The 72,089-nt window shown below is 32.8% G+C and overlaps 1 protein-coding gene and 1 long non-coding RNA gene across 2 annotated transcripts; one reads left to right on the top strand and one right to left on the bottom strand.

Moving 5' to 3' along the window:
• Positions 1-54,317: 54,317 nt before the first annotated feature.
• LOC133203568 (L-rhamnose-binding lectin ELEL-1-like) lies at positions 54,318-56,844 on the bottom strand. The gene is made up of 4 exons (XM_061339338.1): positions 56,779-56,844; positions 56,605-56,631; positions 55,191-55,484; positions 54,318-54,468 (listed from the first exon to the last, which is right to left on the bottom strand). The coding sequence occupies exons 1-4, from the start codon at positions 56,822-56,824 to the stop codon at positions 54,383-54,385; spliced, it is 453 nt and encodes a 150-aa protein (XP_061195322.1). The 5' UTR covers positions 56,825-56,844; the 3' UTR covers positions 54,318-54,382.
• A 4,408-nt stretch (positions 56,845-61,252) lies between these two features.
• Positions 61,253-63,364, top strand: LOC133203725 (uncharacterized). The gene is made up of 2 exons (XR_009723458.1): positions 61,253-61,328; positions 63,183-63,364. It is a non-coding gene; the product is annotated as an uncharacterized LOC133203725 (long non-coding RNA).
• Positions 63,365-72,089: the final 8,725 nt, after the last annotated feature.

Below are 72,089 nucleotides of genomic sequence, written 5' to 3'. Positions count from 1 at the left end.
ATGATGATTCCACAGTAATTAACCTTAGGTAATTAGGCAATTAGTTATTGATAATATTTTTCTAAAAATATAACTTTCATGGTTGCCTTGGTAACACAGTGTGGTGTGGCCATACAAATTTGCTGCTAAGTTTTGGTTGATCCTATTTCTTGAGGAAAAACATAGAAACATTCTAGACTGACGAATATCTATTGCTAGGACCTTGTAACACAAGTAGCGTAAGAAAAATTTGGATTAATTGCTACTTTGCAGCTTAACCATGGAAATAACATACCAGTGGTTTATAGTGAAATTTTTTTTGTTGCTTTAGGAATTTGTAACAATTCAATCAAGAAACATATTTTTTTTGACTTTTCAAAAATAGTATTTAACTGATAGAGCTAAAAGTGAATATATATTGGTAAAGTTTGATGAAGAAAAAAAAACCCACTGTTGCTATGGTTACCAAGAAGAGAAAATGTTCGACTTTGTTCACTTCATGGCAATATTAAACCCCATGTGGTAGTTTCTTGCATCCAGTTAGAGATTGTGTGGAAGTCAAAATTGAAAGTCAGGTTGATTGTTCATAAATATCAATCACAAAAGTTTTGGGAATATACAAACAAGGGTACGTTTCCAAGTAAACAAAATATTTTTCAACTTTTTATGCATATTTTTTCAGCTTACTTCTATTAGAATTAGAAAGAATATTTAAATTGAATTTTGTGAAAAATAAAAATTAAGACAACATCAACACCTTTGAAAATTGACCAACAGTTAAATAGAAATCTGCTTTTTTAAAAAAGAAAGGATCAGCTTAAAACACCCAGAGAGTAACTTTTAAATCCCTTTGCAGTATTAAAACCATGGCAACCATTGCCAACCAATAACATTGTCATTGATAACATTGTTATCACATTTCGTCCTTGGTATGTATTACCAGGATCTTTGTCTTTTACTTGTTTTTATTTTTGAGTGTATGACGGTATGAAAATGAATGAATAAAATTTTTACTTTTGAATACTTTGTTTCCATAGTAACATGTAAAATTGATTTCTCAAATATGTTTATCATGCATTTAAGACATCAAGCCTTCAACTTTTGGAAGCAGTCATTACCACTTGTTTGCACTGCTGTAAGCGTTAACTATGGAACACTGAACATGTTGATTGATTGATTGTTGTTTTACGTCCCGTTCGAAATTTTTTCATCCATATACAGACGTCCTGAACATGTTCATGATGTTGAAAATGACATCTTTCAAACTTTATGGCAATTTACCATGGTAACCATGAGGCATAGGAACAAATTTTTGCCTGATTTGAGATTACTGTATCAAAGAACTTTCAGCGCAGACAGTTTGGAGAAAAATTCTAAGACTATGCGTGCCACAACTCCAGTATTAAATTTCGAGTTATTACAGAGAATGGTTTTTAACATGCTAAGCTGATTCTTATGCATTGTTAGGAGAATCTTTCACTTCATACGTCTATTTACAGTATCTTTTTCCTTGATTAGACTTTTTATGCATAATTTATACTCCTTTAATTTAGCCTAACAGTCAACATAAAGGGGAATACTCTATAATTTTACAATTATAATTGAGGCTTATTTTTTTTTTAATTTTTTTTTTGTACTTTTGACAAGCCTATCTTCTATCGAGAACAAGGTGTAGGTATGTTGTTTTGTCAATTTTTTTTCTACAATTATCTTTATTTATTTAACAAATGTTGCTGTTATCGATATTGATACATAGACATGTCATGGGATAAATAAAAATGCAAAATAATTCGAGAAACATATGTTTTATTCTTTGTATAAATTGAAACTTCAAACATCATATTTCGATCAATAAGGGAATAATAACATATCTGTCATGTGCATCTTACAACAGGTTTTATATGAAGCAAATTACTATTGATAAACTTTAACAAACATATCGCATGTCAAGCATCAGGTGTTAAGAAATAAATGGTATGTAAAGATACTAATTAATCAATTTAGGTTTAACAAAGGAGGATCAAACATCGGCATAAAGACAGGTTTTACAGAAATACTAACCAAACACGACCAAATGTTACCTCCCTACTCGTTTAATGGAATTGATTGATAAAAAAAAATGTATGACTCATGAAGTATCACAAGTCTACATATTATCATAAGCCTGAAGACAAGGAAGCAATAGTAGGACTGATGATTTGATGAAAAGGCAAAGACAATGCCTTTCTAACTGGGACACAACATTATATGTAAGCTCATATATTTTCTTCTCAGGAATATTTCTTTGTTTTACCAAATTTCGGTTTTGATATCAAGTTTCAAAGTGATTTGATATTTCGTACCGAATTTCTTGTTTTCTGGGTTCAGCTGAAAGTAAACAAGGTATTAAATTTGTTCCAATTTACATGTAATGTAAAAAAAAATGTGTTTCTTTTTCACATCAGTTAAATCTAATAGTTATACAGTTATATCCATATTTATTTCAAACATAAATAAAAACCCCAAAACTGAAAAAAAATATAACCTACTAGCGAATTTTGTCTTATTAGATACAAGCAGTCATATGGTGTATTGAGAATAAAAACAAAGAATGATGTATATTTTCAAGGCCGATTTTACACCAAATTTCATCTAAGCAGACAAATATTGTAGGAGTATAATTACATCTTTTACATCTCTTCTTTCATCAGAAACACTCTACCCATCGCAATGAATAAATTATGTCAACAATTAGATACATTCAGGTTGTTTCAATGTTCATTTTGTCAATACATAGAATTTCGTTTAATGAAATACAAGCAGTTACATTGTGTATTGGATTTACTCAGTAGTATTTATTTCTTGTGGTTTTGGTATCGGTGAGAAATTTCCGTGAAAATATACTCATCTTGCTGTATAGTAGTACTTGATAATTACTTATAAATTCCATTTGAAGAGTCGGAGTTAACAAAATTCTTAGAATAATTGCAATCAAGAAAGAGCGTTAGGTAAATATAATCATCTACACACCAATGATTAAATACCTTCTTGAGAAAAGAAATTTAGATGGAACGTATTTTATGTATCAATCTTGACCCTGATAAATGTGCAGGAAATGTTATTTTGTAGTACATCGTTGTTTTAAACAAAGTTGATTGTATCATTTGGAAACGACAACGAAATATATGAAAACTTGATGCAATTTCTGCTGTTAGATTAATAATAGAGAAATTAACTATTCTAGGTCAAGTAGATCTTGTCAATCAAATTCTGTCCTCTTTGTTCATATGATTATATCAAACATTTGAGAGACTATGGAGTATATGAGACGTATCTTGAAAGATATATAAAGCAGGTACTATCATGTAAGGTTCATAAAGCAGTCCTGTAAGGAAGCAAAAAAAAGAAGAAATAGGAATATTGGGTTTCATTTAAGGTGTCTCATTTATTCCTTAAGCCTTAGAGAATAAAGATAGCTTTTATTGACAAGTCTAAACAGGTGTATCAAACTTTATGTTTCAGACTATGTCCTGGGGACTTGGTTCAGACATAAAAAGTCTGCAAGCAGCGACTCGAATACAGGGGTTTCAGACTACGGTCTTGGACAATTAAGAGAATAAAAAAGGATAAAAGTGAAAACTAGCTTAATTATATACCAATCAGTTGAAGTCGAAGTGTAGCGACTTTGTTAATTTGCACAAAAACATATTAACGCAGACAACATTAAGAAGAATTATTGTTCGTGGTTAGAACCCACCCTACAGATTACAATATGATAAATATTTACTGAAATTCATCGCTAAAGAAAGTCTCAGATAATGCTGTTTAAATGACTGTTGTTGTTAAAAACTTAGCCAATTAAATATCCCTCCCTTCCAAGGTAAAAATGAACAAAAAGTTTTGTTTATAAAAAGTGAAACTATGCATTATACAAATTAAATATATAAACACTTCCATATTATGTAATAAGTGACTCGGTCTCGTAGAAGAGGAAGCTATATTTATGTTTATTTTCCTTGATATACCGTAACTCAGATATTCTATGATGTAAATGTTCATAAAAAACCTGTTTATTGCAATTTATTGACTTTAGTTTCATTTTATAAGAATTCCTTAACAGTATTTTCACATTGCAGCAGGATCATTGCATTGAAAATGCATCGTCTCTCCAATGATTGCTGGATAGAAATGGTGTCGAAAGGTGTCTACATTTTCTGCAGTCCATTGAAATTCGATCTCATTGCAACTTTTTAACTCTTCTAATGTTGTGTTCAAGAGCTGGTTGTATGATCTGTTTCAAATAAAATATGGAATAATTTTTTTTACTGAACAGATAATAAAAATACTATTTCAAAGACACAACTGTCAGTAGCCTGCCTCGGTTTGAAAATTGGTCGTAATCAAAGCATGCACTCTAGTATCAAATAAGTTGGGAAACGTGAACCACATATGTAGGCAATAACGAAATATTACTACATAAATAAGGAAAGTTGACGATGGAAAAGCTGAATTCATCTCCTTTGTCATACAATTTAGATGTTATTGGCTCTTTCATCTATAATCAGTAAAACATCCAAATATTAAATAGATGTGGCAGACTCAGAGGTGTCTTCTTTTATTTCGGGTTCATTTGATATATCGACTCGACATTTGAATGGAAGTAATAAAATATGGAGACAACGAATAGCATTTTCAAGCTAAAAGTCCATTAAAACAATACAAATCGGGAGCAGAGCAAACACGGACCTCCAAAAACAGAGGGGGGACCAGGTGAAACGGAGGAGCGAGCATCCCTGCCGACCGGCCACACCTGCCATCCACAGTCGGTAAAAATCCGTCGACAATTCAGTGTGTAAATAATGGCCTAACAATTAGTAAGAAATAACATCAGTCAGCATAGGACTAAATGATAGACTGTATTTGCTGACATGGTCATTGTATCGATCTTAGAACTTACGAATGAAGACTTTAAACAAGTCTGTTGATATCCTTGTTTCATCAACTTGTTTGTCAATAACTTACCTCGTTTTAGAAATTGTTCATACGTAGAGCATGCTCTTGCGTATCGAATCAACTGAAAAAATATCATCCCAAATGCAGGTGATAAGGTATATTGTTGCATAAGAAAGGGAAGTTGACGATTGAAATGTTAAAGTCATCCTGTTTATCATTAAGCTTGGTTGTTAGATTACCATTAACATCTTTTTCTAATAAAATATCCAAATGTGAAACAGATATGTCAGACTCTGTATATCTTTTATTTCAAGCTCACTGGGATATATCGTGTCGACATATGAATGGAAATGACTATTGTTAATTGATAATACGTCGTCAATATTTCTAAATATCGAGTTGAAGGCCATAGCAAGAGATATCTTTTTCTCATGTATATCATTTTGAATAAATTCTGCTTCATATGAATACCAAAATAGGTCTGCTAATAACGGGGCGCAATTGGTACCCATGGGAATTCCAACAGATTTCTGGAAGATCTGGTCTCCAAAAACCACATATATATTGTCAATCAGAAACTCAAGCATCTTTTTAGTATCAACTTAAGATTACCTATGTGTACAATAAGAATGTTTTTTAACAAAATAATTTTTTAAATGATTAATGACAAGGTAATTAAATTTAGGAGTTCCATTTTTATTGATAAAGCAGCTGTCAATGATGTCAAAAAGTCTAACTATTGTTAATTGATAAAACACACAGCAAATTCTTTCTTCTCATGTACACATTTTTGAATAAACTCTTAATAGGAGTAAAAACATGTCGGCTAATAAAGGATCATTACCAACAGTATTCGAGAGGTGAAGTTAATAAGATGTAAATACTTAAAAACTTCTTGGAATATTAGTAAATTTGAAATAATTTCCCCCCAAAATCAATAGCATCAAAACGTACGACTTTTCAACACTTTATACAACCATTCCCTTCGATAAATTAAGACCAGACTTCTTGACATCATTGACAATTGCTTCTACAATAAAAATGGAACTTGTAAATACGCATGCCTTTTTCAATGGCCACCTGCAACTTATTTTATTAAACATCCTGTTTCCAAACACAAGTACTCCGAGGTTGGTATTAAGATGATGCATGACTTGGGTTTCTTATTGACAATGTCTATGAGTGTTTGGAGATCCGGTCTTCCAAACCTGTTAGAATTACCATGGATCCTAATTGTGCCCCTTTATTAGCAGACATTTTTTGTATTCATATGAAGCAGAAATTTAAAATAATTTTAAAAAACATCTACATGAAAAAAGGAAGCCTCTTGTTGTGGCCTTTACTTCGAAATTTAAATATATCAACGACGTTATATCATTTAACAATATTAATTTCCATTTCTACGTTGATTCGAAACATCCATATGAACTCGAAATAAAAGACTCAACAATCTGATACTTCTGTTTCATATCTGGATGTTTTACTAGAGGAAGACATTGATGGCAAACTGAAAACCAAACTTTATGATAAACGTGATGACTTTAACTTTTTTATCTTCAACTTTCCTATTTTATGTAGCAATATTCCTATATCAGCTGCATATGGAGTTTACATCTCCCAGCTGGATGTAGGATATTGGCAAAAAAGGTGATGATGCAAGGATATCAGCAATCTCGTCTAAAGCCAACAATTAGCAAATTATATAGTCGATACAATGACCTTGTTAGTAAATGCAATCCATCGTTGAGTCGAATGTTGACTAATGTTTTTTTCCTCATTTATGCTTTTAGTTCATCTTATATAATTTCATAAAACTGTCTTTCATACAAATTGTTAGGTCATTATTCTCACACTGAATTACCTACTGTGTTTTTCGTGTACCCATTCATGACAAGGAGCACAGGGTGGGTGTTACCGGTCGACAGGGGATGCTTACTCCTCCATGGCATCCGATCCCACCTCTGTTTTCAGATGTCCATGTTGGCTCTGCTCATTATTCGTATTGTTTAAATTGACTTTTGAGAATGACATTGTTCGTTATCTTTACATTTCAGTTTTAGGGAAATTAAAAAAAAAACAACAACAAAATAATACTTAAAATTCCAATCACATTTTCAAAAAAAAAAAAAAAAAATACTGTGCTTTAATGAAAGTTTTTCGATAAAATTAATGTGCATCAGGAAATAATTACCACCTAAACTTTGAAAATTCTATATAACCGAGTAGATTATTTTAAATTATCTATCGAGAATTGGCAAAGCATATTAAATTGTTCCTTTAAAGTGAGAATTTTTAGGACCGAATTCCTATTCAAACATATTTACTGTATTTTAAATAATCAACTCAATCACGATTTATACTACTAACTACATTAACTTACCGACAGAAAAGGCTCCTGGACATTTCATTACTTGCAGTATTTTGACCTGTTGATTCCATTAAAGCTACCACTGCTTTTCTGTATTTATCAAGCTGCGGGTACCTGCTGTTCATACACTGTCGCATTCCTTGTAAAACTAAAGATACATGTAAGCATGTGTTGATTATTCAAAGAGATTACGATGAAGTAAAATTATACCAGCCATATGAAAACATAATACGTACGAGGAAATATAGGAGTTTTACACATGGTCGTTTCTCTTGCTGCAATTACCAGAAGAAAATTTCTTTCGTCACGACATTCTGGGAGATCATTGATATTTAGGTCTTTCCCACATTGAAGTAGTTCACTCATATACCTGTAATATGATAGTTTACAAAAAATATGAAACTTTTTTTTTCATATTTCAATTAAAGCTACCCTAACAAATAGATTATTTGTTCCTAGTGTCCGAAAATATTTACTGATATTTCATTACATCGCTGATAATGCTTCCTCATCAAGCCTGTTTTCATAAAAAAATCTTTTTTGGCCAGTCTCATCGTCAGTTTCGTTTTATATTTTATCGGCATTGATTTTTTTTATGGCCCTGTACATATGATTCCAATAATTCATATTTCTCTATGTAGAGGGTAATAAGGAGCTACCAATCTTCTAATAAGGTAAGCTCGTATTATGTTATGAAAGATAACTCTAACACAGCACAGCACATTACCACAGTGAAAAGAACTATGCAGATGGATATATCCTCTTCCAACATTAAAAAAGGACACGGAGAAATAACATTCATTTCATTAGTGTGTCTGTGATCCCAAAACAAATTTATACAAGTAGCTTTGTGTTTTAATGTGTTCATTAGCATACCAATAGCTTTGAGTTTTAAGGTGTTCATTAGCATACATGTACCAGTAGCTTTGTCTTCTGAGGTTTTCAATAAGATACCAATAGTTTATTGACCCTAGGTGCTCAATATCAAGCGAGTAGCTTAGTGTTAAAATGTGATAAATTACAAACTAGTGGGTTAGTGTTTGAAGGCGTTTACTAACTTAAAAAATAACTTAGTGTTTTAATGTGTTCATTAATAAACTTATAGCTTATTGTTTTCATGAGATTACTAATTAATAAGTTGCTTTGTGATTTAAGGTGTTCAGTGACAATTAGCCGTTTTATGATCCGAAGTATTCACCAACAAACACTAATTTAGCTTTCTGTGGTGTTCACTAGTTACAAACTAGTAGACCAGTGTTTTAAGGTGTTCGCTACCAAACCGGTAGCTTAGTGTTCAAAGATGTTCACTTGCAAACTAGCAGCTTTATGTTGTTCACCAAAAATCCTGTAACTTAGCGTTATGTTTCCATGCGTGCTAGTTAGTCCCCTACCGGTGAAACCGGAAGGGACTTTAGGTTTCCTCTGAGTCTGTCTGTCCCTCTGTCTGTCCAACTTGGTTTTCCACACTTTTTTTCTAAACGCTTGATCTGATTTTTGGTATGTGGGTGTATCTTGATGAGTTACAGATTAAGTTTGCATTTCGCTCCGCTTCAATGATTTTTGCCGGCATTCCTACCTTTTCAATTTTTTCAGGGTTTTCCGCAATTTTTTTCAAAACGCTTGCATATATTGAGCTGAATTTTGGCATGTGACTTTACCTTGATGAGTTATAGATCAAGTTTGCATTTTGTTACACTTCATTGATTTTTGACGGAATTGTGGTATTTTCAATTTTTAACGGGAACCAGATTACATTTGCCGGTACGGGACAAGTATTGCTAATGCAATACTCTCAGAATGCTTGTTGCTAAGTGTTTTAAGGTTTCATTAACATACTCGTGCATATCTGTTTTAGATTGTTACTAACATGCTAGTTGCTTATTACAAATCAGATACTGATAGCTTAGGTGTTTTAAGGTGCTCATTAATAAGCTCGTAGCTCTGTGTTTAATAAGAAATGAAAGAAAGGTGAAAATAAGGAACAATGATCGATCGAAAAAAAAGTCTATAAACAAAACAAATCCTTGAACAGGGCATAAAACACGGACCTCTGAAAATTCAAGAGGTGGGATCAGGTGCCTAAGAGGAGTATGCAGGCCTTGTTTACCGGTCACATGTTAGTTGGTAGGTATTTTAACGATTTCGCATAATTTCTGATGTAATTTTAATTCATCTTAATTAAACTAATTAATTGTTTTTTATCTTATACTTTGAAAAACGTCTCACCTGCAACAATCAGTGAAATAATTCTCTTTTAAGACAATTTCCCCTTCTTCTGTGTCTCCCAAGAAAAGAACATCTGGTGGTGTCTTAGGACACGAATACAGTTTCATACACGGCGAGACATTGAGGTCAAAACTTGTATAAGTGTATTCTTGTGCCTCTCGCTTGGTCCAAAATTGACCCTCTAAAATAAAAGGGGTTTTATATAGCTAGTGCATGCTGAAACATATTGGGCTATATCTTTAACAGATGGACTGTGAAAACAAAATAAAAAGAGAAGTGTTTCATTAGTTTAGACATGACAGATGGGCTGATGTATAAGAGGACTCAGTCTATAATTAATTCAATACGTGCTTTTTTGAGAATGTTTTTATTTGCTTTTAATCAAAGGGGATGCCTCCTCCCCCGCGGCACCTGGGAGTTGTAAACACCATATGCAGGTGAAAGTAGAATGGTACTTTTGGCCCTTATCGTTTATAATCAGCAAAACATCCAAATATGAAACAGATGTTGAAGACTCTGTGGTGTCTTTAATTTCAAATTCACTGGGATATATCGAGTCGACATATGAATGAAAGTAACTAATGTTGATTGATAAAACGTCGTCAATATGATATATCTGAATGTCGAGTTGAAGACCACAACTAGTGTTTTCTTCTTCTTATGCAGAAGTTTTGAATAAATTCTCTTCATAGGAGTATAAATAAAAGCAGGTCGGCAAAAAAGAGCGCAATTAGTGGCCGTCGAAATTCCAACAATTTGTTCGAAGACCAGGTGAAGTAATTGACTTTAGAAAATGTTGGTGATTTTTCACATATTTAAAAGTTCTTTGGAATCTTTAAGAATCCTCATCTGATATACTATACTTCTAGAATATGCTGTAGCACAGTACGTCAGAAGTTTCTCCTTGATAGAAGTTAATATTTTTTCTAAAGAGTAAAGATAGAGGCTTAGTAGAGCATTTGCTCGAATTTTGAAGAATTTCATCCTTAGAAAGTGAAGTGTCAGTATATGTTGGATTTCTAGACGCAGAATTAAAACCCAAGTTCTTCTAAAAAACAGTAATAATAATGAGCCTTACAAAAGATGATATTGTTAAAAGCCTTTTTCAGCTGGAAGAATAACATATTGTTCATCTAGTCTAATTCACATTTTACACGAAGATAGAAAATTACAAAAACCTTTGATCACGAGCAAAACTCGTTTATTCATAGCAGAGAAGGAATTCTAAATGGTTCATGTAAATAAATGTCATATAAGGAGCAATATCAAATGTCTAAGGGTATAATACATCAAGTCTAAAACGCTTATTGTAGATCTTTTCTCGGTGACATCATCAGTAGTAGATCTTTTAACACTGGATTGAAAATATATAAAGATCATTGTTAGAAAATAATAAATTTAATGTAGATGAAAAAGGTGAAGAAAAAGAATAGTTATCGATCTTAAAAATCTACAAACAATACAAATCTGTAAATAGGGCGTAAAACACGATCTTATTACAATGATAATTCATTAGTAGCACCGCAATGAGTAATTTATTGCATGTTTGAAAAAGTTTGATGTGAACTACATTTAAATTACAGAGTGTTGAATTATACATACACTGTATGCATATGATTGCAAATGTAGATGAGATATTGGTAAAGTAATTAGAAAATATACGAATTTTATAATACCTTAATGAAGTTTTCTATTGTTTTTGAAAGGAAACGATTTATACAGAATATACATGTTTTAGAAGTTGTACAGAGAAAATATGCCTGTGATTTTTTATAGCTTATTTATAGCTTTTCAATTGCAACGGATATAAGTTCAATATTCTAGCTAAAGAGAGCAAAATTTGGTCAACCTCTTAAGTACGAAAAAGTTCAAGAAATGTCTAATTTTTATTAATTTTGTAATCTTCATTTACTTCCTTCAAATCTTATTTTTATCATTTAATAAATGTAAGTGACATTAAATATGATTATCTAACATAAAATCTGATGAATAAATATAATTATCTAACGTAATATCGGATGAATAAAAATAAACTTGAAAATATTGTATGGAGTACAATTCTTGTTGAAATCGTGATATGATAGAAGTGGTATCAATCCTAGCCTCAGGGCCAGTCAAGACGTGTATTTTTCGTACTTTTTAATTACCTAAATCTGTTATGCTAATAATTCCAAGGAAGGAAACACAATATTAACCAGAAAATGTCAAGTAGGGACCTACCGTGAGGATATATAACACAAACAAAAGTTTGATGCATGGATTGATATATTTGAGGTTTCTCCCAGAAAACGCGAACTTTTTAAATATTTCATAAACTACAAAACCAAAAATATTCATCTTTTCAAACATTGTTGGAAAGTGATATTTTCGTCATTTTTACTGAATATTTTGAAGTTTTACCAGCATTGGCCTATAGACACGGCATTTAAAGGGTGTCAAATACCTGTGGTCTGTGCATCGCAATTTTTCGCTTTTATAAACAATACTGCCATCGATGGTTTGTTTAATACCAGACTGTAAGAAACTATAATGTGACAAAATTTACATCGATAACAAACCTATGATCTGAAGAACCAATATATGAAAATCCACTAATATAACATTATACATGTAGCTGTCAATTTTACGACTTTATATCTACAAATACTTTTTCTTAGATATGGCAACAATGGCGATGTCGGGCGATAATACAGAGCAGCAAATTATCATTAAGTACTTCATAAGAGAAAAGAGATGGAAACGATGGAACGACATCAACAGATGTTTCGGACTTTGTTTTATACCTGAAATAAGAAGTATAAGGATGACTCGACTAGTTATCCGATAGTACATAGCGGCGCTTCGTATTCCCAAAAATGACGTAACAAACTGATATGTCAAAAGCTTGCCGTTATACATTGAGACCGCTGTTTAACTTCCCAAAAAGTTTATGATCAGGGTAGGGAAGTCATCTATTAAAAGAATTAATTTTGCGATCTTTTGAATCCTATAGTATGTTCGTGGTGGGTAATTTGTTTTCTAACTGAAAATCAAATGTACTGTCAAATTTGCATTAAAAAAATCTTTAAATGAGGCACAATTCCTGAACAAAGTCATAAACGCATCAAACTACGTTTTGAAGTCTGTGTTGCGTCAGTTGCTCGGACATTGAAAGATCGCGAAATTAATTCTTTTGATGGATACCTTTCCTATCCCGATCATGACAAGGAGCACATGGTGGTCGGTAGAGGATGATCACTCTTTCATGGTACCTGATTCCACCGCTGATGTTTTGAAGGTCTGTGTTTGCTCTGCTCCTGATTTGTAATTGTTTGAATGGGCTTTTGAGCTTGAATACTGTTCGTTATCTCTTTATTATTGATAATGATACCTGACATTTTTTAACTTTATAACATTAGTGAAACAAAAACTTATTGAAAATGGTTGTGTTTTTTCTGGGACAAACCTCGTATTTTTGATTGATTTTGAATATAAATGACATAAATGATAAATTTCTAAAACTCAAAGAAACCCCTAGTTTACTTTAATGCTTAAATATGCGACTTTGTGCCATTTTCTATGTAGATCTATACAAAAATCTGCAAACATTTTTAACATTGTTAGAAAATCTTACAAATTGTTTCCAATTTCCCTGGTAAACATTATGATATACCTATATGAAAATAAATCTGTGAGATATATTGCTGATTTCTGAAAAAAAAAAATTGTTTGTGTTACTTATCCTTGGGTCGTTGCTGTGCATGCATGTTTTACAAAATAATCATGTTTCGCTTTCTTCTGTGTATGGAGAAAAAGTTTGATAGTGTTTGAAATTTCTATCGACACAAATTCTTTAAAACTTGTACACTTACCCAAATTATGAACATAGACAGCCATACCTAACATCAAAGAAACAAAAACTGTTGCACTCATTGTTGGTTTCCTCTGAAAACAAAACACCCCCCCCCCCAAAAAAAGAAAAAAAAAGTTTGCAATTTTTGTCCAAATGCATAATTTCTTTTATTTCCTTTTAATTCTTTGTAATTTGATAATAGAGAGTTGATAATTTCTATAATGAAGATACTGACCTTTGATTTACATCTATTTCTGTAATAATTCTGTCTATTATTGTAATTATTCTGAGTCAAAATGTCAGTGTTTTCCGTACTGTATTTTACGAATATCCTTTATAGCCTCAACTCAAATAAACTTTAATATTTTTCTTTCAAGTAAATTACTTAAATTTGATTTGTCGAGAAACATGAAAGGTATGGCGATAACGAACAGTATTCAAGCTCAAAAGTCCATTAAACAATACAAATTTTGGAGCAGAGCAAACACGGACCTCTAAAACATCAGAGATGGGATCAGATCCCATGGAGGAGTGAGCATTTCCTGCCGACCGGTCACATCCGCCGTGTGCTCCTTGTTATGATTGGGAATAACGGAAACAAGAGGCCCAGGGGCCACATCGCTCACCTCAGTAGCTTTTGCCATGCTGTTCTTTACCAGATTTCCCCCTTGTAATACTTATTGTGGCCCCGTCCTCCCCCCGGGGGTCATGATTTGAACAATTTAAAATCTACACTATCCCAGGATGCTTCCACATAAGTTTCAGTTTTTCTGGTCCAGTTGTTCTTCAGAAGAAGATTTTTAAAGATTTTTCTTACATATTTCAATGTAAAACTTGGATTCCCTATTATGGCCCCGCCCTACCCCCGGGGGTCATGATTTTTACAATTTAGCATCTACACTACCCCAGGATGCTTCCACGTAAGTTTCAGTTTTCCTGGTCCAGTTGTTCTTGAGAAGAAGATTTTTAAAGATTTTTCTTACATATTTCAATGTAAATCTTGGATTCCCTATTGTGGCCCCGCCCTACCCCCGGGGGTCATTATTTTAAAAATTTAGAATCTACATTATCCTAGGATGCGTCCACATAAATTTCATCTTTTCTGGCCTAGTGGTTCTTGAGAAGAAGATTTTTAAAGATTTTTCTTTTTTATTTCAATGTAAAAATTGGATTCCCTATTGTGGCCCCGCCCTACCCCCGGGGGTCATGATTTTTACAATTTAAAATCTCCACTACACCAGTATGCTTCCACATAAGTTTCAGTTTTTCTGGCCCAGTTGTTCTTGAGAAGAAGATTTTTAAAGATTTTTCTTACATATTTCAATGTAAATATTGGATTCCATATTGTGGCCCCGCCCTCCCCCCGGGGGTCATTATTTTAACAATTTAAAATCTACCCTAGAATGCTTCCACATAAATTTCATATTTTCTGGCCCAGTTGTTCTTGAGAAGAAGATTTTTAAAGATTTTTCTTACATATTTCAATGTAAAAATTCCCTATTGTGGCCCCGCCCTACCCCGGGGGTCATGATTTTAATAATTTAGAATCTCCATTACTCCAGGATGCTTCCACATAACTTCAGCTCTTTTGGCCCGGTGGTTCTTGCGAAGAAGATTTTTTAATGACCCACCCTTTTTTTGTCTTTTCTTGATTATTTCCCCTTGTAAGGAGAATTGGCCCTTTATTTTAAAATTTAAACTCCCCTTCATTCATGGATACTTTGTACCAAGTTTGCTTAAAATTGGCCCAGTGGTTCTTGAAAAGAAGTTGAAAATGTGAAAAGTTTACAGACGGACGGACGGACGACTGACAACGGGTGATCAGAAAAGCTCACTTGAGCTTTCAGCTCAGGTGAGCTAAAAACCGTCGACAATTCAGTGTATAAATAATGGCCTAACAATAAGTTTGAAAAATGTCAGTCAGCATTTGACTTAATGGTAAATTGTATTTGCTGACATTTGTTAAAAACACTGTTACCTTCTGAATAATGAAACTACGCGCTCCAGCTCGATAGAACTTAGCAACAGTCAACATTGCTTGATGACGGGTTATATTCCAAAACATATTGACTGCGCCGAAACTATGCACGTGCACATCACCTTTATTTGTATTTGTAGAAAACATTCAGAATGTTCAGTGTGATATAATAAATATTCCATGTAGTTGAGGGTTTGTGTTAACGCCTTTTGAAAAAAAAAAATTTCTTTTCAAAGTGCGTTAATATCGACCATATTAAGGCACTTTGAAAAAAAATGTGCACGGCTTGGTCAATATTCTTGCAAATTTTAGGCATGATAAATAATTATTTGAACATGGTCGGATAACTTCTCGGTGATGACGTCGGGATCTGAGATATAGACGTTTTAAAGAGTTTTAGGAGTTGTCTTGTTTCCAAAGGTTCTCGTAACTTTTATAAAAGGGAAATGGGTCTTAGAAATAATGGAGAAATGATTTTTAATAGCACAGTTTCGTTTCTTTTTTTTCTTTTCTTTTTTAAATTCTATCCAGTCTCTAATAAGTTCGGTAGATGTAGATGTCGATAAGTGACTTAAAGCATCGCATTTTTCTTAGGGAAAAGGGAGCAATTAATGATTTTTTCCATACCATGAAAATACTCTCTCTCTCTCTCTCATCTATTTTTCTATCATATTCATCTATCTATCTATCTATTGTGAACATATATGAAACAATGGTTGACGCATTTATTTGATAGTAATCGTTTTTTGATTAAACATAGAAATTTAAAATGTAAACAATGCAACTGTCTCCGAGGCCCTTTAATATTATGGTTACAATAGCACCAGTGATGTATGTTCAATATTTTTGAATGTACTTTTGGTCTAGTGAAAAATAAGCACATGGTGGTGAAATCCACAAGAGCAGTGGATGGAATTTTCCACGTGGGAAAATCTATTCTTTTAAAACACACACACACACACACACACACACACACACACACACACACCCTCCCTCACACACACACACACACACACACAGAGGAGTAATTTTAAACATTTAAGGGAATTGTTATCTTATGGAAAATTATTTATTCTATTTCTGAGTGAGAAAATATTCCCTCGGGAGAACTTTTATTTCTCCCATAGGAAAGTAAATCTCCCAAGAAATTAAATTCTCCCTTAGAAAATCGAATTCCTGCAGAAATTCTTTAATATCCTGGAGTAAATGATCAAATCCTGGAGGATTTTGATAATATTCATCTGGAAATTTAATTTTTCTACAGGAATTTTATCTTAAGTTTCCCATGGAAATTTCCTTATCATAGGTGATTAACACGCCTGACAGATGAGATTTAAACATAACAAAAGTAGCTATGAACTTGGTGAGTGATGTTTTACCTCATGAAATAAGTAGATTTCATATAAAATTAGAGTTCGTTTTGCGCCGATCAGCCATATTGAAATTGATACATTCATCCGGCACAGTGATTAATGTTGTTATTACGTCATCATAATAAACATTGCCAAGATTTATCGTTTAAAACAAACAAAATGCACTCACAATTTGAATCTCTTGCTGCCCTATACCTTTATTTTTAGTAGCATCATTTTGACGTCACAAAAAACAAAAATGTGATTTTTCTGTGTATATTAGTTCTCGTTAGTGTACTCGAAAACTGTTTTCAAATTTATTTCATAGTCGGTTTAGCAAAAATAAATAAATAGATAAATAAATAAATAAATATTTAATTTATTTATTAAAAAACCAACAAAAAATCAATGTAACCAGCAATAAAAAAAAAGTACATATAACAGATTATATACAGTGACAGACTTAGACATTCTTTTTGTCCGAGTGATATATAAAAACTTTGTTTCACTACAAAATTGTCGTCTAACAGGGACGGAGGAAATGATGTATTGAACGTGATGTTCCACGATCCAGCTCTCTATAGTAAAGACTAATCGGTGTATCATCATTCATAGTTTCCACAGAAAATATGTTTGAGGGCAGTTTTGATCTCTTGAATCTTTAAAAGATAAATGAGGGGATTTAAAAAAACTGTTAAAATTTGCAAGAATGATAAAAATATGCTCAGTATTGTGTTTGAATTTTGATAATTATTCATGCTCTCAAGCGCAAAAGCCACCGTAAAAGGACAATAACACACAAGTAGCAAGACCAATAATATACCGACCAGTTTCACCGATTGGAAAAGTCGTCTTCTTGTCATTTTATGAACATGTGTCGATGTGTTTGAATAACGCTTCTGTAGAAGATACATGGCTAGACAATAAAACACAAGGGTCAACAAGATAAAGATTATGCCCGTAGAGGCCATGAACAAGCCAAATATGGTGATGTTGTTTTTAAACACAACTTTGTAATTGCACCAAAGGTCAGCGAAATTCTCAGGTGGAGACACTATGGAAGATAGAGTAGCTAGGATTCCTATCCCAGAATGTATACAAGATATTTCCGATTATTACTAAACAGGTTAACCTTTAGATCATTTTCCGATATAACAAGCAATCGATGTAGACTTATGCAGAAAGTTTGATAAAGTGACATTAGCAGACTTGAGAAAACTAGTACATTTAAAAAAATACATAATTCCAGAGACTTTGACAAAGAAACGAACATAAGACGAATATTTTGCAGAAATGCGGAACACCCCAAAATCAAGTCGTTTACAGATAAACCAAGAACCAGACAAAGGTATGTGTCTTTTCGTAGATTTCTATTTTTACACAATAAAACAACTCCTAAACCATTGACAGCCGTAACAGCTATGCTGACAGGCATAGAACCGAGCAACAACACCGATACAGAGATATTTGTTTCATTTTCTGTTGAATTACTCCCAGCAGATTCTTTTTTGTACGCCAGTGTTGTTGTTTCATTGTCCACCTTTTCTAGAAATCCTATTCCAGGGTTATTTGTAACAAATTCTGGTTCAAAGTGTGAGTTCTTTGTATCTGTTTCTTGATTTATATCGTTGGTGTTATGCAACTCTTCATTTTACTTTTTCCTTGTCGTCACGTGGTTTAAAAGTTGTTCGTACGTGTGCATTGGTGAACAATTCCATTTGCGATTGGTTTCGCCCTTCAGTAGTAGTGAGATCAAGCCTGTCTTTTTCATCAGGAATTGTTGTCTCTCTAACATTCATTGTTGGTATGCCGAAAATTTTTAGGATCATCATCAGAACAAACATGTAATTGAGTATTTTTCTTGCATAAAATATCATCCCCACCTGGCGAAAGGCTTCCATTATTTTGTCCCTGGATGTATTCTTACTTTAAATCACCTGAAGATAAAACATATGTCTGACAGAACTATTAAAGCAAAGGAAACTTTTATGATAACACATTAAGTATGATTCATTCATCAATTTATTAAATAACATTCCTAGAACTTAAATGGGTTTTACTATTCACAAATGGTGCCTGTAAATCTATATAGAAATATGCTTTTGAACGGGGATCCTTTCTCCGAAGAATTGAAGCATGTTTTGAATTAGAAGTAGCATGCGTATCCTTCAAAGGATACGTTTTAAGATTTTATCTACAGTACCGACCGGACACAACCTAACACCAGAGCGAACCCAAAGCGCACCCCGGGTTCGCTTTCTGGGTTCGCTCGGGGTCCGCTACGGGTCCGCTTTCAGAAATTTTGGGTGCGCTCTGGGTTCGCTTCGGGTTTGCTCTGCGTTCGCTCGGGGTCAGCTCTCGAACCCGGCGTTCGCTTTCTGGGTTCGCTTTACGCACTCATGCGCGAAGCGGACCCCGCTTTAATCTTGCCGCCAGTAAGCTCCGCCCCTTGTTTATTCCAAATACAGCAGTGAAATCGATCATTGTTGTTTTAGTGGCGATCGATACATGTGCATGTGCAGTGGCTGCAATGATATTGTTGACAACATACACGAACGATCACGTTTTACACAAAATAGTTAAAAATATTTAGGAGTGGATATTTAAAAAAAAAAAAAAAAAAAAAAATTATTAATAGATATTTTAGATTAAAAATATTTACTGCTGCAATTAATCGACTTTGGAAAACTGGGGGAAAAAATTATAAAAAAAAAAAAATATTTTTGAAACTACATGTAAATAAGATTTAATAGGTATTTTAGATTACAAATAATTATTAATGTAATTGTCCGACTTAAATTTTTTTTTTTTTTTATCTTTTTGATACGTAAAAATGTAATTTATGATCGAATGCAGCATGTTCTATCATATGATATAGGTTGACTGTGAGTTTTGATTCTATTGGATTTTATGATATGCAGTATGGGGGTAAAAAAAAATTTAAAAAGTGGCCTAAATAATGAATGAATACTTATATTCATCTTTCCATTTATGAATTCAAAAATCAGCATTTTTTTTTTTTTAAATTCATTCATCTGCAGAAATTAAAATAATAATAAGTATCAGGGATAAAAAGTAACCCCGACAATCATGTCGTGTACATTTGTCGACTAATTATTTATGTAAGTATTGGGAATTAATAATTTTTTTGTAAAAATGTACATTTCTGATGTATTGATATAAAAATATCATGACCACAATAAGCAGTTAACGTGACCCATCATCAGAGAAAAAAAATCGTTAAACATCTTAACTATACGCTTTATCATTTAAAGTTACGCTATTTAAAAGAATACAATACTGTACGACTTATTATATTGCTTATTTACTACCGATAATTAGTTCGTTCAATAATGTACATGTAAATCGCGCATTGTTTTTTTCCTTTTTATTTCAGTTAATAATAATAATAATAATAATAATAATAATAATAAAAACAAGGTAATCAAGCTTTACATTATTTTTTTTGTAAAAGATAAATCAAAATAATACCATAGCAGTTTACGATTGGACATACTGTACATATACATTTATGCTGTTCTTTATTCATTTTTTTTAAATATATTTATTTATTTATTTATTTTTTTTTTTTTAACTTTTTTTCAATTAAGAAGATTAATAATTTTGATGTTGATCTGGATTTAAACAAAAATGTAAATTAGAATTATAAAAATAAAATAATTGAATGAAAGCACGTACATGTACATATACATACTCTTGTACAGTATCTTGAGATAATGAAATGTTATAATTTGTCAAAATACTTTTTTTTTCTTTTTTTTTTTTAGTAACAATTGTGATAACCATTGTTTTCTTTTATACATTAAAGAACTTTTTGTCTGATAAATTTACGCAATATAAATAGATGGATTTTAAAAATAAAAAATAAAGAAAATAAATGTGTAAATATAACATGCTACCTAGATATTAATTTATAAATATAAATATTTTTTTAATCGTGTTAATAATAATTTCACACTGTACATAAACACGCTTTGCTTGTAGAATGTTTTATTTACATCGAATGACAAACTGGCATGCTGATCGGTCGACGCGCTGATTGGTTAACACGTCTTATCGCTAATCCTGATTGACAGATCAGTTACGCAACACCGAACGCGCGTTCGCTTGCTGGGTTCGCTACTGAATTTGGGGTTCGCTTTCGGCGTTCGCTCTGGGTCCGCTGCGGGTTCGCTCGGGGTGCGCTCCGGGTTCGCTCGGGGTCCGCTATAGCGAACCCCAAGCGAACCCGAAGCGAACCCAGGCAGCGAACCCGGGGTGCGCTTTGGGTTCGCTTTCTGTTAGGTTGTGTCTGGTCGGTACTGTATTTTCTTTGTTCCAGTAAAAGCTTTCAATAATAAAGGTTAAAACCCGTTCACATCTTCTCAACATAAACGGACAGACGTATAAACATTTGTCTATGCTTTAAAATATAACCTCTTGTAAACTCCGTCAGTGGACTTAATAATTAACCTAGGGATTTTCATGTACAAATACTTCTGTAATTTTATAGCAATTAGGTATGACAATTTTAATCATTGGACTCTGTTGTTTGACTTTTACCAACTAAAAACTAAACAGTATAACAAACTGGATGACTTAAGCTTTTCCATCGTCAACTGCCCTTATTAATGTATCAAAAATCCAACATCACCTGCATTTGATGTTTTGTCTCCCTATGCCTGCTCTAAGTACGATTATTTTTTAAACCGAGGCAACCTACTGAGAAATAAGTTGATGTTGCATGGATTTGAAGATTTGAAAGACCTCTTTAACGCCGGTTTTCCGCAAATTCTACGGTCGTTTTAATGACCTTGCTTGTAACTATAACCTGTAGTTCGATCGCATTTTGTCTGACATGTTTCATACAATGTGTTGGGTCAATGCTTTTATACTAAATTTGACTACATAGTACTCTGTCTACCTGGTCAATACAGAGGGCTCACGGCGGGCGTGACCGGTCAACAGGGGGATGCTTACTCCTCCTAGGCACCTGATCCCGCCTTTTTTCCCAGGGGTCCGTGTTTTGCCCTATTCACGATTCGTTTTGTTTACTGTATTTATGAGATTGATCATTATTCATTATCTTCACGTTTAAAAATGATTTTAAAATGATAAGCTTAATTGTGCAGATTCAAATATAAATTATAGAAGATTGCCATTGCCAGGATAATACGTACTAGGGTAGAAGTCTTTAAAAGCTTTATCCTGATTCTTCATGTGTAAATGTAGACAGTCTTGATTGGACAAATATATTTCCTAATTCTGCATCGAATTATGTGATTGTTGGGCTTTTTACCACTTGGAAATGGATCTACAAAAACAATAAATAAATTAAATAATAATAATAATAATAATGAAAATAAATTAAAAATAAACCTGGGCATCCATCTGGAAAAAAAGGTCTCAAAAATCATCGGAACGTATACTTGGGTGCAAAATATATGCAAGAATTGTTATTGTAGGATTAATACTAACTTTAGAATTTAATTGTTCCAGGTATTGTATTATTCAATGCGAAGAATACATCCTTACTGATGACACACGCTCTTTTCTACACTTAAATGGGTGGATTTGAAAGTGTGTATGTGTGAAAGAGGAGTACACAAACATCATATACTGTAGATTCCTTATTTTACGCGAGTATTTAATATCGCGGAATGGCCCTCTGACGACAAATCGCGAGAAGTATTATTCGCGAGTGGTCGCTTGATCAAGAGTTTTCACATGGATTTCAGCACCATAAAAAATAAAGCAATTAATTTTATTTCGCGAGTGGTTCTTCTCGCGTAATTACGCGATAATTAATTATTTAGGAATCTACAGTAAATATAAGAACCAGATTATATGATATTCACTGTAATACAATAAGTATTATAGGTATACATGTATAGTTACATGCATAACATATATAAAAAACACAATTCAAGAATAATTATATAATCAGTAAATACCTTTGTTTGGATTAAACTTAAGGTATCACCTTCTTACAGCTTACTTTGTAGAATCGATTGGTAATTACTTCGTTTACCTTTATATATTAATACACCACTCCTGTTATTGCAAACTCTGACCAATCAAAGAAAATTTAAAATTGACATATGAATATCTAAATATATATTTATGTAGCAGTAAAACACGTTTTGGAATCAAAAATCTGTCTTTCCATCAAAGCATAAACCAATTATGTCTGTGTATTCTGTAGAAGTCTAGTTACAGACTGGTATCCATGAATTACAAATACAGAAATATCTACTGAAAAACATTATTATTGAAAGATAAAGTAATATAAGAATTATATTACCAAAATTATATAATTAATTACATCATCCCCAATAAAATAGGTGTCTTTCCTGAAACACCTCAGTTTCAATTGTAAGAAAACTTTAAGAGTTAACATGTTCCTAAATTTTGCAGTTTTTTTACTCATATGGTGTATAACTTTGCCAAACAAGCACTTGACATAAATGTTAACTTTTTCCAAGATGATAGTAATCTACCAAAGTTTAAAACTTTTACAGTAGTAATTACTACACTTTATCGACATGAACAGTGCTAAATGTAGTTAAGACACAAGAGCATTGTTGGTAAGAGAAATATATGGTTTACCGGAAAAAAATGTTTTGTATCAAAAGAATTTGTAAGTTTCATGGAGCAAAAAATATGGTCCGTCAGCAAATTTCGCCTGTTTTTTCCATAATGCTCGCGTAATGCATAGTGCATATGTATTTCAATATTTGTTCATCAGTTTCCTCACAAAGTCATTTTTAACATGAATTGATCATATTTTAATACCTTGTCAAATATAAACATTAATTCAAATATTAACATCCATAATGTTCTGATATACAACCATCGTCTATGTATTGTTCATGTATTCAGGTTCGCGATCTCCTCTCATCATACATTACCTACACGTACAATTAAAAAAGTACTGTACACCAACTTTTATTCGCGTGCGAGAAATATTCGCGACCAACTTTAATTCACGAATATTTATCGCCGCGAACCATTTATTTTGTTTGTATTAGTAGCGAGTGTTGCCTATAGTCGCGAAAATTAATAACCGCGGATTGATTTCAAACTGACGAATCGCGAATAAAAGATGACGCAAATAATAGTTGGTTTACAGTATACTAATGTGTACTTGAAATTGTTAGATTCAAGTCTCAAATCAATTGGTATATTTAATTTAAAGATATTAAGAATCATTGAAAGTGCCAAACTCCCTGTAAAATGCTTCTTTTTTTAACTTTTTTTTTTCTCCGACAGAGGATGCTTACTCCTCCATGGCATCTGATCCCACCTCTGATGTTTTCAGAGGGTTGTGTTTGCTCTGCTCCCGATTTGTATTGTTGCAATTTACTTTTGAGCTTTATTACCGTTTGTAATTTCCCGATTTTATTCTTAGAAAAGCCCACTAATTCTAACCTTTGAGCACCTGAATTTTTATTACTTATATCAGCGACTAATTAAACTTGAAAACATATTTTTCAAATATGATTTATGCACTTTGTTTTACAAATTATAAATATTTTGTCGACTTTCTTGTGGTGTGCCTAACGTATGAAATACTAATTTGAAACAAAACCAAAGAACAAACGAACATTCCAGTGTATATCATGGCCATTCCTTTGAAATCCCAGCATGGGAAATATAAATTTCTCATACATGGAGGCCATTTTGAAACAATCTTCAGTAATCGAGAAATCATTCAAAACTAACTTTATTAATGTATAAATGATAATTTCCCCTTTAAATGAAATTTTTAAAAATTATCTAAAAATATCGAAGCCAGATATACATGTAATAAAATTTGACTTGCATGAATGTTAACTACTCTTTTATAAACAATTCACTTTTCAACATGTGATAATTGATAAGATTAATTCTTGTGATAAAAGCTAAGTCAAACTATAACTATTTATTAATATTAAAACTATTTTTAAAACAAGTAACGATCTATAAATTGACTTAATTCGTTTGCATAAGTCCCAAAAGGGGAAGCATTATGTTTGAACAACGCTTATGTCTGTGTTTCGGCTCTAACGTCGAAACTCTTGACTGTTCTTTCACCAGGCGCCTTGAATTCAAATTGAAAGTGACTGACCTTTCGTATTTGACCTTAAAAACGTAGGTTCCATGTCACTGGAGGCGTTGGCACAAACCCTAACTGCTCAATGTCCCAGAGTGCCGAATTAAGGTCAGTTGGGAGACAAACACAATATGTAGGTGATGTTGGAATATTACTACATAACTAAGGGGATTTGTTACTACATATGAATAAGGGAGTTGACGATGGAAAAGGTTAAGTCATACCTTTTGTCATAGTTGTAAGTTGGCCATTATTTTTTATAGTAAGTTCAATTTGAAACAGATGTGGCACATCATTAGAGCCACTGATAAAGCAAACTATTATCAGCCAATGTATAGATGTCAGACCATTTTTACGCTAAGAGAAGGGCTCTATTAAGACGTCATCTTAACATACCTGCGAATGCATGTCTACTCCCAGTATGTTTTGTACTTACATCATAAACTAACATCATAGATATTTTTTTTCACATTATTTACAGCGTCTTAAGCACATGACTGATCATTAGGAGACATGACATCATTCAGTCAAGTTTAGTCAATGTTCATTAAACAGGAAAGGAGAAAAGATCCGAACAAGGATTCGAACCAGAGTCGCCTAAAATCTCGACAGGTGCTCTAGACTGAGCTATCTGGACACCGGCGATCAAACTGGTCTGAACGCTACATTTCCCCCTCCTTCAATATCGTCTATCCTGGAGTCATACAATCTAGATCCTATGGCCCTTGGTAGGACTTCCACTTGCATCTCTAGAGATGGCCAACACCATCAAACGTAACAGAACAGAAGGATACGCGATGAACTAGACCAGGACTCGAACTTGGGACCCTGTATTATTAGTCAGGTGTTCTAACCATTGAAAAATCCTGGCAGATATCCACAGTTATAATCAAACTCACTACATACAAATTACTGGTATATCTAAGTAAGAAATTGACCATAAAAGAAATATGTGACACGCTGCATCCAAAGTATGATTATGCATCTACTGTGACATTGAGTTCGACAATATAGCTCTATGTACAGAGACATAAAAGTATTTTTTTTCACTTTTCAGAAGATATTAATTACATCCAGTATCTGAAGAATAACTTGTATTGTGAGTTTCAATATTCAGGATCTGCATATGTGAATGATCTACCAGGAATTTGACAACCACCTTTTATTCGGCCGCAATAAATATCAGCGAGTTTCATTTAAGCGCTAATGTATTTATAGCCTTAAATTGTTTATCGTTCATATGTGTATTAATGCAGAATGTGTCCTCAGTAATCCGGTAGTCAGGACAGATTTCTAACTGCCGAGATTGCAATATTAAAATTTTTTGAATAATACTTGGTTTTCCGTAGATCATCTCCAAATGGTTGTATAATCCTGAATGTGATTGTCATTGTAAGTATGGTAGGAATTACAAAATATATGGTGTTGGCACGAAAAAGATTCCTGACTGCTCAATGGCCCTGAGTGCCGAGTATAGGTCAAAATTTGTAGGCCTCCACCAGCAAGTGGTGGCGTCTCCATATGAGTGAAAAATTCTCGAGAGGGACGTTAAACAAAAAAAATATATATATATACACCTGCTTAAAGAGTTTAACATCATTACTCATCTGTAATATGCAGGTAATAGGCAGCTTCGTTAAGCACATTCGCAACATCAGATTACAGACGAAAATTCTTAATTACAAAGATATAGATTGTCATGGCAATGTTTCTTGGAGAATTGCCCATTTTTAAGCAAATTGGTACTTTGGTTGGAAGGGGGGGGGGGGTCAGAATCCTTAGTCTTCATAAGCATTTACAAGTCATAACCAAGCACATGCAAAGAGATTTTGTTGGTTATCATAAAAACAATGAAGAAGCTCCATTGACAAGCTTCATTTTATATATTACCGTATTTTAGCCCTCCGGGACTCTTGTGATTATTTCATCTCATAGATATGGCCTAAAATACTCCAAAAATTAGATAAAAGTCTAAAACTGTAAGAGTTGTGATGACAAAATGTGAAGAGAGATAGGTACAAGATTAAGATATACCCGATTATTTCAACACAAATATTGTGTTCAACACAGTAATTTCTTCGTACTGTTAATTCTCCCAAAATTGTAAATTCTTTATTGCTTGGATTTTTATGCAAAATGTATCACCTTATTAAAATGACGGATATTTGTTTGGAATATGGGGAAGTATAAATGAGTATAATTATGATCCTTAATATTTGCTTTTAAATAAAAAAATATTTTTACAGTGGGAAGTATTTTATTTTGTTCTGATCTTGCATATTGTTATAAACAAGCTGCTTATTTTCTCTCTTTGAAATTTTTCTTTTTTTGTATAAAGGATAAATTCACACGTTACCGCTGTTGTTGCATGTGGTGTCATCTGACCAGTCGAACCTTTCCCGGAAGAAATAGAGGACATATCTCCAAGTTCAACGTCACTAGACTATATATATTAAAAGGAGTCGATGACCGAGTATTTAAACTGCTTATGCCCCTTTTCTGTAAATTTTATAAATTAAGCATGCCATAGTAATAAGCAGCCATGAAATACTAGCTTCAACGCCTCACATAAAACATGCCAAGTCTAGTTCATTAAAGATCGTCTTACAGTTTCCTCAATAACAAATCACACAAAAGGTTCAACTAAAACTACTTAAGTGATGACGATGACCATACCATCTGAGAATTCAATCAAAATCATAAAAGCAATCATTATATACCCAACTGTGTACAACTTAATTTTACTGTTGGTTTCACGAAATCACGTGACGGTGTTAACCGACTTTCCGGATCACCACACTGTGGTTCCATATCACTCCTCTCTGAAGCATATGTCGTAGCAAACAGTTTACAGGAAGTTATTTTCTCAAAAATGTTTATTGAAAATTGCTTTGTTTAATAGAGCCCATGTTTCTTTAATCTTTCATTAATTGAAATCATTTAATAAATTCACATGATAAAAGGGCATTTAAGGTTTCATTTTAAGTACAGTATTGACATGCATTAAGTGTGTATATTTAGATACTGAAAACCCTTTCAGAATCTTTCAGAATCTGTATTGCTTTTCAGAAAAACAAGGGATGTTGGAGCTAAATTTGAAAATATGTGAGACTTACTGACAAATAATATATATTTCGCCTCATACTATCTTCGATCACTTTATTTTATCTAATGGAATTTGTTTTCCAAGATTCCTTGATATGTACATGAAGATCGTTTTTCTTTTCATTGGTATTGTTCCTGTTGGCCTTGATAACGATCTTGTCGTATCGGAAGCCATTTTGATAATGACATTAAACGTCGCTTCGTCAAAACAACTCACAAATAATTGTTAACACCTGTACTGAAAGTGACCTGTTCAAACCATCACCATTGTCTACGTAGATCCAAGCTTGGCTTGACAACCTGAAATTACACTTATGAACTAATTTACAAACTAGATCTGGAAATCGGGAGATTTTCGGGTTGTTTGGTGTAAATCGGATGTAAAGCAAGGCGCATTATATCTTACTTGGTTATTTTAATCAAGGAAGTGAAATTTTAACATTTCGTAAAGTTTTTTTGTCGAACACATTTTTAATTTTATATCTGACTCGTTTATACTTTGAATCAACTTAATTCACTTGTGAAATATATCTGAATATAAATACCAATGTTTTTCCTGCCAGCAAATTTCAAGGTCACCTCGAGGTCGCACAGCAAAAATATTTTTTCCAATACTTTTTCTTTTCATAATTCAGAATGCTATTTTGTCTTTTTTATCTTTTAGGTGGAATATGGTTTATGATTTTGTTCTTTGCAGACAATAATACCATTGCCGTGATTTTCTTGCTGTTCTAAATAAAGAAATCAACACAAGCCCCACTGTGTTGTTCTGTTTGAGTACACATAGAAAATAAAATAATCGTAAATAAAATTATGGAAAAGAATGCTCATTTATGTCAACATCTTCAGAGTTTACCAATATGTTTCAGAGAGATGTGGCTTTTTAATGTCATCTATACGAGGTTTGTTTGAAAAACTTGCGGACGTCTAATCTATTTTACTCAACGTCATATTATATCCAAAATTTTTGGTTATGTTTTAAAATAAATTTGATTGATTTGTATTAAAATTTCTAAATATTTCATGAAACATTTTAAACTTATTTTAAATATAACCTTGCGAAAATGGGTCACATAGAAGATCAAAATTTAGTAATTTACAAAAAAGTAAACTAAATAATGTCTTTATTCATATTTCCGTAAAATGGTATAGAAACAAGACCATTCTAGACTTTTCCACTAGGAAATGCCACATCATTTCATAAACCAAATTCTGACATAATATTTCTTCTTTGAAAAGAAATCAATTTCAGGAGATATGTAAAACCTGTCCTCATTGAAAAAAGGCAAAGAAAAAAAGAACTTGTGACGGTACATATTGTCGTTTTGTACATATTGTCGTCGGCAACAATATGTACCTACCCTTACTGCACATATTGTCGTCCATCGGTACATATTGTCGCCGGCGACAATATCTACCGAGACGAGCCCTCTTTCCCCCCTGCATAATGGATGACAATATGTACAGTCAAGCACCAGCACATATTGTCGCCGGTGACAATATGTACAGTCAAGGTCGGCATATAATGTCGTCGATATATTGTTTTGACGAATATTTACTTGAGAAAGGAAAGAGAGTTTGACAAACAAAAACACACGCACGGAGGGAGACAAACAACATTTCTCGCAATACTGTAGTGAGAAAACCTTTTGGTTAGAAAATGGTGTCCGGGATTGATGTACATTACTATGATTTGTCAAGATACCGTAATTCTTGAGATATCTGATAAATCAGCTTATCAATTTTTCATGTAATATTTACGTGGAGATTGAATACATGTACTAGTTTTTTATTCAGTAGTAATGATTATTTGAAAATTATTGCGTTATTCTTATATACAATCATGTGCCGATATAATTGGTGTTGGGGTTGGCATTTTTAGATTACCTGAACTGGAAGTTTAAGTGAGCTTTTCTGATCACATTTTGCATGACCGTCCCTCTGTCTGTAAACTTGACACAAAGCATCCGTGGATAAAGGGGATTGAAGTTTGTTCAAATGAAGGGCCATGCCCTCTTTCAAGGGAAGTAGTTAAGAATTAGTGAGAATTTAGTGACATTTTTTAAAATCTTCTCAAGAACCACTGTGCCAGAAAAGTTGAAACTTATGTGAAAGCTTCATAATGAAGTGTAGATTCAGTTTTATTCAAATCATGTCCCTCAAAGGTGATAAAAGTTTTTCATAGAATATTTAGAAAAATATTCTTTCAATTTTTCTTTTTCAAGAAGTACTTGGTCAGAAGAGATAATACTGTGAAGGCTTCGTTACATAGCGTACGTTCAATTTTGAGGTGCTGGCACGAAAAAGATCCCTCACTTCTTAATGACCCTAAGTGCCAAGTATAGGTCTAAATTTGCAGCCCTCCAACGGGAAGTAGTGACGTCTACATACGAATGAAAAATTTTCGAGATGGACATTATATCAACAGACAAACAAAAAAACAAAACCAAATTTGTTCAAATCATGACCCCAGGGTAGGGTGTGGCCAAAATGGGTGATCAAAGTTTTACATAGGAATATATACAGAAAATCTTTAAAAATCTTCTCAAAAAACCAGAAAGATGTAGCACCGGCGCCCCCCCCCCCTTCCCAGTGGTTTAATATTGTTCTACTTTGGTAAATTAAGTTTGTTTAACTTGTATACATCTCAATTTAGTCCACAGGTAAAATTTTATAATTAAATTATTTACTTAACATACATAGTAACACACCTTTACATACAAATGACTTTAATTGTTTTTACTTGTAAAAAAAAATCTGAACCGCCCGCACCCCCCCCCCCACCCCCGTTCTGAAATTTCTGGATCCACCACTGAAAACAGCAGTCGGCCCGTGATATGTAATGTTTATATGGGAGTATACTCAGGTAGCGCAGACTCAAGTTTCTTCAAAGCAAACCGGGCTTAAGGTGGGGCCACAATGGGCGATCAAAGTAATATATATATATATATATATATATATATATATATATATATATATATATATATATATATATATATATATATATATATATATATATATATATATGGAAAATTCTTTAAAAATTATCTTCTAAAAACACATCAAAGCAACCATTAGTCATATTTAAATGGATTTATTGATTGATTATATATGATTGTTTAACGCCTAGTCGGTAATATTTCATTTTTTTTGGCGATGAAATTAAGCGTATATGACCATTTTTGAAGTTTTTGGTTTCTCTGGCTATATTTATATGGAGCATTGCCATGCATTGTCATGCGACATGTTCTGATGGGCGACAATATGCGCAGTAAGGGTAGGTACACATTGTCGCCGGCGACAATATGAACAGGACGACAAAATGTACCGTCACAATCACGCTGTTTGAAATAGCATACGAGACACGTCAGTGTCATTAGCACACCAATTACATTCACAAAACTACCAAAAAACAACAAAATAAATCTTTAAGCAACAATATTTGTGGGGCGACAATATGTACAGTGAGGATGAGGCACAAAATGTCGCCAACGACAATATGTACATGTGTAATTTTTCAGCCGGCGACAATATGTACCGATGGACGACGATATGTGCAGTGAGGGTGGGTAAATATTGTCGCCGACGACAATATGTACAAAACGACAATATGTACCGTCACAGGACTTCTTAGAAGTTTTTGTAGCACTAGGGAAAATAGAATATACACTGATAATGCTGGAGGATGCAGAAAATATGTCAAAAGTTAGTGTATTTCTGTGTGAATGACACAGGGGTTTTTGGAGTGGTAGAGACTCTATCTGCAGACCATAAACGGTCTGTAAGGAAACAGATTTCTTGTTTCAACAAAAATCTGAGTTTGTATCGTCATGGAAAGGGAGTGGCGATTCACTGTGGCGAGTGTTGTGAAAATAGAGTAATGTGTTAAAAATAAAACTAATTAGAGAACTACAACGTAAGGGTTAGTGTGGTGTCGTTGTGTGTGAGATGTATAGGGAATGTATTTTTGAGAAACCAGTTACGTTTGTAGGTTTTTGACGTTAGAATATTGTAAGTTGTGATCATTGAAAACAAACCATCTCGATTTTAGAATTAAGTAACAAGATTTCCTGTCGATCACATGAAATAAAACTTTAAAAATTAACAAAAATAGTTTTACTTATGGTAATGTGCTGATCTAGATTTTTTTTTTTTTTTTTTGAACATAATATAAAAAAGTTGACATAGTCCATCCAACAATTGAAACAACCCTCGTAATGACATATGTCAATACCTGATTCACATTTAAAAACTCTTTTTCGAATGAAGCTTGGATTTCCAACCAAAGAATAATGATAAAATGGTTCTTAAATATGACTTTTTATTTTCTATTGGAAATTGTTTCAGTTTTGTTCGTACGGATAGTCAAATATCTGAATCAGAGCAATAGATCCGCATGTTCTCCCATGTACGACTGGCTACTAATTCTATCAAACGATCTGATATTTTCCGATGTCCACCTATCTTTGTTTCCTTGTAACGAGGGCTTTGATACTTTCGGTGTCCACCTATCTTTGTTTCGGGTCACTGCACTGGAACGGTGGAACTCTTCCAAGCATAACTGGATAGTAATTCTTTCGAAGGATGCTGATATTTTCCGATGTCCATTGAACTTTGTTTACTGGACAGTTTTTGAATTCTTCGATTGTTTCATCCAAAATCTGATTGTATTTTCTATTTAATAGAAATATATATTCTATTTAATTACAGTATTACATAATTATAATCATTTTCCTGTTGATCTAAATTAAAATAAAGGAAAGATATTTGTATAAAAAACTATGACAATCTTTTTTCGAAATTAAACATCACACGTTTCCATCATTTTTCTCACTGTTGCTTGTCTGATATTGCCAGCTGTCTTCATAGTGTTTCATGACGTATCCTTTGTTAAATCCTAATGGTCAAACTTACTGATCAAATACATGTTAACTTCCAGACTTTGGTCTTGAATTATTGGTTTAATTAGTGGGTTTCATTACATGCAATGTTATTCTTTCATGGTTTTGACTCTTTCCTTATCTCAAAATTTGATGTCACTTGGAAATGGAAATATTGAAAAATGATGTGTAATATTGTTGATTAGGATAAATGTAAAGCTTTTGCCTGTTGTTCACATGACATTGATCCTTTCTCAATCTTGATTCCCACTTGGAAGGTTCGGTGTTTATTGGTGGTAAAGTGAGGGAAGGAGGGGAGTGATGCCCGATTTCTATTTTTTAAATAATATTATACAGTTAATTGAGTCTAAAATAAACGTATATCTTTAACTTACATGCAGAAAGAATTTCTGGACGAATTTTGTTTCTTTATAGTAAATTCATGCTCTGCAGATACCATCAGGGTTTGCAACATCTGATTGAAAGTATATAGCTTCTTTTGTAAACTGTTAATACACTGCAGCAACTCTTGTAATACTACAACGAGAAAGGGTCCGTTTCATCAACCAATTATTTTAAGTGAGCGAGATAAGTTTAAATAAATTCTGATTCACTTCGAGCAAATACTCACATGGATATATAGGATTCATGCAAAGGTTTGTTTCTTTTGATGTAAAGACGGAAAGATAACTGCTTTGGTCAACACAGTCTGGTTCATTATAAATATTGAGTTCTTCCCCACAATCAAGGAGTTCCTGAATATATCTGTAAATGTATTCATGTGACATATAAATAATAAAATTTCAAATTTCAGATCTTTTGCGGAAAGGAGGTATAGTAGAAAAAAATGTTAAAATTAACTTAGAGACGTCGGGAGCTCTTAGTAAATATAAAATCAAACCTATTAGTAACCAAGGGAAGCATACTGCGTAAAGAAATAAATTGTGGTGGCATGATTTCCCGATATGTGTCCAAATTAACAGAAAAGTTTGTCGAGAACATTTCAGAACTTTTCACTTAAATTATTACTGTGCATCATTTTACATTATATAACATGCTTACTTGCAATACTCCGTGAAAAAAAGTTTCTCCTAGAATTAAATGGCCTTCCTGGACCGTGGAATTTGGTATCGTAGTAGGACATGAAAATAGCCCTTGGCAACCGTCCTCCAAGTGTGTGGTGTTTACATGCTTCTCGTTTATGTATTCGGGTTCATCTCGCGTCATTAAAACATTACCTACAACGACAAATGTTAAGGAATATGCAGAGGTACTTAAAATTTTCCATGGATGGATTCAAGTTTTAAATATCACTTATGAATGACACAGATTTTTTTTATTGATTTTATTAAAAAATAAGTAAATGAGTTAAACTTAAATATAAACTTACTTTAATATCAATATGCTTTTTCACGAAATTATCCGTTAAGAAAGGTGCTCATTTTAACATTTAAGCATCTGAATTCTACTGTTTATTTCAGAAACAATAGAATAAACAAATTGAATAAATTAATTACTCAAAAATGTGCTTCGAAGAATGTAAAAGCAAAGATATTTTCAAAATTATCTGTCAAATGTACAGTTTTATAAATAATTAAAAAAATTTTAACTTACCATTGGAGTGCTCAAAGCATACCATGATTATGATAAAGAAGACCCAGTCACTAGTAAACTTGCCACTGCACATCGCTACCGTTCGTTTGAGACATCAGTTTGGAATATGTTTATTTCTGGCAACTGCAAGTTAGAAATACTGATAATACAATTATCTTCGTCGAGAATATTATTCAAATGTAATCAAGCACGCATTATATGAAAATGTCAGAACACTATTATCATTAATTTGTACTTGTATCGGTACATGTATTAACTGCTCTTGGTTTCTATTACCTTTCACCTTAAAAAAATTTAAAATTTCATTTCTTGCAGAAAGAGCAAACTGTTCTAGATCCACATCAGTTATACATATTTGAGCCCGTTCTCAATAAGTTCTCAGCAAGTATTATTTATGTGTACAACCTCGGCTTTAATCCAATTTTTTTCATCCATTCATCATATTAAGGAATATTTTCCTGCTCTAAGAAATTTAACTTGAAATAAATAAGAAAAAAAATGTACACTTACACACATATAATCATGATAATAGAGCCCAGAAATGATCGCATGAAGAAAAAGCAGGGGGGAGGGGGTGTTCGTCTGGGCTGCATCCGTTTTGTAACTGGTTTGATAATAATGTAACCAACCTACTGACTTATCTCCGTATATGTCGAATTTTAAAAACGAAAATAAAAAAAAAAAATGTTCCATTGAATCATCTGCCGATTTAGTGTCAGCTTGAAGTGGGGCGTCCAGCAGTAGTATTGGCAACATTTTCCTCATTAAGTAGTATATTTATAGATTTCTATAACTTTTTTCTACTTCAGTTTTTACATTTTTAAAATATTAAAGTCTAAACAGAATCTGAACCACCGACACTAATAGTAAACAACCATTGCTGAAGTGGATGTGACGAGTACTTCCGTTCTTTCAACTGTTAAAACTTATTCGGTCCGACAGTCGATCGTGAGCAATTGTATAATGCTGACTGCATATTTGATATTACTGCATATAAGTTAACATATTCAAGTATTAACTACACTTCATGAAGTGCACATCTCGACTTTGTTGAACTTATGTTGCGTAAATCTGGAATATTCATCATTACTAAATAATAAGAAATAATTCTTAATCTTTTCAAATCCCAGTTTTATCAGAAAAGTTCATAATAAATTACACTAGAAAAATTATTTTTAGGAATTATTAAATACCAGTATATGCATTTGCTATTAACTCATTTAACAAAATAAAACAATTTAATCCTATTTTGATTACTGTAAAGACGTTTTGTACATGTATAAAACTACTTATCAATACTGACTTGTTTTAAAACATCTATAGCTGAGGCACAGCCCGTGAATAAAATACATTCTGGGTCACAATATTATTTAATGCACTCGAAAAGTAATTGGACAGAAAAGAGAAATATTATTTAACTTTACTTTTCAAAAATCCTTTTCTTTGCACGTTTACATAAATTTACCATTTGAAACATTTGAAACATTTGAAACATTTTATTCACTTTAAGGCCTCACATGAGGCATAAAAGCACAAAAAGAAATAAATCAACAATGAAAAGGTAACAAATGAACAAAGGATTAACATTTATACAATATTAATTTAGAGGTATTGGAAGGAATTACCAACTTCCTCGGAATATTTGCAACTATTGTGACGCAATATTAGATAGGTATTTGACGTCACTGATACATCAATGGAAACGTGGATTCAACCTGAATAATAAGCAAATTTTAAACTAAAGATTAAGTTTGGAGGTGAAAATTAATTTCGTTTTTGAAAATAAACCAATTATTTTTGGTTGAATGATATTCTTTAGCGTATCAGTTCTAAATATCTCACAGGGGTTCTGATAGTAAGATGTTTAGCCGATTTCCCGATGCTACGGGAGATAACTCTTGCATCACAGAATTTCATAAAAATGACTGTCTATTTTGCAAGAAAACTACTATTGAAAATATTTTTCCCACTGATTTTATTTTTTAAATTGAAAGATGAAATATTTCTTGATTTAGTTTGGAGTGAATTATAGATCTGTAGAAAATGTATTAAAATTTACAGTTCTTTGTTTCCGACCTAGATCTACATTCAATGGTTTATATAAGGGAATTCAAAAACACAAAACAAAACGATATTTTAGTAAATAAGCTATTTTCAAACAAATCTTTACTTACATTATTCCATATGGACTACATTAATATCATTTTCAATAAAATATCAAATATTCGTCACATTCGATGTGCCGCCTATTAATACAATACTGCCTGGTTTTCTGGTGGACTGCCTCTTAACTAATAAGGGAAAAGTAGCCAGGGCGTTGATGCCTAGAGGGGGAGTCTGGTAATTGCAGTTGGAGCTTCAAAGTCACAGACCATTGTGCAGAAGTGATTATCATTTGTTCCTTTCTATCAACAATATGGATTACTTCTTAAACCTGATACGTTTGTTTATTAGATGTACATACATGTTATAGGAACATTTGACGTTAAACCTGATACGTTTGTTTATTAGATGTACATACATGTTGTAGAAACATTTGACGTTAAACCTGATACGTGTGTTTATTAGATGTACATACATGTTATAGAAACGTTTGACGTTAAACCTGATACGTGTGTTTATTAGATGTACATACATGTTATAGAAACGTTTGACGTTAAACCTGATACGTGTGTTTATTAGATGTACATACATGTTATAGAAACATTTGACCTTAAACCTGATACGTGTGTTTATTAGATGTACATACATGTTATAGAAACTTTTGGCGTTTATACATAGCCTTTTAGAGAGTTTTAGACTAATTCAAGTTTGTGACACTGTATTTCATAATTCGTTACGTAAGATAGGACCTAAACAATCTACCAGAACTCCCCGAATACTGACCTGTTTTGCGTTTGAAAGATTTTTTAAATAACCGCGAAATAAACATCCCTCAGAAGGCACATAGATCAATATTAATACGTCGGGTGGAACAGGCGACCATTAATAGAACAGTGACAAGTGCACGATCCCAGAATTCCGTGCAGCACAATAACAACAATGGTGGCAATCGAGAATTACTCGACATTGTTACCAAGCTGGCTTCAACAGTGCAGAATCTACAGCAGAATGTGATTTTTCTTACTCCTAGAGTTAAGACTTTAACTTCGGAATCTTCATCCTCTACTATAATAAACCCAAGATCGAGTGAAATTACAAATGTGCCTGCGCAAAGTTCTACGACTGTGACTCCAACATCAGCACCAGCGCCAATTAGCAGACCAAAATGCTTCTGCTACAGAGATGGCAGAGAATTACAACTTTTCTACAGCCTTGTCATCGATTCAAAGTTCGTCTGCGAGAAATTTGTCGGCGGCCACCGGATTGGAAGCTCAACTGGTCCCACCCGATTCCACAAGGACAAGATACGGCAATGCTACAGAGCCTCTGCCCTTAGTTAAAACTGTTTCTCCACAACTCAGAAAACAGATATTATCAGGTAAGGATGTAAATCTGGCCACTCTCTCAATTCCATATTATGCACCAAGTACGGAAGACAAAGCAACAGAATCAAACAAGACTGATTATAGGGTCTGTAAGTCTCGTTGACTTTCACTTTCGTTTTATAACTTCTGGGTACCTGTGCGTTCTTGGAGACGATAGATTACTGCTTCGCTTTAAGTTTGTAAGCATCGCAGTGGAATTATTAAACTTGTAGTTTGTTTTGATTCCAGATTGTTGCAAAGAAGAGGAGAGAATGGATTGATAGATGCAGGTAAATAGCGTTTAATTGCTTTATTTTTTCATTACATGACGTAAACACAGGCTATTCCGAGCGGGCCAAAATTAGCAAACATACTTAAGCATAAAGGGGAAAATTAAATCTTTTTATGCTTAAATCGTCTATATAATCGTATATACAAAAGCTCAGTCGGTAGAGCGCTCGCTTCGTGATCGGGAGGTCGTGAGTTCGAATCTCGGCCGCGACAGACCTAAGTCGATAAAAAATAGGTAGCAACTGTTCCTTCACCATGCGCTCGGCACTTTGAAGTGAAAGTTGCGGGTCTTTCGGATGAGACCTTAAAAACGGAGGCCCCGTGTCACGGCAGGCGTTGGCACGATAAAGATCCCTCACTGCTAAATGGCCCTGAGTGCCGAGTAAAGGTCAAAATTTGAAGCCCTTCACCGGTACATGGTGACGTCTCTATATGAGTGAAAAATTCTCAAATGGGACGTGAAACAATATACAATCAATCAATCAATAAACATAAAGGGGAAAATTAAATCTTTTTTATGCTAAAATCGTCTATATTCAAAAGGTACGCTTATCTACAGATGATTTCATAAATTTATTGCATTGACTTAGCTTTCAAGGGTATAATTTGGAGTGTTGGACAGGTATACAAGATCGGGATATTGAAAGCGATGTCATTGAAAGCAAATAAAAAAATAGATGTACCCAAATGCATCGACCATGGGAATACAAAGTTGAATACCAGGTCGATAACACATGATCCTTGTAGAAAACACATTCATTTTTTTTTAAATTTAAATATTACAATAAATAAAAAAGGTCAGCTCATTCTGTTGTCTACCCTGTCTATTCAGAAATAAAAATGGTAACACAGAAACACTCAAAAAATAATCATTTTTTATTCTACAAGGAAGAAGGCATTTTTTCATGTACACATATTAACTGCCAAGTTTCATTACACCCCCACTCCCCCTTCCAATACTCCTACAATTATGAGACAAACATTTTTTTTCTTGAAATAGGCATTTTTCTCCATTTGTCATTATATATTACAGGGCTGCACAAGGTACTGAAAAAGGGACAGTGCTTTGAGTGAATGTGTTATCCATGTATCTGCAAATGAAGCAGATCCCACAGTTATTATACTCATGAAGTGTGTGACAACTTCCAAGTTTTTAATGAAAAAACTCCATTTAAATCAGGTACATGTTAAAGTTTGGGCTGCACATTTCTTTATTACAATATTCAAAACTTAATAATTCAGGATCAAGTTCACACAAACTCCCATTCCATGTTTACTTACAGCACCATAATGCTAGATAAATTTGTTACATACTTTAATGTTAAATAGTCAAATTTGATTGTTTTAAAAAACATTTGTTAACAAGTACTATTACCGCACTGCATGCCAAACATTACATCCCAATGGTTGAAAATGCATGACTACGAGTAACAGTATATACTGTAATAAAAATTCTTAGCTGTGCAGAATGTTTGCTTGTTAGTTTCACCTTGATGTTTTCTTTCAAATGCATTCTATAACAAGAAAAATATTACCTGTTTATTTTGGGTAATGTGAAATCGTTACCCCTTGAAAACAATTGCTGACCGAGCTGAACCTCAGTCAGCGATGGTTTTTGTGGAATAACAATTATCCTGATAAACATGTAATATTTTATATTTATATATTATATATATTTATATATATATTATATTTATATTTATATTTACTACTATTTGTAAATGTTAATGACTGTGAAAAACATAAATATTCATAAATTAGTAAAATCAATTTAATGCACTATAAATACACAAAAGGACAAATTTGTATATAATTCTCTACGATTTGATTAGTTTATATAAAGGATGTAAATGGGCATGATATATCATTGTTAATATTCAAGAAGGTGTTCACTGTTTTCTTTGTAGATGCTCCTTTCCATCTGATGTTTTCCAGGTTTTTGTGAAAGGTTTTCTTAAAATTGGCACCATTTAACTACAAATGCTATGCCGGTGCAACTGCTCATGACACTGCGAATTGGCAGAGAAGTTTTTTTTTTTTTTTTTTTTTTTTTTTTTTTTTTTTAATTTGGGACAAGCAATCCGTTTCAAACATTTTACACCTGCAACATATACTTCATGAAAAACTTGAAGGATGCTAAAGGCTACTGAAATTCCAAGCCAGATGAAATTCAGAAGTATTGATACAAAAGTCATATGAAGTTTTCTATTCTTAGTGATGAGTATTTTTAGGATGCCCTCTGATATCATAGGTACAACTGGTCACTGTCCTTTGTTAGATACATATGCAGACAACTTGTTAAGGCAGTGATATATGTAGCTTGAAGTGATGCTTTATTGTTTTCCTCAGATTTATAACCTGGATTGATCTCTGATGCAGTAATTTAAAGCCGTGTCTTTTCACTGTCACAAAGTACTGAAATAAAAATAATTTTGACTAAAATATAGTGATGTACCGATTAATCGATTAAATCGATTATCTAATCTACAAAGTCACCAATTAAAGATAATCGATTATGATTTTGATAATCGATTAATCTAAATATTAGTTGAAAGCAAATTATTCCTTTGATTTTGAGTCATTCTTCTTTTAATTTAACTAAATCTTACATAATAATATCTAATAAATGAATCCAATGATACAAAATATATCAAAAAATGTGCTCTAGAAATCACTACAGAATTTTTAACCACTTAATTCTTCATTAAAAAATGAACATATTTAATAATTGAAATCAATCGATTATTAATCAATTATTGTGTATCCGATTATTCCGATAATCGATTATGAAAAAAAATTCCGATTACCCATCACTATTAAAATACTTTTTTTAAATTCACATCATTAAATTTTTAAGCTACAGAAATTCAAATTAGTTACCTATTGATAAATAGAAATCTTTGATTGATGAGCAAGCCTTGCATTGTCAGATCCTTTTCAGAAAGGGCCACTTACCTTTAATAATGTCAGGACAGGTGAGGCAACTGGCTGGTCTTCATGCTGGAAGTGTGTGTTAACTCTGTAATCTTCTTAAACAAAACCATCCACTGATGTCCTAAGATTGCCAGATGAGCAGACATATACCTGTATTTAAGAATGATTCTGTAACATGACATTAGAATTTTTGCACAGCTTGACGCACAACTGTTGGTAATTTAGGTGCCTGCAAAATATGTTATAAATCCGGCAAATATTTATTTATTTGATACAAATCAGAACAAAATTTGTCCTTTTACAGAACAAATTATTTTCATTATAAGGAAAAGAGAAATGCATATATACTGTGTTAATACATATAACCTGTATTATTGGGTATTTTCATGCCATTTTAATTTTTAAAATATTCACTCTTTCACCCTTGAAAACAATTTTGCCCTTACAGAATTTGATCAGACACATCCGTGTTTAAAAGATAAATGCTGCCTTCTTTGAATTTGTCCCGTTTTAAATTTACCGACTTGTAACAAGGGCAGGATGAGAAAAATAAAACTTAACTGGGGCGAAAATTTCCAGAACAAAGTACCAGTACTTGCCTGCCTGTTGTACTATAACTCCTCCAGCCTTACAATATTCTGTAATCATTGCTTTCATGCGATACCCCCCAGTGGATTGATGGTCTCTTTTCCAAATTATATGCACTTTCTAAAAAGAAGGAATTTGTCAATTTATAAAATTTAGTATTACAAGTTATTAAAGACAGTAAAACAATGTTAACAACATTTATATGCAAATGAACCTCTGTAAAAATCACTTATAAATGACTGACAACTTGTATGGAATATATCGAATACCCTTTTGACATTTGGAAACTCTGTGTTATTATTTTATACATGATTGAGCTGTCACCTGATGTACCTATAATTCTTTTCTATTTTTGATATGCTTTATATGTATTATAAGAGTAAATGTAAGTTCAAGAACTTATTTTGTGACATCAATTTCATTCCTATATTTGAGTTGCCTTTTTGAGGATACAGATTATTCAAAGTCAATGTACATGTAGTCTTAGATGCTGCAGTTCTCTTGTACTTTAGCTATAAAATAAATCTTAATGTACACAATTGTGTAAGATGAAAGAATATTTCAAACACTGAAACAGCCTGAAACTATAACCAAAATATCCTCTATAACATGCTCTCTAAACTGAAGAATATGGTCATATAATTGCAGTCATATGAATTTTGTTCAATGATAAATGCAGAGAGAATTGGTAGACTATATCAAGAAAATCTTATCGTTGGGAAATAAGTGCTTTCAAACATTGAATACTTAAAAAACTGGACCCACTGACACGCAACAGCTAAATTTCTGTTGATAAATGAAGCGTATTCTGAACAAATTATTTACCCAAACAAAGGTGATGCAGTCACAAGATGACGTTCGTACCCATCTGACACTTACACTACTCCTCCTTAATCAGCTGGTAATAACATCATTATCCTCGAATTCAAGAAAAAAATCTGTTAATAAATTACTTTGAATGATGATTACAAAACTATTTTATTGAGATATAATATAACACACTTCTATTTTCCCCAAGAATACACAAAAAACAGGTGACATTCTCTGACTTGTTTACCTTTACTTCGATCGAAATTCTCCTCCTGGTTTCTCGCACCCAAGCTTTTATGACACTCAATTAATCCATCGTAAGTCGGAGAACCCTTCGGCTTTGTACAACTGCTTAAACTTTCCTTGTACGCTTTGTGTAAACCATAAACATGCTTAACCCAATACAGATCTCCATGTGTGAGGTATCCGGAAGTTAATATTATCGAAAAATCTCGCGAGTCACGCGACGAGACTTACAGACCCTATAGGCTTCAAAGGGTTTTATCACTGGGTGATTTCATCCAGGCCTTTGAATATACCAAAACATTATGTGTAATTCTTACCCCCAGTGAAGAACTGAACTTGATCTATATGAACATTATTGAAATGGCTACACGCTACCCAGGGAAAGGCTTCTATGAATATCATCGGTAGTTCAACCTGATAGCAGCATCACATTTGGAGTTTAATAACATCCTTGTGGACTGGTCAGTTCGAAACAATACTTTGTTCTGTAACATATTGTTATACTTGTTCTTTTTACAACAGCACATTGCATTTTCCAGGATTTTGCTCACTTTCTAAGACATCATTGGACAGGAAACAAAGCAATAAGGAAGTTGATTCCTATGGTAGGAAACGACATTTTAGTTTTGGAAGAGAGACCTGCAAAAGTTTTAATGGTGCAAAAGGATACCTGCTGGCTCCTTGTAAGAATACACACATTTGCATCGAATACAAAGGAGAACACTCCAGATTAAACTGTGACAGTTAAAAAAACTCCCAATGGCCCCAATCAGTGGCCTCGACTCAACCAAAAATAAGTAGTAATCTCAACTCTGAGATCACCACACCTGTTAATATTGACGTACCTGTTGTCTGATCATCCATACAAAACTTTCACAAACTATTCATTATATAGCTTGAAATAGGGTTGCCATACAGGTACCCAGAACATTCCAGATAAGTCTTTTGAAAGCAAGAATTTAAGATCAGCAGTGTTACATTCAGACATTGTTACAGAGTTAATTCAAGTGGAAGTGAGTAAAGGATATCTTTATGGACCTTTTGACCAGACTCCTTTTTCCCATATCGTATTAACCCCATTGGAGTGGCAGAAAGAACTATTCCAAGAAAAAACGTTCAATTATAGACATGCCAGCACCTAATAATGATGATGTGCATCATAGTTTGTTTGTGCTGATAGACAAAGAGGAGTTCTCTCTTGGTTATGTAAACCTTGATGATCTATTCAGATGATTAAAAAGTTGGGGAAAGGAGCTTTACTGATAAAAACAGACATCACAGATGCATTCAAAATAATGCCCATTTATCACAAACTGTGGCTTACCACGGTGTGAAATGGAACAACCAGTATTATTTCTTCAAAGGATTAGTTTTTGGTAGCCGTTTTAGCCCAGAGATTTTTGATTACTTATCGTCAGCAGTTCGCTAGATTGCAGAGAACAAATACATCTTCAATATTTTGCAACTACTGTTACGATTTCCTAGTTACCGTTCCAAAAACAACAATGCGAAAAATGAAAAAATGCATAGGTACAAAGAGGAAACTACTCAGTCTAATAGAACACCTGAATCTCGATTGTCGAGTCATCCTTCCAGGGCGTTCTTTCATTTCCCGTTTAATATCAGTATCTACCTTCGTTAAAATGTTGCATCATCATATACATCTAACCAGCATGTGTAGAGCTGCGCAGGTAGGTTAAGGCTTCCCGTAGAATATCACAGTGCACTCTGTGCCTTCACATCTCTGAACTACCAAAATATGACGTCATAATGGAAAATGACGTCAAGTCACTGCAAACTTGAGGTGTTATGACGGGGAGAGTGTCATGAACTTTACACTTTATTTCAAACTGCTTGTAAAATGCTAGATAGCTATTGCAAAATTCACTGGTCGTTAGAGGTTTTTTAAGTCTTATATGTCCGAATATTTTAAAATTACACCGCTAACCTACCCTTGATTGAAATTCAGCATGTTCAAAATGCTTATGAAAAATGTACTTTTGAAATGTACTCTGTTTTATACCCGTGGTTGGAGGTAGAATTTATTTTGTGTGTATAAAAGAGTCTGGCGCAGGTGATTAATGAGGATTAATCTGAGAATTTTTGTGGAAATCTGTAAGAAGTTGTTCTCTAACTAAATCTTGCTTGGGTGTTGGCTTTGTTTTAATACAGATTACGATATTGTGTGGAAAATACCCTCAAATTTGTAGGTAAGTTCAATTTCTCAGGAAATATTTTGTACCCAAGTAATACTCTGACTTTTCCCAATTCGGATACACAAGGATACGATGAGTTTATTTATATAACAAAATGTTAATAATCATTGTGTTAAACCGAATCGATTTATATGAAACACTTCAAAAAAATATAAATGACCGTCACGTGATCAACAAAGTCATGTGATATCATAACAAATATGTTAATATATAGCCAAGGAAACCCTCAATATAAATTGGAAGTACTAAAGTTCAATACTTATAAATTAAAACCAAAACCGAATTCGCAATGACATATTATGTTTTGAACGCATTTTAAAGCTTCGGGAAGCCTTAACATAGCTGCGTGATCTTTCGATGTGGGAAAAGTTTCTGCCTTCATGGGATGATATATCTTTTTTCATCAATGACAAGATTACATAAGCTGCAGATATGCAGTTGTATACAGATGTACAGATGCACATTTGTTTCGTTTGGAGGATTCTACCAAAACAAATGGTCCCAAGGTCATTTTGCACCTGAAATGAAACCTTCAAACCTTTGCACCTTCTGAAAGAGCAAACTTCCTTGGCTTTCATTGAACTATATCCTATCATTATGGCTTGTTTTCTGTGTGGCATAGCCGGGAAAGAAAAATAATTATATTATGAAGTTGATGACAACTTTGACTTTTCATGCAGCAAGTAATCATTATGTCATCCATGCAAAACACATTGCAGGCATGTGTCCCAGACTCTATTTCTCGTTATCAGATGGAAATTTCGAATCCTAGCCCCACACTCAAATTCAGAGCCCATTCCCTGCCTGGATCATTCCAAGATGTTGAGGGATGGGCACGAATTACAGAGACTATATATGGGACGCGTCGCTATGGGTCGGTCTACCATGCAGACGTACAGTTCAGCTTTACAGACCTTTATTTCATTCATACGTATGAATGGAGTAATTTTTTGGATGATAGCTTGCCAACTGTAAATGAAACTGTACTTGTTTACTTTGTAACTCATTGTAAATCTGTGTTGAAATGTACTTAGCTGGAATTCGTTTTCATTATGTTACACCAGGTTACGGAGATATTTTACAGAACTGCGACTAATTACAATATGTATTACGAGGTATTAAAAGATCTCAAACTAATGTCCGTATCAAACGTTTGCCTATTACTGTGTACATTTTAGAACAACTGTTTCATCTGTTAGTTAAAGGATTTTCCTTTTTGTACATCTCATGTTAATGTGTATATTTTCCTGTGCATCTTTTTTTTTTTTTTTTTTTTTTTTTTTTTTTTTTTTTTTTTTTTGAAGAAATTACTTGTTAGAAAGTTCAGCTCTTGAGACTTTTACAAATTTGTGACGTTTTTATTCAACCTGACAGAAATGCTTTTGTTTTGGGATTAAAATCTTCTAAGACAGATGCTTTCTGTTTACAATTACAATTTATGAAAATTATCATTTGAAATCCTTACATATTATGATGTCATATCTAGAAATTCGGAAGTCCCTGACATTTTTGTTAAACTAACCTCTGTTTGAAGACAGTGAATTTAATTTAGATATTTGGAACAAAATGCTTAAAAAGGAATATTTCAGCCCTGAAAAACAGCCTGCTTCAGAAAAAATGATATATGTGTACAAATATTAACCAGAAGTCTCTGACGAGACTGTAGCTCTCCTGGTTTGTATTTAAAACAAAAGAAGACAAAAGTAGCACTTCGACTTGAAACTTTGCAGTAGCAATTGATAGAATGATGATCCTTGGTTTAGTTTTTTTTGTGGGAATGATCTATTGCAATCAGACTAAAACTTTAGGAGAGGTAGGTTTTTGAGTTTTTTTTTTTTAATTTCGATTTTATTAAACATGGCAACATCATTCATCAAAATCAAAAACCGATAAAGACAATTATGTATCTCAGTGTACTCTACTTACATGCCAAATTCTATTAAAATCAGACCTAAATGTAGGCCGGGTAGTGTTCTGAAATATTTCACAGAAATTTCTATTTTTAGTCCATGGCTACACTTCACCAACATCGAAAACAGTAAACAGAATTATGTAGAGTAATCTACTTGTGTGTCATCTTATATTGAAATCAGACCAAAACTTTAGGAGTATTTCACAGAAATTTCTATTTTTAGTAACCATTTCAACACATTCATTGCAATCAAAAACCAATACACAGAATCATGTATCTTAGTGTAGGAGAAGCGTTTAGAAAGTATTTCACGGAAATTTCTATTTTTAGTAACAATGCCAACACCGTTCATCGAAATCAAAAACTGATATTCAGAATTATGTATCTTAGTGTAGTCTACTTGTGTGCCAAGCTATATTGAATTCAAACCAAAACTATTGGATGAGTAGCATTTTGAAAAAAATGCTTATAGGCGTACGGACGGACGACGGACACCTTACTATCGCAAAAGATCTTCTGGTCTCTGACCAGTAGAGCTAAAAATTTGGTTTTTGAATGTGATGTTTGGCAATATACGGGATGCTATATGTACCTTTCTGTCATTTAAAATACAATGGAAACACATTGATGTTGGACGTGATATAAAATTATTTATTACTGTATTCAGTTATAAAACAAAACTCCTTGTATATAACACTCCTGCTAAGAGACCTGTCCTGTACGGAAGCATACAGGTCTCTAAACTTGTTGTGTTATAACTTGTATATTGTTTTTTTAGTCTCTTATCAAAATATTAAGTGTTAATACTCCTTATTTATATACATATTTGAATTGTATCTGTGTGTTTGACCATAGTTTAAGGCACCTTCTTTTATTTGATTGATTTTATTGCTAATATGATAACGGTGCGACCGTTTGGGCGAGCGCAGATACCTATTCAGTTTTAATTTTGATACCCTCTTCGAACCTCACGAGTCATTTGGAACGTCTAGACTCTGACGTCACATAACGTCGTATTTTAGCTGCATTTCCATGAACGAAGTTTGAAAAGTGCAAAATTTTAACAAAGAACGTTTAATCTACTACCTGTATGCAATATCTATTAAATTAATGTGAGTTTATGTTTTTGTAATTTTTTTGTTGTTGTTACCGCGAGAACGAAGTTAGCAGCGAGAACAACAAGCATTGCATCGTGGGTCTCGATGTAACTGCGGAAAAAAATTTGGATCAATGTGCAAAGTCCGAATTTTGTCTTCGCCCAACGCTGCTTTAAGAGCTCGCAGTTGCTATAAGTTATATGTACATCGACTTACAAAAAATATTGAGTTGAAAATATTGATCTAAGCATGAGATGTAATGATATCGATGTAGTTATCTCGACATATGCATGCAACAATGCAAAATATATGCAAAGCAGTTCTATAGTTTTAAATATGCTAGTATTTCAAGGGGAAAATTTGAAAGTATTGTTCTCGAACTAATTTTTTGGACGCAGAAATTCTAATGAAAGGTCATATCACTCAGACTTAGTGACGGCACATGTACCTTGAACCATGTGTAAAGTGTCAAATATCGGCTATATGATTATAGAGAAGAACATTTTGAAGAAGAAATGGGTGAGGAGAGCATAAGCAGTAAAAGTGTCTCCAATGAAGCAAAATATCAATTTATATCATTCTTATTTATAAGAAATAATTGATTGATTGTATGTTGTTGAACGTCGCATTCGAGATTTTTTCACTCATATAGAGACGTCACCGTATAGCGGTGAAGGGCTTCAAATTTAGACCAATACTCGGCTCTCAGGGCCATCGAGCAGTGAGGGTTCTTTATCGTGCCAACGCCTACCGTCACACGGGACCTTGGTTTATAAGGTTTCATTCGAAAGACCCGTGACTTTCAATTCTAGTACCAGGCGCTTGACGAAGAAAGATTCACTACCTATGTTTATGTCTTATGTTTGACGCGGCGCGGCGAACGAAAATCGAACCCGGGCCTCCTGATCACGAAGCGAGCGGCCTTCCACTAGGGTACAGTGACCGGTTTAATAAGAAATGAAATACATGCAAGTCTTATAATTTTCTTAAAATAATTTCTTTTATTAATAAAAATCACAAATCTCTTTTTGAAATAAAATTATGTGCTTGCAAAGTATATATAATAAATATTAATATCTCCTGTCCCATGATTTTAATGTTCCATGCATGTAGTACTACGCCTATTCGTGGATGTATCGAAAGTAACAACATCATAAAAGCGACACTGGCTATGTAAACTCTGTAATTGTTGAATTTTTTCCACCAGATTAAAAATATAGGATCCGTTACATAGACGTGAACCACACTATTGACACCCCCCCCCCCCCTTAAAAAATAAAAATATACATTAACAATGAATCATGACATGTTATCAGCAGATTAGATCTGACTTCTTAATACTTAAAATAACGTATTATCATTTTTGCTTCATTGCTGCATAATCTTCTACCTGCATATCAAACTTAGTCACAAAATTAAAGGAGAAGGAAGGATCCAAGTAAAATATTTGTCAGGAAATAAGAACAAGAGGCCCAAGGGCCTTAACGGTCACCTGAGTATAATGTAACACAGTAAAGGATCCAAAGATTGAATATAAAATAAAATAAGTTGATAAATGAAGCTATGTTGCCGAAAAGCAAAAGAAATAGGATGATCAGGGACCAGCAAAATAATTGATTTAGTGCCCTTTAACATATCTTAAAGTTGATCCAGGGGCCAAGAAATTCACAATTCACAAGAAGCACCCTTGCACTTAGTATGTTTGCTAAAACCCACGGACAGAGAAGATCTTCAAAGAGATAATGCATTTTTACTATACATTCAAAAGAGTCCCACCCTAACACAAAAACCCCTGACCCAGGGGTTATGAATTTCAAACCTTTTGAAAAGGCATCCTTGATCACTATAACCATGCAATTAGTTTGTCTGCTAAATACCCAAGGGCAGAGAAGATTTTCAAAGAAATAATGCATTTTCACTGTATATTCAACAACCCCTACCCAAACCTGAACCCTTGGGCCACAAATGTCACAGTTTTGGAAGAGGCACTCTTGATCACCATAACCATGCACTTAGTTTTTCTGCTGAATACCCAGTAGCAAAGAAGATTTTCAAAGAAATAATGAACTTTCACTATATAATCAATAGAGCCCCCATCCCCTCACACAGAACCCCTGACCCTGGGGACACAAATATCATAATTTTGGAAGAGGCACTCTTGATTATCATGTAATTAGTTTATCTGCTAAATACCCAGGAGTAGAGAAGAAGATTTAGAAAGTATAAATGCAATTTCACTATATAATCTATAGAACCCAGCCCTAACACGAAAACCTGACCTATGAAATTCAGAATTTTGGAAGACGCACCCATGTTCATTATAACTATGCACTTATTCTATGTGCAAAATATCCAGGAGAAGAGAAGGAAATTTTCAAAGAAATAATGCACTTTAACTAAGTCTTCAATAGCGCCCACCCACCCACCCACCCCCCTTCGCAACTAAACTCCTGACCTTGGGGCCACAAATTTCACAATTTGGAAAGAGGCACTCTTGATTACCGTAACCATGCACTTAGTTTATCTGCTAAATATCTAGGAGCAGAGAAGAAGATTTTCAAATAAATAATGCATTTTCACTATATATATATTTTTGTACTATCAATAGAGCCCCATCCTAACACAATAACCCTTGACCCATATGCCATGAAATTCACAATTTGTGAAGAGGCACGTTGCTCATCATAATTATATACTTGGTTTATTTGCTAGATACACAGGAGCAGAGAAGAAGATTTTTCAAAGAAATAATGCATTTTCTCTATATAATCAATAGAGCCTTCTCCTCCCCATAGGACCCTTGACCCTGGGGACAAAAATTTCACAATTTTTAAAGAGACACCTCTGATCATCATAACTATGCACCTAGGTAATCTGTTTTATATACAAGGGAGAGAAGAATTTTAAAGAATTTAGATTTTCGAGGCTAAAAAAGCATGTTCCTTCCATCTGCTTTTTCTATAAAAAAAAGATGCTATTTTTAACTGAGATCAAGAAGTTTTAAATTTGGAACATTACAGTCATATTTATCCTTGTGTCGACAAAATTCTGGAACATCCTTGAATCTTTTCTTTCTTAATAGGGTTACTTTAAGTTTGGGCAACTCTTCCTAGAAAAAAAGTCATCAATTCTGTTGTTTTACAGAGAAAAGAATTTTAGCTTTGTAGGCAAGGAATGCCCCCCAGAATATGGAAGCTCGTTGTCATCCATTACAATTCTTTTTAACGAAGATGTTGACTGAAACGAATCTTCCTCGAGCTCAGTCATGTTCATTTTTGGTTAGGTACAATTCCTGAATTGTAATACGCTGTAGGCCTTGTAATAAGATTTCTATTTTAGAGAATGGAAGCTGGTTGTCACCAAAATAAAGCCTTTTAAGATGTGGAAGAATCAAAAAGCTTGCTCATCAACCTTATCAATGATATTATTTTACTTTAAAACAATTAGTTTTAAACGATTTATTAGATGCAGCTGAGATATATTGACAAATACATTTTTTGTGAATCTTCTTATACCGTTGTTAATAAACTGAAGGCTCTGAGTGTCTTCGGAAAGAGCAGGAATAAAATCTAATAATTCTTCATGATCTGTACAGATTGCTTCTCTGTTTCTGCAAACACATACAGGACATGATATATTTATCTGCATCATGGCCACAGAAATTCTCTGAATTGTTAGAAATATCCATAATTAATTTATCGAGTACATATTGCGTGTCAGAATGTTATACATGTCCTACAAATGTCACGCAGTCTCTCCTTTTTTTTTTTTTTTTTTTTTTTTTAATAAAAGGACTTTGATATGATATGGACAATTGTTCGAAGTGTTTATAAGGAAAACACTCATATAACATGAAATTTTCATCGTCAATTCTGTAGAATTATGGAATGATTGTGAAATGAAATGGAAATTTAATGATATGCATGTATTGAACTCTCAAGTATTAACCAAAAGCCATTCAATGACTTTCCATCTAGTTCTTGGCTTATTTCCACAGAGTCAACTATGTTATCTGTTTTAAAGGATTTAATATACTAATATTCAAATTCCACTTGTCTAATATACTAATAAACACTTGTTTGTAGTCATGGGATATCTAAATACAATTGATAAAAATTTTATGGAAAAACAAGTGATTGTTTATTAGATAGTTTGGAAAAGGAAAGACACCCGTTTTCATTTAGAAATAATGAAGTTCAAAATGAATCTCTCGTCGACGATTGGCTCTTTTCAAATAAAACTATACAACAAAGGTCACAAACATAACTTTACACCTTGTTTAACTGCCATTCCTTAATTCTAATATAAAACACACCCAAAGACTGTAAAATCAAAAAAAAAAAAAAAAAAAAAAAAAAAAAAAAATCAACAAAACCTGTTGTAAACAGACTTTTCTAACGAAAATCTGCTTGTGCTCCGTCATTTCTAATTGACCAATGATACATAAATGTAAACGTTTTCCTTCATGATAGCATTACAGATGAATGTATTATATTTCTTTGTATTCCCTACCAGTAAAACCTGAAGGACATATATAAGTCTCTGTCCCTCAATCTGTCAGTCAGTCTGTCCCCCTTAGTTTTCCGGGTTTTTTTGCTCCGCTTCGATGATTTTTGAAGGAAATGCTGGTATACCATACTGGTTTGTTTCTTTAGTTTGATGTAGCCTTTAAGCATAACTTGATTTAACCTGTGTATTGTAATGAGATCAAAATTTTATCGCCTCGATCCCGCTTGAATACAAATTATTTTTTTCTTTCATACGCTCTTTTTCCGTGATTACTTCTAAGGCATTTGATCCTTTGTAAATGTAAAGGTTAACACTTTACTACATTTTTTAATATAGTTCTCAAGCATAAATGGTTTTGTGGGTATGAGCAATGAAAAAAATACGTGAAGCAATCTACATGCTACATGGCCGAAGACTGAAACATTCCATCCAATACTTAGAATACCAAACCTTGAACATATGTAAAGTTGCTTTAAATCTAAGTTAAGAAAATGTTCATCCGTTTTGTCGTAACTTCTTAGCATGCATTTACAAACTTTGCAAAAAATATAATCTGATAAAGCAAATAAGCTTTGACACGGATAACAACTACATGTACTTTTAGTGATTGTAATTTCTGAACAAATTTTCGTGAAGAATTGATGTAACCGAAATCCAGTCTGATGATAAAACAAGTCTTTTAATGGATTGTTGCAAGTTGGAATACAGTTATTATATTTAGTTTATATACATTATTTGTTTATATATTCCTACACGGCATTGGCATATTTAAGATATTACTTACTAGCAACTCCGTTTTTTTTATAAGATCGAGACTTTGGCAGTAATGCTTATAAACGCTTTGTCACACTAATTGATACTATGGAAATAGATTTGAAAAATATGTCCGATTTCTTAAAGTTTCGCGACAATAGACCCAATCCAAAAGTATCCACCTTGTCAGTCGTTCAGAAAAAGTCAATCCTTTTCAGATGAAAAGTGAATTATTTAACCCTACTTAATAAGAGTGTTAAAATAACAAACTTCTGTTTCACGCTATAAATATTATGAATTTATCTTAAGACAAGAGTTTTGTTATAATCAAAGTAGCGTAGAGTTAATTCAATTTTTGTAATCGGGCTTTCGAAGGGTGTCCTGCATACTGTTTTACCTTGTTCAATTGATGAAAAATATAAGTAGCACTATGTTTGCATGTTTTTCTAAGTACGTGGATTATTGTTTTAGGTGAGTTGGAAGTTAGTTTATTTATGGGGCCTGGAGTAAAAGAAAATAACAAAAATAAATTGACAAACAAAAAATTTAATATGTTCTTATTATTAAGGGATCGAAAGCGTTAATTAGCTTTGTTTGCTATTGCAAAGTATACTGTAAATGTATTATACTTTGTGTGTACGATATTTAGCGGAAATTGATTTTTGAAGAAATTAGCGTAGATTTGATTTAGCGCATTTCTTAAAGTTCTTATATATATATATATATATATATATATATATATATATATATATATATATATATATATATATATATATATATATATATATATATGCAGAGATATTTAGCGTTGTACTTGAATTAGCGGAAGTTTCTTTCCACCAAAAGGCTCTAAAAAGAACACACAGCCAAATAGTACGCTTAAAGTATTCTGGCAACAAAATATTTGGGCCCTATATTTCGACTTTTTGAAAGTTTGGCCACCTAAATAACAAAAATCTTTTCCATCATGCCAGACATAGGTAAACAAGTTACTTTATGCATTTTATAGTCAAATTTTAAGACAAAAATCCAGTTTCAATATCCTGAATGGATTTCAAATATATAGCTCAAAAGCATCTTCGTAATCAATGAATCTAGAGCAATGTTTAAAATGAAAAATTGAAACAATCAAATTGTTTTCATTATTTGTTTTAATATAGGGACACTAAGAACACAATATCAGGCTTGAGTTACTTAGTTATTCCACATCTTCTTCTGTCTTCAGCACGTCTTCAGTCTCTCTTTTGTCTTCCTCACCCAGATCTCTCCCATGAAAGCGTCTCTCTGTCAAATTAAATGCTTTATACTAAAGCTACTTTTTTTTTAAATGCTCTCTAAAGCAAAGGTTCCTCTCAATCTTCATGTGATAGATCAATTTAATCATTGTAATTTATCTACGATACCAATTGTAAATAGGAAAGAATTTAAATAACTTTGCAATCCTACAGAAAGCCCGATTTCCTTAGTGCGTAATGTGCCCTTATCGGAGATAGTTTTCTTTTTCAATAATTCATTTTGACAAAAAAAAAACAAAAAAAAAAAAAAAACAAAAAAAAAAAAAAAAAAACAAAGCAAAAGAAGACAAAAAGAACCCCAACCAACCAAACAAACAAAAAACCAAAAAAAAAAACAAAAAACAAACAAATAAATGCAAAAAACAAAGAAAAAAAATAAAAAGAAAATAAAACAACAAAATCCAACAAAAAACAATCAAACAAACAAAAAACAAATGAAACAAAACAAAAAACAACAAACAAAAAAAATGCAAAAACAAAACAAACAAACAAAATAAAACAAAAAATAAATACAAAAACAAAAAAAAACAACAAAAAAAACAAAAAAACAAAAAAAACAAAAAAACCCCAAAAAACAGAAGAAATAAAACAGAACAAAAAACATACAAACAAACAAAAAACAAATAAAAAGCTCTTGATACAATTACACCGAGGAGAGAATTGCACTTCCTTAGATGTAGTCGACTTTCTGTGTGAAGAAACCTTACTTACTTTTGCAGTAATACTTCACTCTAAGGTATTTGTAGGTTCCTTTACACGGATCTCCAAATACGGAATTGCTGGCCTTAATGGAGCATCTGCTTTTCCCGTTGCATAATCTTTTTACTACAAACAGGGATTTTCTGGATCTACATCTTGTGCTACAATGACTAGCACCCTTTCTTGAACAGGTTCTTGAGTTTTGTCGGCCATATGCAGCATAGTGCACTCGAATGTACCGATGTCTTCCGCAATTCAAAATCATTCGGCGATGTTCACATGCTGTTTTCGTGTGTACATACCTTCCTGTTATTTAAATGAAAATTATGTAATTAAAAAATCTAACGGAAATGTAGCAATTCTTTAATTATCTAAACAAGGTAGTAATTGCAAGTTTTACATAATTTCGGAAACAATAGAATATTTTCCTTCTCTAGCAATACCCCATCCTTTTCTCATTGTCTATTTCTAATGCCTCATGGAATCCAGGTATAATCTTTATTTATTAACCACAAAATTCTACCTTCTTCTTTAAAACTTAATTCTTAATTTCTAATTTTGATCTTCCACTTGCTGATATATAATTTTATCAGTTTTGGTATATATTTTTGTAAATGGTTAAAAAAGAGGAGCCAGTAAGATAGGTCAGCATATTAGTAAAACTATAGGTGTAATTACGAATACTTAATTTTATACTGACAACCATATATTATTTGACTCCTATGGATTTTACCAAGATATGATGCTCAAATAAAAATGTTCTCCATTTACCAAGCTATTCCACGCGATCTTATCTTCTGCAGGTACATGAGTTCATACACAAGTATTTAGTTCTTTGCCTGAATTCAAGTAAGGAAAAAAATAGACTTGTGTGAAAAAGGTTGAAGATAAAAAACAGTGATCAACATAATAAAAACCTACAAACAACCTACAAATCTGTGAACAGGGCATAAAACATGGACCCCCGGGAATTCCAGAGGTGGGATCAGGTGCCTAGGAGGAGTAAGCATCTCTTGTCGACCTGTAACATCCTTTGTGAGACCTACGTTTGGATTAGGTAGACGGAATAATTCCGTAGTCTAATTTTGTGTAAAAACAGTCCTGATAATTGGTATGAAATATCGCTCAAAATACGACCCAATGATAGATTGTCGGAGAATCACATTTATTGAGAGCAAAAACCTATCTTTAGTTTAGGAGAAGGTTTTGACATTTATATGCAGATAGAAAAAATGAAATTTCTTCAGTCTTAATTCATTTTTAACAATTTAAGCATATCATGTCATTTTAGCAATAAATACAACATATTTAGTCGTAGATTTTGATATCTTTTATCGAAGAAAGTATAACTTGAAAAAAAAAACCTGGTATAGAAAAAAAAGTATATTTTCTTCCCTGAATATTTAAAATTATTAATAATACTCACTTCTTCTCCACCAGAAACCATCAGTATCTTGAAATATTAAAAGATAATTAAAGTAAATAAAATATACAGAAATTACGTAGGTTAACAAGATACACAGTGAATGTTTTACTTGATATGATTTATGTTTTTAGTGAAATTTTATGTCATATATTAGAAACATTAAAATTATAGTACCTTGTATTACAAGAAACACAGCTAGGAGAACCAAGATCTTCCACATGTTTTCTTCTGTGTGTCGAATGAAACACTAATGTCAATCTTATTATATTTATATAATATTTTTCCTGTAATCGATGTCCGGTCAATTTATGGAAATTTACTAAACATGTGATGATACAGTGTTAATTAATTTAATTCTTTGAAGAATCATTGAACCATTTGTCGATCGACCATTAGCATTACGAACTTACTGATGTTGTTTATCATTGCCTGGGCGGTAATTCAGGCTATTTTTTTGTAAAGCAATGTTTTACATACACATCTTGTTTATTACAAGAAAAAAATCCCTAATAATACTGTCTAGTAAAACAAGATCTTTCTCAGGTGTAAGATATTTTACTGGAAGGTAGTATGTGTTGTTGATGGAAATTTAAAGCATGCAATAAAGGATCATATAAACAAATTTTCAATTACATCTAACATAATTTATTAAAGTCATTTGTGTTAAATTGATTTATCTGAGAACTGGACGCTTCCTGCTTAAACTCAGTTAAGTTGACCATAATGACCAATGACCATAAAAATGTCCACTATTTTTTAAAACCCTCCATAGACTAAAGGCGAAAAACAAAAAGACAATGAAGTACTGATGATCACAAATCACTTTTGTTTATTTAAGTAGGGCGGTCCTTCGGATGAGACCGTATAAACCGAGGTCCTGAGTCACAGCAGGTGCTGGCATGAAAAAGATTCCTCATTGCTCAATGACCCTGAGTGCCGAGTATAGGTTTAAATTTACAGCCCTACACCGGCAAGTGGTGGCGTCTCCATATGAGCGAAAAATTCTCGAGAGGGAACTTCAACAACAAACAAACAACAAACTTAAGTGGTCAAAATACCTGAAAATAATTGATCAAATGATTGTATGTTGTTTAACGTTCCATTCGAGAATTTTTACTCATATATAGAGACGTCACCATATACCGGCGAAGGGCTACAAATTTGGGCCTTTACTCGGCATTAGGGCCATTGAGCAGTGGGGATCTATATCGTGCCAACACCTGCCGTAACACGGGGCCTCGGTTGTTTATGTCTCACCTGAAAGACCCGCAACTTTCACTTCAAAGTGCTGAGGGCTTGGCGAAGGAACAGTTGAAACCTATTTTTATCGACTTAAGTAAGTGGAGGCCCTGATTTTTCGATCATGGAGCGAGTGCTCTACCGACTGACCTACCGTGAAAGCCACCTGAAAATGAAGTGTTCAATCTATTCATCTTAGCTATTATAATGCTATAATTGCTGAATTCGATCAGAAATTAACTAATAAACTGTACATTTCAATTAATTTTAACCTAGATCAAAGGACGGATTAATCTTTCTTTATAACATACCACTAAATTAGAACTCTTTAGTGTGCAGTTTGTAGAAGGCTCTTAAGTTGTGCCAATGAACATAAAATTATGTCCAATGTATTTTCCTCTTAATATCAAGGAGAACTTTTTCGGTAGTTTTCTGTATGTAAACACCTGATGAAAAAAAATTGCATGAAAGACGTTATGAAATATTTATCATAGGCACAGAAATTCGACCCTTTATACAATATAATCTTAATCCAGTGTAAGTCACTGTAACCCATGTCACAAAAATATTTGGCCTATAAAAGTTCATGAAAAATAATGACATCATTGATAATTTCGACACTAAGATATATCGCCGACGTTTTATAAATAACAAATATTCATTTTTCATTCCTACGTTGACTAGTGAGTCTAACACATTTGTTTCATATTTGGAAATTTTACTAAAAAAACATTAATATGTAATCCGATAACAAAACTTTATGATATACGTGATAACTTCAATTTTTCTATTATTAACCTCTCTTATTTATGAAGTCATATACCATTATCACCTGCATACGGAATTTATGTCTCGCTATTGACAAATAAGTGGATGACACAAGGATATCAACAGTCCTGCTTAAAGGCAACATTTCGCAAATTCTATTGTCGATACAAATAGCAAATTTTATCTATCGCAAAGTAGAATGCTGACTGACGTTTTTCATAAAAACTGCTAGGGTATTATTTTCGTTTTAAATTCTCTGCGGATTTTTCAGTTTACCGATCAGGACAACGAGCACAGGGCGGGTGGACCGGTCGACAGGGGATGCTCACTCCTCCATGGCACCTGATCAAAATCAATCAAGAACTCAATAAAAACAATAAAAATATGTGGATTCTATAAATCAATATGTTTACAAAATAAACGTATGTGGGGATGTAAATTCGTGAGTAAGAGTAACCACCGAAATCCATGAACATTGGTCCCCACGAACAATGATGATTCCACAGTAATTAACCTTAGGTAATTAGGCAATTAGTTATTGATAATATTTTTCTAAAAATATAACTTTCATGGTTGCCTTGGTAACACAGTGTGGTGTGGCCATACAAATTTGCTGCTAAGTTTTGGTTGATCCTATTTCTTGAGGAAAAACATAGAAACATTCTAGACTGACGAATATCTATTGCTAGGACCTTGTAACACAAGTAGCGTAAGAAAAATTTGGATTAATTGCTACTTTGCAGCTTAACCATGGAAATAACATACCAGTGGTTTATAGTGAAATTTTTTTGTTGCTTTAGGAATTTGTAACAATTCAATCAAGAAACATATTTTTTTTGACTTTTCAAAAATAGTATTTAACTGATAGAGCTAAAAGTGAATATATATTGGTAAAGTTTGATGAAGAAAAAAAACCCACTGTTGCTATGGTTACCAAGAAGAGAAAATGTTCGACTTTGTTCACTTTATGGCAATATTAAACCCCATGTGGTAGTTTCTTGCATCCAGTTAGAGATTGTGTGGAAGTCAAAATTGAAAGTCAGGTTGATTGTTCATAAATATCAATCACAAAAGGTTTGGGAATATACAAACAAGGGTACGTTTCCAAGTAAACAAAATATTTTTCAACTTTTTATGCATATTTTTTCAGCTTACTTCTATTAGAATTAGAAAGAATATTTAAATTGAATTTTGTGAAAAATAAAAATTAAGACAACATCAACACCTTTAAAAATTGACCAACAGTTAAATAGAAATCTGCTTTTTTAAAAAAGAAAGGATCAGCTTAAAACACCCAGAGAGTAACTTTTAAATCCCTTTGCAGTATTAAAACCATGGCAACCATTGCCAACCAATAACATTGTCATTGATAACATTGTTATCACATTTCGTCCTTGGTATGTATTACCAGGATCTTTGTCTTTTACTTGTTTTTATTTTTGAGTGTATGACGGTATGAAAATGAATGAATAAAATTTTTACTTTTGAATACTTTGTTTCCATAGTAACATGTAAAATTGATTTCTCAAATATGTTTATCATGCATTTAAGACATCAAGCCTTCAACTTTTGGAAGCAGTCATTACCACTTGTTTGCACTGCTGTAAGCGTTAACTATGGAACACTGAACATGTTGATTGATTGATTGTTGTTTTACGTCCCGTTCGAAAATTTTTCATCCATATACAGACGTCCTGAACATGTTCATGATGTTGAAAATGACATCTTTCAAACTTTATGGCAATTTACCATGGTAACCATGAGGCATAGGAACAAATTTTTGCCTGATTTGAGATTACTGTATCAAAGAACTTTCAGCACAGACAGTTTGGAGAAAAATTCTAAGACTATGCGTGCCACAACTCCAGTATTAAATTTCGAGTTATTACAGAGAATGGTTTTTAACATGCTAAGCTGATTCTTATGCATTGTTAGGAGAATCTTTCACTTCATACGTCTATTTACAGTATCTTTTTCCTTGATTAGACTTTTTATGCATAATTTATACTCCTTTAATTTAGCCTAACAGTCAACATAAAGGGGAATACTCTATAATTTTACAATTATAATCGAGGCTTATTTTTTTTTTTAATTTTTTTTTGTACTTTTGACAAGCCTATCTTCTATCGAGAACAAGGTGTAGGTATGTTGTTTTGTCAATTTTTTTTCTACAATTATCTTTATTTATTTAACAAATGTTGCTGTTATCGATATTGATACATAGACATGTCATGGGATAAATAAAAATGCAAAATAATTCGAGAAACATATGTTTTATTCTTTGTATAAATTGAAACTTCAAACATCATATTTCGATCAATAAGGGAATAATAACATATCTGTCATGTGCATCTTACAACAGGTTTTATATGAAGCAAATTACTATTGATAAACTTTAACAAACATATCGCATGTCAAGCATCAGATGTTAAGAAATAAATGGTATGTAAAGATACTAATTAATCAATTTAGGTTTAACAAAGGAGGATCAAACATCGGCATAAAGACAGGTTTTACAGAAATACTAACCAAACACGACCAAATGTTACCTCCCTACTCGTTTAATGGAATTGATTGATAAAAAAAAATGTATGGCTCATGAAGTATCACAAGTCTACATATTATCATAAGCCTGAAGACAATGAAGCAATAGTAGGACTGATGATTTGATGAAAAGGCAAAGACAATGCCTTTCTAACTGGGACACAACATTATATGTAAGCTCATATATTTTCTTCTCAGGAATATTTCTTTGTTTTACCAAATTTCGGTTTTGATATCAAGTTTCAAAGTGATTTGATATTTCGTACCGAATTTCTTGTTTTCTGGGTTCAGCTGAAAGTAAACAAGGTATTAAATTTGTTCCAATTTACATGTAATGTAAAAAAAAATGTGTTTCTTTTTCACATCAGTTAAATCTAATAGTTATACAGTTATATCCATATTTATTTCAAACATAAATAAAAACCCCAAAATTGAAAAAAAATATAACCTACTAGCGAATTTTGTCTTATTAGATACAAGCAGTCATATGGTGTATTGAGAATAAAAACAAAGAATGATGTATATTTTCAAGGCAAATTTCATCTAAGCAGACAAATATTGTAGGAGTATAATTACATCTTTTACATCTCTTCTTTCATCAGAAACACTCTACCCATCGCAATGAATAAATTATGTCAACAATTAGATACATTCAGGTTGTTTCAATGTTCATTTTGTCAATACATAGAATTTCGTTTAATGAAATACAAGCAGTTACATTGTGTATTGGATTTACTCAGTAGTATTTATTTCTTGTGGTTTTGGTATCGGTGAGAAATTTCCGTGAAAATATACTCATCTTGCTGTATAGTAGTACTTGATAATTACTTATAAATTCCATTTGAAGAGTCGGAGTTAACAAAATTCTTAGAATAATTGCAATCAAGAAAGAGCGTTAGGTAAATATAATCATCTATACACCAATGATTAAATACCTTCTTGAGAAAAGAAATTTAGATGGAACGTATTTTATGTATCAATCTTGACCCTGATAAATGTGCAGGAAATGTTATTTTGTAGTACATCGTTGTTTTAAACAAAGTTGATTGTATCATTTGGAAACGACAACGAAATATATGAAAACTTGATGCAATTTCTGCTGTTAGATTAATAATAGAGAAATTAACTATTCTAGGTCAAGTAGATCTTGTCAATCAAATTCTGTCCTCTTTGTTCATATGATTATATCAAACATTTGAGAGACTATGGAGTATATGAGACGTATCTTGAAAGATATATAAAGCAGGTACTATCATGTAAGGTTCATAAAGCAGTCCTGTAAGGAAGCAAAAAAAAGAAGAAATAGGAATATTGGGTTTCATTTAAGGTGTCTCATTTATTCCTTAAGCCTTAGAGAATAAAGATAGCTTTTATTGACAAGTCTAAACAGGTGTATCAAACTTTATGTTTCAGACTATGTCCTGGGGACTTGGTTCAGACATAAAAAGTCTGCAAGCAGCGACTCGAATACAGGGGTTTCAGACTACGGTCTTGGACAATTAAGAGAATAAAAAAGGATAAAAGTGAAAACTAGCTTAATTATATACCAATCAGTTGAAGTCGAAGTGTAGCGACTTTGTTAATTTGCACAAAAACATATTAACGCAGACAACATTAAGAAGAATTATTGTTCGTGGTTAGAACCCACCCTACAGATTACAATATGATAAATATTTACTGAAATTCATCGCTAAAGAAAGTCTCAGATAATGCTGTTTAAATGACTGTTGTTGTTAAAAACTTAGCCAATTAAATATCCCTCCCTTCCAAGGTAAAAATGAACAAAAAGTTTTGTTTATAAAAAGTGAAACTATGCATTATACAAATTAAATATATAAACACTTCCATATTATGTAATAAGTGACTCGGTCTCGTAGAAGAGGAAGCTATATTTATGTTTATTTTCCTTGATATACCGTAACTCAGATATTCTATGATGTAAATGTTCATAAAAAACCTGTTTATTGCAATTTATTGACTTTAGTTTCATTTTATAAGAATTCCTTAACAGTATTTTCACATTGCAGCAGGATCATTGCATTGAAAATGCATCGTCTCTCCAATGATTGCTGGATAGAAATGGTGTCGAAAGGTGTCTACATTTTCTGCAGTCCATTGAAATTCGATCTCATTGCAACTTTTTAACTCTTCTAATGTTGTGTTCAAGAGCTGGTTGTATGATCTGTTTCAAATAAAATATGGAATAATTTTTTTTACTGAACAGATAATAAAAATACTATTTCAAAGACACAACTGTCAGTAGCCTGCCTCGGTTTGAAAATTGGTCGTAATCAAAGCATGCACTTTAGTATCAAATAAGTTGGGAAACGTGAACCACATATGTAGGCAATAACGAAATATTACTACATAAATAAGGAAAGTTGACGATGGAAAAGCTGAATTCATCTCCTTTGTCATACAATTTAGATGTTATTGGCTCTTTCATCTATAATCAGTAAAACATCCAACTATTAAATAGATGTGGCAGACTCAGAGGTGTCTTCTTTTATTTCGGGTTCATTTGATATATCGACTCGACATTTGAATGGAAGTAATAAAATATGGAGACAACGAATAGCATTTTCAAGCTAAAAGTCCATTAAACCAATACAAATCGGGAGCAGAGCAAACACGGACCTCCAAAAACAGAGGGGGGACCAGGTGAAACGGAGGAGCGAGCATCCCTGTCGACCGGCCACACCTGCCATCCACAGTCGGTAAAAATCCGTCGACAATTCAGTGTGTAAATAATGGCCTAACAATTAGTAAGAAATAACATCAGTCAGCATAGGACTAAATGATAGACTGTATTTGCTGACATGGTCATTGTATCGACCTTAGAACTTACGAATGAAGACTTTAAACGAGACTGTTGATATCCTTGTTTCATCAACTTGTTTGTCAATAACTTACCTCGTTTTAGAAATTGTTCATACGTAGAGCATGCTCTTGCGTATCGAATCAACTGAAAAAATATCATCCCAAATGCAGGTGATAAGGTATATTGTTGCATAAGAAAGGGAAGTTGACGATTGAAATGTTAAAGTCATCCTGTTTATCATTAAGCTTGGTTGTTAGATTACCATTAACATCTTTTTCTAATAAAATATCCAAATGTGAAACAGATATGTCAGACTCTGTATATCTTTTATTTCAAGCTCACTGGGATATATCGTGTCGACATATGAATGGAAATGACTATTGTTAATTGATAATACGTCGTCAATATTTCTAAATATCGAGTTGAAGGCCATAGCAAGAGATATCTTTTTCTCATGTATATCATTTTGAATAAATTCTGCTTCATATGAATACCAAAATAGGTCTGCTAATAACGGGGCGCAATTGGTACCCATGGGAATTCCAACAGATTTCTGGAAGATCTGGTCTCCAAAAACCACATATATATTGTCAATCAGAAACTCAAGCATCTTTTTAGTATCAACTTAAGATTACCTATGTGTACAATAAGAATGTTTTTTAACAAAATAATTTTTTAAATGATTAATGACAAGGTAATTAAATTTAGGAGTTCCATTTTTATTGATAAAGCAGCTGTCAATGATGTCAAAAAGTCTAACTATTGTTAATTGATAAAACACACAGCAAATTCTTTCTTCTCATGTACACATTTTTGAATAAACTCTTAATAGGAGTAAAAACATGTCGGCTAATAAAGGATCATTTCCAACAGTATTCGAGAGGTGAAGTTAATAAGATGTAAATACTTAAAAACTTCTTGGAATATTAGTAAATTTGAAATAATTTCCCCCCAAAATCAATAGCATCAAAACGTACGACTTTTCAACACTTTATACAACCATTCCCTTCGATAAATTAAGACCAGACTTCTTGACATCATTGACAATTGCTTCTACAATAAAAATGGAACTTGTAAATACGCATGCCTTTTTCAATGGCCACCTGCAACTTATTTTATTAAACATCCTGTTTCCAAACACAAGTACTCCGAGGTTGGTATTAAGATGTTGCATGACTTGTGTTTCTTATTGACAATGTCTATGAGTGTTTGGAGATCCGGTCTTCCAAACCTGTTAGAATTACCATGGATCCTAATTGTGCCCCTTTATTAGCAGACATTTTTTGTATTCATATGAAGCAGAAATTTAAAATAATTCTAAAAAACATCTACATGAAAAAAGGAAGCCTCTTGTTGTGGCCTTTACTTCGAAATTTAAATATATCAACGACGTTATATCATTTAACAATATTAATTTCCATTTCTACGTTGATTCGAAACATCCATATGAACTCGAAATAAAAGACTCAACAATCTGATACTTCTGTTTCATATCTGGATGTTTTACTAGAGGAAGACATTGATGGCAAACTGAAAACAAAACTTTATGATAAACGTGATGACTTTAACTTTTTTATCTTCAACTTTCCTATTTTATGTAGCAATATTCCTATATCAGCTGCATATGGAGTTTACATCTCCCAGTTGGATGTAGGATATTGGCAAAAAAGGTGATGATGCAAGGATATCAGCAATCTCGTCTAAAGCCAACAATTAGCAAATTATATAGTCGATACAATGACCTTGTTAGTAAATGCAATCCATCGTTGAGTCGAATGTTGACTAATGTTTTTTTCCTCATTTATGCTTTTAGTTCATCTTATATAATTTCATAAAACTGTCTTTCATACAAATTGTTAGGTCATTATTCTCACACTGAATTACCTACTGTGTTTTTCGTGTACCCATTCATGACAAGGAGCACAGGGTGGGTGTTACCGGTCGACAGGGGATGCTTACTCCTCCATGGCATCCGATCCCACCTCTGTTTTCAGATGTCCATGTTGGCTCTGCTCATTATTCGTATTGTTTAAATTGACTTTTGAGAATGACATTGTTCGTTATCTTTACATTTCAGTTTTAGGGAAATTAAAAAAAAAACAACCACAAAATAATACTTAAAATTCCAATCACATTTTCAAAAAAAAAATTACTGTGCTCTAATGAAAGTTTTTCGATAAAATTAATGTGCATCAGGAAATAATTACCACCTAAACTTTGAAAATTCTATATAACCGAGTAGATTATTTTAAATTATCTATCGAGAATTGGCAAAGCATATTAAATTGTTCCTTTAAAGTGAGAATTTTTAGGACCGAATTCCTATTCAAACATATTTACTGTATTTTAAATAATCAACTCAATCACGATTTATACTACTAACTACATTAACTTACCGACAGAAAAGGCTCTTGGACATTTCATTACTTGCAGTATTTTGACCTGTTGATTCCATTAAAGCTACCACTGCTTTTCTGTATTTATCAAGCTGCGGGTACCTGCTGTTCATACACTGTCGCATTCCTTGTAAAACTAAAGATACATGTAAGCATGTGTTGATTATTCAAAGAGATTACGATGAAGTAAAATTATACCAGCCATATGAAAACATAATACGTGCGAGGAAATATAGGAGTTTTACACATGGTCGTTTCTATTGCTGCAATTACCAGAAGAAAATTTCTTTCGTCACGACATTCTGGGAGATCATTGATATTTAGGTCTTTCTCACATTGAAGTAGTTCACTCATATACCTGTAATATGATAGTTTACAAAAAATATGAAACTTTTTCTTTCATATTTCAATTAAAGCTACCCTAACAAATAGATTATTTGTTCCTAGTGTCCGAAAATATTTACTGATATTTCATTACATCGCTGATAATGCTTCCTCATCAAGCCTGTTTTCATAAAAAAATCTTTTTTGGCCAGTCTCATCGTCAGTTTCGTTTTATATTTTATCGGCATTGATTTTTTTTATGGCCCTGTACATATGATTCCAATAATTCATATTTCTCTATGTAGAGGGTAATAAGGAGCTACCAATCTTCTAATAAGGTAAGCTCGTATTATGTTATGAAAGATAACTCTAACACAGCACAGCACATTACCACAGTGAAAAGAACTATGCAGATGGATATATCCTCTTCCAACATTAAAAAAGGACACGGAGAAATAACATTCATTTCATTAGTGTGTCTGTGATCCCAAAACAAATTTATACAAGTAGCTTTGTGTTTTAATGTGTTCATTAGCATACCAATAGCTTTGAGTTTTAAGGTGTTCATTAGCATACATGTACCAGTAGCTTTGTCTTCTGAGGTATTCAATAAGATACCAATAGTTTATTGACCCTAGGTGCTCAATATCAAGCGAGTAGCTTAGTGTTAAAATGTGATAAATTACAAACTAGTGGGTTAGTGTTTGAAGGCGTTTACTAACTTAAAAAATAACTTAGTGTTTTAATGTGTTCATTAATAAACTTATAGCTTATTGTTTTCATGAGATTACTAATTAATAAGTTGCTTTGTGATTTAAGGTGTTCAGTGACAATTAGCCGTTTTATGATCCGAAGTATTCACCAACAAACACTAATTTAGCTTTCTGTGGTGTTCACTAGTTACAAACTAGTAGACCAGTGTTTTAAGGTGTTCGCTACCAAACCGGTAGCTTAGTGTTCAAAGATGTTCACTTGCAAACTAGCAGCTTTATGTTGTTCACCAAAAATCCTGTAACTTAGCGTTATGTTTCCATGCGTGCTAGTTAGTCCCCTACCGGTGAAACCGGAAGGGACTTTAGGTTTCCTCTGAGTCTGTCTGTCCCTCTGTCTGTCCAACTTGGTTTTCCACACTTTTTTTCTAAACGCTTGAAGGTATTGATCTGATTTTTGGTATGTGGGTGTATCTTGATGAGTTACAGATTAAGTTTGCATTTCGCTCCGCTTCAATGATTTTTGCCGGCATTCCTACCTTTTCAATTTTTTCAGGGTTTTCCGCAATTTTTTTCAAAACGCTTGCATATATTGAGCTGAATTTTGGCATGTGACTTTACCTTGATGAGTTATAGATCAAGTTTGCATTTTGTTACACTTCATTGATTTTTGACGGAATTGTGGTATTTTCAATTTTTAACGGGAACCAGATTACATTTGCCGGTACGGGACAAGTATTGCTAATGCAATACTCTCAGAATGCTTGTTGCTAAGTGTTTTAAGGTTTCATTAACATACTCGTACATATCTGTTTTAGATTGTTACTAACATGCTAGTTGCTTATTACAAATCAGATACTGATAGCTTAGGTGTTTTAAGGTGCTCATTAATAAGCTCGTAGCTCTGTGTTTAATAAGAAATGAAAGAAAGGTGAAAATAAGGAACAATGATCGATCGAAAAAAAAGTCTATAAACAAAACAAATCCTTGAACAGGGCATAAAACACGGACCTCTGAAAATTCAAGAGGTGGGATCAGGTGCCTAAGAGGAGTATGCAGGCCTTGTTTACCGGTCACATGTTAGTTGGTAGGTATTTTAACGATTTCGCATAATTTCTGATGTAATTTTAATTCATCTTAATTAAATTAATTAATTGTTTTTTATCTTATACTTTGAAAAACGTCTCACCTGCAACAATCAGTGAAATAATTCTCTTTTAAGACAATTTCCCCTTCTTCTGTGTCTCCCAAGAAAAGAACATCTGGTGGTGTCTTAGGACACGAATACAGTTTCATACACGGCGAGACATTGAGGTCAAAACTTGTATAAGTGTATTCTTGTGCCTCTCGCTTGGTCCAAAATTGACCCTCTAAAATAAAAGGGGTTTTATATAGCTAGTGCATGCTGAAACATATTGGGCTATATCTTTAACAGATGGACTGTGAAAACAAAATAAAAAGAGAAGTGTTTCATTAGTTTAGACATGACAGATGGGCTGATGTATAAGAGGACTCAGTCTATAATTAATTCAATACGTGCTTTTTTGAGAATGTTTTTATTTGCTTTTAATCAAAGGGGATGCCTCCTCCCCCGCGGCACCTGGGAGTTGTAAACACCATATGCAGGTGAAAGTAGAATGGTACTTTTGGCCCTTATCGTTTATAATCAGCAAAACATCCAAATATGAAACAGATGTTGAAGACTCTGTGGTGTCTTTAATTTCAAATTCACTGGGATATATCGAGTCGACATATGAATGAAAGTAACTAATGTTGATTGATAAAACGTCGTCAATATGATATATCTGAATGTCGAGTTGAAGACCACAACTAGTGTTTTCTTCTTCTTATGCAGAAGTTTTGAATAAATTCTCTTCATAGTAGTATAAATAAAAGCAGGTCGGCAAAAAAGAGCGCAATTAGTGGCCGTCGAAATTCCAACAATTTGTTCGAAGACCAGGTGAAGTAATTGATTTTAGAAAATGTTGGTGATTTTTCACATATTTAAAAGTTCTTTGGAATCTTTAAGAATCCTCATCTGATATACTATACTTCTAGAATATGCTGTAGCACAGTACGTCAGAAGTTTCTCCTTGATAGAAGTTAATATTTTTTCTAAAGAGTAAAGATAGAGGCTTAGTAGAGCATTTGCTCGAATTTTGAAGAATTTCATCCTTAGAAAGTGAAGTGTCAGTATATGTTGGATTTCTAGACGCAGAATTAAAACCCAAGTTCTTCTAAAAAACAGTAATAATAATGAGCCTTACAAAAGATGATACTGTTAAAAGCCTTTTTCAGCTGGAAGAATAACATATTGTTCATCTAGTCTAATTCACATTTTACACGAAGATAGAAAATTACAAAAACCTTTGATCACGAGCAAAACTCGTTTATTCATAGCAGAGAAGGAATTCTAAATGGTTCGTGTAAATAAATGTCATATAAGGAGCAATATCAAATGTCTAAGGGTATAATACATCAAGTCTAAAACGCTTATGGTAGATCTTTTCTCGGTGACATCATCAGTAGTAGAACTTTTAACAATGGATTGAAAATATATAAAGATCATTGTTAGAAAATAATAAATTTAATGTAGATGAAAAAGGTGAAGAAAAAGAATAGTTATCGATCTTAAAAATCTACAAACAATACAAATCTGTAAATAGGGCGTAAAACACGATCTTGATAATTCATTAGTAGCACCGCAATGAGTAATTTATTGCATGTTTGAAAAAGTTTGATGTGAACTACATTTAAATTACAGAATGTTGCATTATACATACACTGTATGCATATGATTGCAAATGTAGATGAGATATTGGTAAAGTAATTAGAAAATATACGAATTTTATAATACCTTAATGAAGTTTTCTATTGTTTTTGAAAGGAAACGATTTATACAGAATATACATGTTTTAGAAGTTGTACAGAGAAAATATGCCTGTGATTTTTTATAGCTTATTTATAGCTTTTCAATTGCAACGGATATAAGTTCAATATTCTAGCTAAAGAGAGCAAAATTTGGTCAACCTCTTAAGTACGAAAAAGTTCAAGAAATGTCTAATTTTTATTAATTTTGTAATCTTCATTTACTTCCTTCAAATCTTATTTTTATCATTTAATAAATGTAAGTGACATTAAATATGATTATCTAACATAAAATCTGATGAATAAATATAATTATCTAACGTAATATCGGATGAATAAAAATAAACTTGAAAATATTGTATGGAGTACAATTCTTGTTGAAATCGTGATATGATAGAAGTGGTATCAATCCTAGCCTCAGGGCCAGTCAAGACGTGTATTTTTCGTACTTTTTAATTACCTAAATCTGTTATGCTAATAATTCCAAGGAAGGAAACACAATATTAACCAGAAAATGTCAAGTAGGGACCTACCGTGAGGATATATAACACAAACAAAAGTTTGATGCATGGATTGATATATTTGAGGTTTCTCCCAGAAAACGCGAACTTTTTAAATATTTCATAAACTACAAAACCAAAAATATTCATCTTTTCAAACATTGTTGGAAAGTGATATATTTGTCATTTTTACTGAATATTTTGAAGTTTTACCAGCATTGGCCTATAGACACGGCATTTAAAGGGTGTCAAATACCTGTGGTCTGTGCATCGCAATTTTTCGCTTTTATAAACAATACTGCCATCGATGGTTTGTTTAATACCAGACTGTAAGAAACTATAATGTGACAAAATTTACATCGATAACAAACCTATGATCTGAAGAACCAATATATGAAAATCCACTAATATAACATTATACATGTAGCTGTCAATTTTACGACTTTATATCTACAAATACTTTTTCTTAGATATGGCAACAATGGCGATGTCGGGCGATAATACAGAGCAGCAAATTATCATTAAGTACTGTAGTGAACGGGGTATGACTCCTTTTCATAAGAGAAAAGAGATGGAAACGATGGAACGACATCAACAGATGTTTCGGACTTTGTTTTATACCTGAAATAAGAAGTATAAGGATGACTCGACTAGTTATCCGATAGTACATAGCGGCGCTTCGTATTCCCAAAAATGACGTAACAAACTGATATGTCAAAAGCTTGCCGTTATACATTGAGACCGCTGTTTAACTTCCCAAAAAGTTTATGATCAGGGTAGGGAAGTCATCTATTAAAAGAATTAATTTTGCGATCTTTTGAATCCTATAGTATGTTCGTGGTGGGTAATTTGTTTTCTAACTGAAAATCAAATGTACTGTCAAATTTGCATTAAAAAAATCTTTAAATGAGGCACAATTCCTGAACAAAGTCATAAACGCATCAAACTACGTTTTGAAGTCTGTGTTGCGTCAGTTGCTCGGACATTGAAAGATCGCGAAATTAATTCTTTTGATGGATACCTTTCCTATCCCGATCATGACAAGGAGCACATGGTGGTCGGTAGAGGATGATCACTCTTTCATGGTACCTGATTCCACCGCTGATGTTTTAAAGGTCTGTGTTTGCTCTGCTCCTGATTTGTAATTGTTTGAATGGGCTTTTGAGCTTGAATACTGTTCGTTATCTCTTTATTATTGATAATGATACCTGACATTTTTTAACTTTATAACATTAGTGAAACAAAAACTTATTGAAAATGGTTGTGTTTTTTCTGGGACAAACCTCGTATTTTTGATTGATTTTGAATATAAATG

The sequence above is a fragment of the Saccostrea echinata genome, unplaced genomic scaffold, assembly GCF_033153115.1.
Source record: "Saccostrea echinata isolate AGI-Se365-2 ecotype Australia unplaced genomic scaffold, CSIRO_AGI_Sech_v1 ptg000051l, whole genome shotgun sequence".
NCBI lineage: Eukaryota > Metazoa > Mollusca > Bivalvia > Ostreida > Ostreidae > Saccostrea > Saccostrea echinata.
This window is presented reverse-complemented; position numbering and strand designations above follow the sequence as displayed.

Excerpts from the sequence above, each read along its gene's own strand:
- LOC133203568 (XM_061339338.1), bottom strand. The coding sequence starts at position 56,824 with ATGTGGAAGATCTTGGTTCTCCTAGCTGTGTTTCTTGTAATACAAG. Across the intron at positions 55,485-56,604 it reads TGGTTTCTGGTGGAGAAGAA|GAAGGTATGTACACACGAAA; the intron begins GTGAGTATTATT and ends TTTAAATAACAG. Across the intron at positions 54,469-55,190 it reads AGTGAAGTATTACTGCAAAA|AGAGACGCTTTCATGGGAGA; the intron begins GTAAGTAAGGTT and ends TTAATTTGACAG.